The sequence below is a fragment of the Perna viridis genome, chromosome 12 (assembly GCF_037379345.1).
Source record: "Perna viridis isolate PV_CMFRI_1.1 ecotype Kerala chromosome 12, ASM3737934v1, whole genome shotgun sequence".
NCBI classification, from domain to species: domain Eukaryota; kingdom Metazoa; phylum Mollusca; class Bivalvia; order Mytilida; family Mytilidae; genus Perna; species Perna viridis.
The window spans coordinates 8,448,435-8,520,523 of NC_142456.1; the positions used below are offsets into that span (position 1 = coordinate 8,448,435).

The following is a 72,089-nucleotide window of genomic DNA, read 5'->3' on the forward strand; positions in this document are numbered from 1 at the left end:
TTCCTCTACACACTATTCAAACAAAGGGGACGCAAGTGTGTACAGCTTCTATGAGATAAGATAAGAAAACTTTATTTTGATTCAGCATGTCAAAAATGCAAACACAAGCTCTAAGGAGCTTTTGACCGAACATAAAACAATAACATAACATAAAACATGGCAAGGACACATACATATAATAAAGCACAAAGTAAACATAGCATGCACTAATTCAAACATAATAATACAGCAGAGAAATAAACATAAAAGTATATAAACATGCAGAAACTAAATCTAATGCAGAAGTACTATTATTCAAGCAGAAGCCAAACATAACGTATAGCTAAAATAAGCAAGATATACAACAGAAAGTTACCTGCATGCTAAACATCGACATTCCGAATCATTCCAGGACTGATTTAGGCTCTTGAAATGAGAAGAAACTGTTTACTGCCCTGAAATGGTTGGTAAGGCTGTTCCAGACTGTTGCCGTAGCAACTTTAAAAGATTTTTACCGTATCTGTTTGACTTTACCTGAGGCACATCCAATAAGTTTACATACCTGCAAGAATATTTAGATTTTTTTTACATTTACCACATTTAAACATACATGGGCAATATTACAAACAATTTTAAAAGGTTCTAAAGCCATAGTGCATAGTTCTGATCCGTCTGATCTGCAGTGAAGGCACCCAAGCTTTGATGAGGAGTTCCTGGTATGAGCTATTATAGTCCTCATATACGAAACGAAGTGCTCTTTTTTGCACTTTTTCTATTATTTTTTTTTTAATTCTTTTCTGTACAAAAGTGCCAAGCCAAAGGGCAAAAATTGAAATTACCTAAAACAAAAGTATGAAATATAGTTAGTTTACTTAAACGATTCAGATTAGAGTCTTGTCTATTTCATATATTTAGATACTGAGATGCCTTCTGCAGATCACACTGACATGATCATCAAAATTTAACTGATAGTCAATCTCTATTCCTAGTATTTTCACCATTTTTTTTCTGTTTTTTTTTTTTCGCAAGTGAGGACTGAATTTTGAATTTTGATGGAGGGATTTTTCTCAAATGTCTTTTTCCCCACTGCAAGAACTTGAAATTTATCAGGATTTGCCTGCATTTTATTAAACCGAAACTAATCAATCAAAATTTGAGGCTCAGATTCAAGAGTAGAGATCAACTTATCAAAATCTGGGTTACAAAAAGACAAGGTATTATCTTTCTGATGTATAGATATTTGTTTTATCACTAAAAGATCCTAAATTTAGTTAATATGTACTTGTTTCTTAAATATCTCATCCTACTAAAAATTAAATTAAAGGCAATACAGACATGGTCCGTCTCTTATAGTAAGAGGTTGGGTGTGGAAGAACGGATTTCCCAAACGCTCACGTTGTAGGAGTACCTTAGACCTATATCGCATACCCTACATGTATATCAAACACCTAGACCTATATCGCATACCTTATAGCACATCCTTGACCTATATATCATACCCTATATATAAAACCCTACATGGAATACTCCTGAAAGTATAAAGTCAAAATATATGACATGATGAACATGACATGTCTAAATTTGTATCACATGCGGTATCAACCCTCAACCTAAATCACCGACGATGGCCTTTTGGGTGGTATATGGAGTCTAGGGTTGATACAGCATGTAATACAATTTTGAAATTTGATATTCAGCACATTTCGTATATATATTTTGAGCTTGTAATAACAGTAATTATTTTTTTTTTGTATTGGTTATGCAAATAATTTTCACTGTGCATTTTCAGTCTAGTAAATTTTGTGGTCAAAATATTTATTTTTGAAATTTTGCGGGTCAGAAAAAAATATTTTAACCACAACGGGGCAATATTTTCATTACGGTTATAACCTTCTGACCACATGATTTAATGTGAAGCTCCCCATCTCCAGTCGTCACTTCAGTGTAGGTAGATGATACTTCTGAAAGTGAAACCTGAAATAATTACAACTTTTGATCAATTGAGGTTTCACGTTAAGCGACAATTTACAATTAGTTCTTGAAATGTTGATCAATAGAACAGACGAAATCAAATTATAGCACGGTTCATACGATGTACGCTGTCTTGTAAGACCGAGGACCCGAGTCGGATTGTTAATGTCCTACAAAATGTTCTTCACAGAATCCACCGCCAACAAGAAATGACGTTACGTTGGCGGCATCCTTATAATGTACTCCCAGGGGCGTAGCTAGGCTTGTTTTAGTTGTACGCAAAATTACGGCGAGGGGTCTTGGGATGGGGGGGGGGGTCGCTCAAGGCCCCCAGTGAGTCCGGCAAGGCAAAGAATTTTAACGATTTTGGAGCCAGTTTTTCAGAGCCTATACTACGTTCATGGTATGCATATGTGATAAATAACCTTTATTTCATCTTTAAAATGTGTGTTTTTATTTTTGTTACTTTTTCCGAAAGTACGCAACTGCGTATTTGCGTATAGGCAGCTACGCCCCTGACTCAGCGCCAAACAATTGCTACTTACTACTTTAATCTACCACTAAGATAGATACATGTACATGTACGTATATGTGAACATTTTAATTTTTAACTTTAAATTTTGAAATTCTGAACTTTGTTTACTGAACTTCAGAATCCATCACATTGAAAAATCAAAACATTTTCGATTAATATTATGACGATATTACCTGTAGTTTCAAATTTTTAGTGAAAAAATATTTTACTGACAACAAATAAGCTATTACCTAATGCTCTTGAAGAGGCAAAATTGTGTCAATAACCTATTCCGCCCATCAGCAAAATATCACCCCGAGGGCTAAATGATAATATTAAATGGCCGGTAAAGATTACTTGGTATGAAAGTATGATGCCTCACGGACAATAAATACACTCTTGACCTTGGCTTCCTAATTATACAAGATTTATATGCACTTCGGATGACCTTTGATTTTTCCTTGACCAGGGGAGTCTTGGTAATTTAATGGTCGGAGTTTTACTACTCATTCAGACCAATTAAATGGGCAGTCATAATTAGCCTATTGACCTTTTCGCACTGGTCAGCCAGTGGTCATTGATATAGATACATGTGTACGTGGTCTTTAAACGTAAGCATACCAGTTTGCATTATTGAATCAAAGGTCACTATTTTAAAATGGTGTGCTACAAAGACTACGTGGTTTAGCCACCTTTTTAATAACTAAGTTTAACATGCAAGTCGGCAAATCCCTCACAAAATCGAGAATACACCTCAAAAGTATTTGAAATGTTTAATAAATATAGTTGGAACTATTAGTAATTATTTATCTTCCATTGTTTACCATGACTTGCAGTTGTAGGGTTTTCATTTTGATTGATATACAGCCGCTAGGTTATGTGAAGCCCGAAATAGAAGGGCATGGACACTAGGCGCCTGTCTGTCTGACTGAACTCGAATTTTAAAGTTCTGTCAAAATTTTTTAGCAACACGCAGTAAAACGTGAACACGATTTGAACAGTTCTTTCTTAACATATACCCTGTAAGTAAAACTTTGGGCTTCCCTCTCATGTTTCCCTAAACATACCGACTAACTTGCTAAAATCTCTCAATTATAAGGACAACACATTCAAGCTAATTTCTACTATGTAGATGGACACTGAACATGTTTCACATAATGTGAAGCATTACTAATACCTGTCACATTTCGAAACGACCCTAACCTATTTACCTCGGAAGATCCTCCTCACTTGCTTAATTGTCATGATATATTCTCATGTGTCCCGAATAGACGTACTATCTATATATAATAATCGCCAGATCGATTCATGTAACCTTGATTTCTTGTTTGTTTAGTGTTATCTTTGTTATGTTACTATATTTGGGACTTCGGGCGTAATAAAACGTCTACAAGTACATGCGTTCCGGGCAAGTAAGTCAAATTGATAAGATTTGTAGTATTACGAACCCCTTTTGGATGATGTTAAATTCTACATCAAATGTTTGCGTTAGACAAACGCTCCATATTCGTTTTGTTTGTTCAGCTTTTTTTAGCATCCACAGACCACCACCTAGGTGATGGATGGTCTGTCCAGAAACGCCCACGTAAAGTCAATGTGTAAAGCTGTACATGTATAAGTAAAATAGAACACGTAGATTTATAACGGTAAAGATTGACTCATTTGACTTTTGTGACCTTCGATTAAATTAAATACCGAAATCGTCACGAATTTTTCTAAGAAGGCTGGATGCGTGGTACTATCTCTGTTGTTCATTTTTTTTTGTAATTTAATTTTGGCAATATACTAACTAAAATCTCGTATTTCGATCAAATCTCAACATATCTGTGTTATATGCTTAAAATGTAATTTCAATGTAATGTGTTGTTAATATTTTGATATATGTGATGTATCATGCCCTCACGGGCCCATTCACATGATCAATAAAAGTCCTTCTTCTTCTTCTTCTTCTTCTTCTATAGATCTAACAATTTTTTTTTACTTAAAGCCAACTAGACCAGGAACACATATTTTAGGATAGTGTCCTGTAAAAAATTACAATAGTTGACTTCGAAACTAAACCGTGACTTGAACAAGACAACCCAACCCCCTTGAACAAAAATTTAATTCATGTCAGTTCAATTAGTATGTATGGGCCATAGCGACAAAAGTCCTGATATCATATTCCAAAAATTCTTTTATGTAATTGGAGATTATTTGAGTTATTTAAACAGCTATACTAGTTTTAAAGATAAATATTTCGGTCAAGGTACTTTTAATGGAATATCGATAAGAATTTGTGTTCAGTTTTTGCCTTTTATTTTATAGAAGTACACGATAAAGAGTGTTGATAGAGGTCGTAAAATGGTCATGAGGTACAACTGACCATTCAGTAAGAGTTCATTGATTTTCCCTTAGTTTGTTTACAAACAAAACCTAGCCAATATACATGTAACAACGTAGTAACCTTTAAACCCGCATGTCTAAACAATCAGATTTTTATTGTTAACAAAACAAATTTGAGGAAAATGTGAACGCAACGTCACGAGGGTCTTGCGGCTATATAATGTAGTGCCCAAACATAGTTCATTTATTAAAGGGCTATATATACGACAAACAAGTGATGGAAAACATTTTCAAATTATTTTTTTGTCAAATAAGCCATTGGAAAAAAACTAAAAAAATTTTTATACACACGACTATAAGTTAAGGACCACTTCGGCTAATCCTTTCATTCAACAATCATTTATGTGTATCATCCCACATTGTTGTCCATGAATTAAAAAAAAACTTAAAAGGAGAAACGTTGCATTCTGGTTTTTATTGAAAACCAGAAATAAAAAAAAATAAAAAATGCGCAATACAATTGACATTTTTTGAAAACCAGTGTAAAAAAATGTTGAGTCGGCAATTTGGGTTTTAGGCGTTACTTGCCTCTGCAGCCGAATTATTTTTTTTCTCTTTTTCTCAAATATCTTTTTATAGGTTTACATACAACCTGATCCTAAAGCTAAATTTTGTGGGGAAAATATTGGTTTTATAAAGACTACATTATCACGGGTTTACATGTACAAGTCTCTGATCCTACCCTATGTCTCGTACTTAGGGGACGTCTTACACAAGAGACTGAAACAAATGTGCCACAAATCCATTTCATTAATCTCATGTGCAGGAAGTATTCTTGCTATTTTAAAGCTTTTAAATATTTATACAAATTTGTGCAGAATGTTGCAAATATTTTGCGGAATTTTAATGTGAAGACAATTCGCTGACCGCCAGTGAAATACATGTATACATGTACAATGCTACAATTTAAGTTTAAAAATAAACGTTTAGCAAATTTTGGGAGAAACATATTTTTCAATCTCGATGATACATGCACAACAAAAATTCCGCGTTTACATATATTACAGTGTAATTTACTGTGTATAATTTATTTAAAAGGAGTTTACTGTGACCTCTGACCTTGTTGAACTGGAATATCCCAAGGTGAATATCAGTTTTGTTAAATCGAATTGTTGGAATAGTAACAGTTGCATTGGAGCTATTGATAGAAGGAGCAATTTCCTGCACATGGAAAAATAGTTTCAGTAGGTGAACATTGGGGTGTGAGAAGCATTCCTGTAATGGTGAAAGCAGTGTTCAAATCCCAACTGTTATAGGTCTCTGGTAGTTTATGTCACATGTATTCATATTTTACAGGAAAATAAGTCATGACACACTCTAGATAATGTGACCATACTGTTGCAAATTTTATATATATTTTTTTTATTTTTAAGTACCAAAACAATTGCTCAATGTTTTGGTTTTTTTTCACATTAGCTAATGCACATTTCGAAAAAAAAAAATACAGTGAGAAAGAGTAATCATAAGGGGACCAAGATTCTAGCTGAAACCAAAAGAATGTAATACAGGGACAAAAAACCAAACACGGAAAACAGACACACATCAAAGAACACAAATAATCAAAAAAATATATGTTCAAAGCAACAAAAGTATATGATCAGCTCGGACTCCACTTAAAACTGGATGCATGGACCAGGTGCATCCGTAGGGTAAGCATCCTCTGCTTTTCTAGAATCGCGCGTTTAAATGCTCATAAAAAGTCAAGTCCGGGGTAAACGAAAGAGGAAACAAAAACTTTGACAATCTGAACAAATCAGCTCTCATTGTGCAGATAAATACACCGTTACGAGCACGGGTGCGTGATGACGACCATAAAACTTCTGTACTGATGACTCCAATCAATCTAATAGTAACTTAACTCTGTTCCAGAAGCTTAGCTGTAAGAAGTCTAGCACGGTAAAAAAAAACAGTGTAGTTACGGCGAGCTCGGGTATATCGTACGAGTTGTGATATGAAAACTCATACACAGTTGCTTACGGGATGTTGCCACAGATACAAGGAAAGTTGACAATACGGAATGAAAAATCAAAAAGTATTTTGGTCAATAGTTTTCCTTTACTATCGATCTGTAAGTGTATGTCAAGAAATAAGCTGACTTCACAGTGTCAATGGTATCCTTTAAATGAATTTGTTTTGGGGTAGATGCGGTGTAAAATATCCCGGAAACTAGGATACGTCATCTGCATAGCAGAAACTGAGATAAAAGGATCTGGCTAAACGGTATCCCTTCATTTGGACCAGATTAGCTATAAAGTCTGCATCATAAGAGTGAAGGAACGGATCAGCGAATATAGGGGCACAATTTATTCCCACTGGAATGCCGACCGTTGATTGGAAAACGTGTCAACCACACTGGAAAAATATGTTGTCGATAAAAAAATCCAACTTTTTGAAAACTTTTTCGAAATATTTGGAAGATGATTCGGAATCGTTTTAAATAAAGTGTGAAGAATCTCTGCCAAGTACTACATATCTGTATCTAGGTGTACTGTCTTTTTTGGAGTAACAACGATTTATAATGGTTTTGAGTCGGGATTGCAGCTAAGTATGGGAAATACAAGTACAAAGAGTTGAAAAATCATAGCTTTTGATGCTAATTCATTCTGAAAATAATCTTGCCCTGAGAGTTTTTTAGGATCCACATTGAGTTAATACTGCTACGGGAGTAACAAATGTCATGGTAAGACTAGAGACACTCTTTGACAGCTATGAGTATATAGACGTTAAAAGTTTTGAAAGCGGTTTGGAGGTACACTATGCAGATCCAGCAATGTAGCGTTGATTGTATGGAATTTTGCGGAGTTTAGGAATCCAGTACACAAACGTCGGATCACAATCATCGTCTTTGTTAGCGAGACCAAAAGATAATAGTATAGATTTAGAAAATACATTTCATTGCTTTTGTCACATGAGCTACACTATTGTAGCTAAACACACACACACACATATGTTAAATGATGAGCAAGCTTTTTTAAAAGAGTCCTCATACAGGGGCGTAGCTGCTTATACGCAAATACGCAGTTGCATACTTTCGGAAAAAGTAACAAAAATAAAAACACACATTTTAAAGATGAAATAAAGGTTTTATGCAATGACTCACTGGGGGCCTTTTATAAAGAGAATTTTGAAAACAGTTAGTTCAAACAGGATACAATGATATGTAGGCGTTGATTAAGGTTCAATACATTGACCATACATACGTAAGTTCCTTCGGATAAGCTTATAGATAAAATAGTTACATGTAAGTATACTTATAAATATTCAACCATGTATGTACAACGCGGATATTGTAATATTCACAATTCCAATAGGAAAATAAGATAGCGTTTTTAGGTTCATGGACTGTCATTGGTTCCGGGTCAGACAACACATTTTTTCCTCATGTGAAGTAACTTGCGAAAGTTTGTAAACACAAACCGGATCTCGAAATGCCCATCAAATAAAAATATGTACTTAACTTATATTTATTTGTAGGTTAATACGTTAATCTCAGTTCACAAACGTGACCGATCAGATGTTTTATACATGTATGTACAGAAATATCAAAAGATTTTTGGTATAAACCTGTTATATATGGTAAAATGAAAAGCATGAATTTCAAAAACCCTCTTTCAAGGGTGAGATAATTGGCAGGAAATGTTCCATAGAAATGTCATGGGAATTTTAGTTTATTTTAATACTACAAGAAAAAGGTTCGATGATCCAAAATTTTCTTTTTGAAATAATGTCAAATACAGGTAGGTGTATACAATTTTTTAAAGAAATTTTATCTCTCAGTTTTTTTAATAGTAGGCAAAAGTGTGAAAATTCTCCACAGAATCTATATATCAACAAGTAAAAACATGGCTTTATTTAGGCTCAATTATCCCGAAATTAGGTTCGCTCACCTATATTTTTTATCTTAAGATTTTAGGCAAAAGTTGGAAAATTCTCCACAGAATCTATATATTGACAAGTAAAACATGGCTTTATTTAGGCTCAATTATCCCGAAATTAGGTTCGTTCACATATATTTTTTATCTTAAGATTTTACAGCGCGTCTTCTTAAAATTAGGAAAATCTATATATTAAAAGAAAAGTTTGATGTATGGTCTACCTTAAATAACTAATTTCAAACCAATTAGCTACGTACATGTATTCCGAAGTGAAAATAATTTGAGTTTCCAAAATGTTTACTGTTCTTCTTTCCCCAAATGAGACCAGGTGTCAGTTTCACAAAAAGTCGTAAGTGTAAAATTGATCGTAAGTAATGACGTCATAAACTAAAATAGCATTGTGACGTCATGATTTACGATCAATTTCACACTTACGACTTTTTGTGAAACGGACGCCAGGTTGTCGTGGGTTGGTGGGTAACGTCCCTTTGAAAAACCTTTTTCATTCTGTAAATATGAAAAAGGACTACACATGCTTGTGATAACGATAACATTACTTTAGATAGCAAACATTTAGATACAAAATCTACTTCTACCAGCCTGTTGGTGAGCAAAGACCAACCAATTGGTTACAAGCATAATGCCTTACGAAAGATGTTGCAATAAATTTTTCTACTATATATACAAATTCTACTGAACTGTATCTTTAGTTAGATAAATTTGCAATTTTTCATGAAAACCGCTGTTTGAAATTCCCTATTTTAATATATTTTTCTTCGCTATTTTATACATCGCTCGAAGATTTCAAATAGTACATTATTTTGTCCATGTTCCTTTAAGATTGACATGGCGAAAGGGTTTCTTTTTCTGGCAGTGTCTGACCGAATGAAATATTTTGACTATTCCCCATGGATATTCAATATGAATAAAATTATCCACACCGAACGATATTTGGTTTGATATTGCCTTCGGTCAGTTCGGTAGTTGGGGTAGGTGGTTACTGAAGGAATAGTTCGGGGTAGGTAGGTACTGAAGGAATAGTTCGGGTAGTTTGGTACTGAAGGAATATTTCAGGGTAGGTAGGTACTGAAGGAGGAATAGTTCGGGGTAGGTAGGTACTGACGGAATAGTTGGGGGTAGGTAGGCACTGGAGGAATAGTTTTGGTAGGTGGGTACTGAAGGATTAGTTCGGGTAGGTAGGTACTGAAGGAATAGTTCGGGGTAGGTAGGTACTGAAAGAATAGTTCGGGTAGGTAGATACTGAAGGAATAGTTGGGGTAGGTAGCTACTAAAGGAATAGTTGGGGTAGGTAGGTACTGAAGGAATAGTTAGGGTAGGTAGGTAGGTATTGAAGGAATAGTTCGGGGTAGGTAAGTACTGAAGGAATAGTTTGGGTAGGTTTGTACTGAAGGAATAGTTCGGGGTAGGTAGGTACTGAAGGAATAGTTCGGGTAGGTAAGTACTGAAAGAATAGTTGGGGTAGGTAGGTACTGAAGGAATAGTTCGGGGTAGGTAGGTACTGAAGGAATAGTTGGGGTAGGTAGGTAGGTACTGAAGGAATAGTTCGGGGTAGGTAGGTACTGAAGGAATAGTTCGGGTAGGTAAGTACTGAAAGAATAGTTGGGGTAGGTAGGTACTGAAGGAATAGTTCGGGGTAGGTAGGTACTGAAGGAATAGTTGGGGTAGGTAGGTAGGTACTGAAGGAATAGTTCGGGATAGGTAGGTACTGATGGAATAGTTCGGGGTAGGTAGGTACTGAAGGAATAGTTGGGTAGTAGGTAGGTACAGAAAGAATAGTTCGGGGTAGGTAAGTATTGAAGGAATGGTTGGGGTATGTAGGTACTGAAGGAATAGCTCGGGGTAGGTAGGTAATGAAGGAATAGTTCGGGGTAGGTAGGTAGGTACTGAAGGAATAGTTGGGGTAGGTGGGTAGGTACTGAAGGAATAGTTGGGCTAGGTAGCTAGATACTGAAGGAATAGTTCGGGGTAGGTAGGTACTGAAGGAATAGTTGGGGTAGGTAGGTATTGAAGGAATAGTTCGGTAGGTGATCGGTTTACAAAGAGGTAAAATACATCGAAATTTATATGAAGGGACTACAAACGAAATCGTGTTTTGACAAGTCACCAGTTAGTTTTGGGTTCAATTTAGAAAGGATTTCACTGTGTACACGTACAAAATGTACATATAGTTAGGGTCCATTAATATGTCCGTTGAATTGCATTTTTGTTATATTTCACTTAAAGGAATATCATGTATAATATCTTAAATAGAAAGTACAATTTAACAAATTTGAAATGAAAGAGAAGGTATTAAAATTAAAATTATGTTCCAATATCATAAATAACCAAAAATTAAAGACTGAGAAAAAGACTATTTTGAAACGAATTGAACATAAATAAGGAACGGGTGGTAAAATGAAAAAAAAAATATTGGTGATAAGCAAAAAAATATATTTTGACCCAAGTCAGCTGGAAAGAACAGTAAATGTGTCCAATAACCCGGATATGGTAATCCCTTTTTCTTTGAAAAAAACCCTCTAGGTTCTTCTCTGTTGATTTATCTACTTTACGTTTTATTTATGTAATTAACGATTTGATGTTATAAAACGGAGATCTAAGACTAGAATAACCTTAAACGCATATAATTATTGTCACGTATATTGGCTCTTTAATGGTAGCAATTTTATACACAAAAGTTTTTAAAAATCGACCATTACTTCATATCGTATCTGGAAAATTTAATGATGAAAAATTCACGAAGTCTAATTAGAGGACCCTTTAAGAAAAAAGATCCTCGTACATGTATGCAACAGACATCACACGTACATGTAGCTTATTCTTTGTAATTTTTATCCCAGTTTATATATTTTACTAAATTGGAAAATTGCATGCTAAAAAATAACGGTCAGCGGTTTCCAGATACCTCTGTTTTCTATTGTTTTGAATTTGAATTAAGATGCTCAAGAAAACAATAAAACGTTCGTTTATTTGCACGCCGATTATCGAATCTATATGTGCAAAATACATTTGTATCTAGAAATCTTCTTGCCACAATACGACACGGATCCAAACCTTCACTAAAATTACTTTTCTCATACATGACATTTATCCTTCAAATCGATCAACCCCATAGTGAACACCCGATTGAGCAATTTAGTAACTACTGCCTATACCATTCCATTGGCGATTTGTAAACATGGGTGTACATGTATGTTAAATTTTATTTCCACTTCGTAATTAGACCAGTTTAATCTAGATAGATCTTGGGTATATTAGTTCTTTTGAGAATTTTACTATCACTTTCAGAGATTTATTTATCTATCTCTGTTGTGATAGTAAAATTTTCTGTCGGGTTTTCACTGGATTACACTTTATAACTATTTTTTTGGTTTAATTACCAACCCACCTTTCCCTGCTCTTAGTTGTGTGAATGTATGATTTTTTTGTTTTTTGTTTTTGTTTTTTTTGTTTTTGTTTTTGCTTTTGTTTTGTTTTGTTTTGTTTTGTTTTGTTTTGTTTTGTTTTTTTTTGTTTTTGGGGGGGGGGGGGTCATTTGCTAGACTTTTTTGCCCCAAGTATTTGTTATATGTATTTTGTATTTATTTAATTATGATATGATTTAATAATCTAACATTATTTTATTACAATTATAATAATTGTTTCGTAATTTATGTACAACTATGAGTTAAACTGCAGTACAAATATACATTGATATCTCTTAGATGATAATAACCTCTGTACGATTCTCTAGTATTTCATCTTTCTCGGACGTTAAAGAACAATACTGTGGTATTCTCTCGGAGCAGGAACCTTTTTGCTCCGCCACAGGAGGCGAAATTGCCCGATCCTAAACACCTCTCCCTATTTCCAGTGGCAATCAAAATTAGTCGACCCCATTATCCTTGTGCCCCATCCCATTTTTCATTTCATCATCATTTCATGTTCATTTTATCATCTATTTCATGTAAGCTGAACTATTGCTGCCCAGGCGTTAAACCACAAGAATCAGTCAATCAACCAGTCATTCTGAAGTATCTCGAATGACCTTCTGTCATGACAGTTTTGGCAAATGTAAATTGTGGTCGAACAACGAACATCGAGGTTAAGTACGATGTTCCGTATCCTATTCCGGTAATGAGTCCGGACTTATGTCATCCCGGAGTAATCAGGTTAAACCATGTGATAGTCGTGGGATTATTGACTTAAATCATTCAAATTATACAATTTTATTGTACACGATCGTTTTGTGTGATGGGTACAAAGGGTTCATCACAAATATATTACCTACTAGTAGATATAGAATTGTTTGTAAACAAATTAAATGTATACAGTTATACCTATGTTACCGAAACTTACCTTTCCCTGGACGTTTTGTTACAAATAGCTGTAGTTATCAACATCGAATCAAATCGACAAAAAACATGACTGACGTGACGAGAAGTGTTTTATTTACACTATACATGTATATTCATATTTTTAAAAAAAATATTTGTTTATGTTACAGAAGAGTAATCGAGGGAACCAAGATTTTAGCGGAAATCAAAAGAATGTAATCCAGGGACAAAGACCAGACATGGAAAACAGACACATACAACAAAGAATAACAAAGAACATAAAATAACCAAAATAAAATATACAAAGTAACAAAAGTAAATGAGCAACTCGGACTCCACTAAAAACTGGGAGCATGAACCAGATGCACCGGTAGGGTAAGCGTCCTCCGTTTTTTTCTATAAACACTCACCGAGTTACTCATAAAAAGTCAAGTCCAGGTTAAACAAAAGAGGAAAGGAAAACTACGACACACTGAACAAATCAGTTTCCATGGTTCAGATGGATACACCGTAATGATCCACGAGTTCACGATGACGACAATTAAACTTCTGTAGTGATGACTTCAATTTTGTAGCAACATAACCCTGTTCCAGAAGCAAAATTGTAAGAAGTCTAACGCGATACAAAAGTGCGTAGTTACGGCAAGCTCTGGCATAACGTATGATTTGTGATATGAAAACTCCATACGCAGGTGCTGAAGGGATGTTGCCACAGATAAAAAGGAAAGTTAACAATACGGAATGAAAAGTTACCGCGTTTATCGTCTAGTTTGGTCATTAGTTTTCCTTTACTATCAATCTCAAAGTGTATGTCAATTTATGAGGCCGAGTTGCACGATGGAGAAAATACTGATTTTACCATACACATATTTTTAAAATGTACTTAATATTGATCGAAATACATGTGTCCTCGGATGAAAAGGTAATGTCAATATAAGTCTCTAAAATTCGAACCGCCTCGATGGTCTAAGGATAGCGTGCTCGCCTCGAATGCGGGAGGTCGTGCGTTCGATCTCCGGTCGAGTCACATCTAACAGTTTAACAATGGGCGTTTAAGGGGTTAAAATGACGAAAGGTTGGAAAAGTTAGAATGATATGACCAAGTGGGGTGGCATGCCTACCTGCGGGCTGTCACCTCAATTTTCTAACATTCTAATGAACATTTCAACACATATCCTAAGGTAATTTATTTCATACAAAGAAAATGTGAGCAAATTACATGTATATAACATGGAATTCATGGCGTTATTAAAAAAAGAGGTATTGTGAACAAAACTTGGCTGTACAATAAAGAGTTTGTTTTATAAATATTACGGTGGTGTAAACTATTACTCGTGCAATACTAGTACATGCATGTTATACACATTGAAAATATTCCCCCGATATTTGTACAATAACCATGTAACTTAAAACATATAAATTGGGGGTCAGAAAGAAGAAAAGCACGCCTTTTTCAGCTTCCCTATCTGCGAAATATCCATGCGCGGGCTCAAGTACGGATACGGATTAAAATGTTTACAAGTTGCTGCATTAGGATATATTTATAGAACTGCAGATGAGATCAGTTCTAACCTCGCAGAAAACTGTCAGAAGAGCCGGCTCTAGGACAGTTTTAAAAGGGCCATCGAACAGTTCTATTTTTAGTCTAATTCTGACGAGGGCTGTCAGAAGAGACGGCTCTTCGAGAACTGTTCTATCGCTAGAACTGTCGGAAGAGTCGGGTCTGCTAGTACTGTAAGACTGTAAGACTCTCTTAAATTTTGTTTTGTTTTGTTTTTTATTGTTAAATTATTCATTTTTTTGTTAAACAACTAGTAATTTAACCAATAATATTAATTCTTAAATAACAACTATTTATACTCAAGAATTGAAATGGAACATTAACAAATACATGTAAGTACTATAAACTCAAACATACATGTACATGTGTAGTAATCCAAAATAAAAAAAAAAATCTATTGACTACCAATATATTTTCTTTCCAAACCACTGAACAGTGGATGAAAATCATTGTAACTTTTGGCTAAGCAATAACGTTATCTTTGATTGAAAACCTTAAATATGGGAACAAAATGTGAATGTTTACCGTTGTTCCTATCAGTTTTTAACATTATACTATTGACACATAAGTGCTGAAAATTGTTTATATCTTCATTTTTTCCTGGTTATACATGTAAAAATAGAAAATTATCAATAAATGTAAAAAAAATAATACGTCTAACAAAGAGAAATATTATAGCAATTCATAGTATCTTTGATGATTGCGAATAGTTTTTCCTTCCTTAACCTTTGATTCGGATAAAAATCTTTAAAATGAATGGATTTAGATACATTTTTGCTCGTGTTGTTTGAAAACCTCAAAAATGAGAATCAATTGTTAATATTCACCGTTTTTCTTCTTTCATATCTGTTTTTAGCTCACCTGGCCTAAAAGAAAAACATGGCAGGTGTTACTGAAAATAGAACATAGGCGTATTATCATATATTTTCTCTATATCTCAAAAAATATAACAGATAGAAGAAATCTGAGACATCTTGCTATAGGCTCTAGAAGAGATCCATCTTCCATATACATTTCAAGATAATTTAGTTATTGCCCTATTTTACTAATTTAACCTTTTTATGACAGTTTTTGCCTTTTTATTTTGAAAATGAAGCAGATTGATGATGAATGTAAATTGATAAAATATTCAGTTTCAATATCTATTTTTGGTGCAAATTTCAGAACAATCTGTTGACCATTCTTGAAATTATGGCACTAGGAAGTGTCATTTTGATCATTTCCCTGTTTGTCAAGGAAGTCTATTTATAGACTGAACTTGACTTAGAGATCTTCGGCAACCATATTACGTAACCAAGGTAGACATTTCAACATATAACTACCAAAATAACACTCCGTGGGTTATTCTCCTTGCAAAGTTTGCATTAAGATATCGCTCCGCCGCCGATCATACTCCATGTCAAATATGTGATGTTTACTTTACGTACGACATGGGCGTGTAACGATATTGAGGCTATTCAATATGTGTAGAACTGCAAGATTTCAATGATTATGTGATATTAACCATTTTGACGAAGAGGGCTGGACTATTTTGTCAAATTGACCCGAACATTCGCAGGGAGGAAAGCTCAATCGAGATTTGCCAATTTATTTCTCTCGATCTGACCCTTTTAATGAAGATGTCGGGAGCTTCTTATGACGGACTTTCGGAGCTGCAATGTCACCTTTTAGCGTGGTAAGTATAGATTACAGTGGCGAATCCAGGGGAGGGTGCATGGGGTTGGCACCCCTCCTTTTATTGGAAAATTTCATGTGTGCTTAATTTGATCCCAGGAATTTAACGTCTGTACATAAAATGCAAACACTGTGTACATATATGTTAATTACTACATGTAAATATATAATATAAAACGGTAAACACACATGTACATACATGTAGCAAACAAAGAAGTATTTAAAATAGAAAATAAACATAATTGTTAAATTATTATGATTTCAAAATAGAGACATAAACAATGTCTCTGTTTCAACGATAAGAATGAAAGGAGATCATGTAGCATATTTATCACGTTCAGTAGGTAATCTTGAATTATCAAAAAGGAGCGGTATCCAGTGAAATAAAGTAATGTCCTTGGAATGTGAGTGGACACATGAGCCATGACATTACACATACACTTGTACATGTACATATGCCTAAAATCCAAACTTCCACACCAACCATAGACCTTTATCGCATAACCTATATCATACCCATAGACCTATATCGCATACCCTATATCACACCCCTAGACCTGTATCACATACCATATATCACAATCCTAGACACATCTGATACTGTATATCACACCCCTAGACCTATATTGCATTCTATATCACACCCATAGACCAATAACGCATGCCCTATATCACACCCCTAAACCCATTTCAAGTACCTATATCACACGCCTATACCTATATCGCATTCTCTAAATCGCACCCATAGACCTATATGGTATACCCTATTTCATACCCCTAAACCAATTTCAAGTACCCTTTATTAACCAACTACCCAAAATATGTTAAGGCATGTCAAAAACTGACCAATTGATATGAATTCAAACCGGGCATCTATACGGGGCCAATATGGATGAAACCAGGACCAATACGGCATCATAACTTCCGGTCGTTTGACACCGCCATTTTGAGTTAGAATTTGATTTCATGAATTTTGATCACCAGGAATAAAAGCTGCAGAAACACAAAGAAATCTTCCAATTTATACAAAAAGGATATTTAAGACTTATAAATGCAAATAAACCTACATTTTCTTGTTAAAACACGAAAACAACTGTTCTACAAATCACCTTATTGAAAAGGTTTAATAAAATTGTCAATAAATATGTAATTTCATATTGGCCCTGTTATAGGTTTCAGTCAATCGTATTGGCCTCGATAGCCGTATTTTACCTCGGCAATATGTTGGGACCAATACGACCGCTTCGACCAATACGACAAAGAAAAAAAATGCCGATAGAAGATTAAAAAAATGGAAAAAAAATCCTGAAAATGTTTAAAAAACAATATATAAGAAAAGAATATTATGACAATTCTGAGTATCATAGATCAGTGCGAGCACTTACAAATAACTTCACTGCGAAAACCTCAAATTGGATGAACAGGTATAAAATGAATGAATTTAGACCTATCTTGGTACGTTTTGCTAGTGTGATTACTCTTACCTTATTTGAAAACCTAACAAAATGGGAATAAAAAGTAAATATTCACTGGTTGGTGTATGTTTATGTATCAGTTTGTTAGAATACTTTTGACACATGAAGCAATACTAAGTTCTAAAAAACTGTGAAACATCCTGAAATTTCCTCGTTAGAAGAATGTATATATGTATTATTACCGATAAAATGTAAAACTACATCTGATAAAGAGAAATAGAGCAATTCTTAGTATTATTGATGACTGGGATTGACTTTTTTGTGAAAACCTCAAAATTTGTATTCCTTTTTTATCGTTATTTCAGAAATGTCGGTCTCGTGCAGAAAACGAATCAATTCAATCACTTGGGATAAAATAAATGTATTGAATTGTTCTTAATTTTTGCCATTACTTTCGCGATCAATTTTAAACTAACTTGTTACAACCCTTATAATAATATTTAATGTCATTTTATCTTATCCCTTCTACAAATCTAGTACGAGAGCAGTTCTTTGTCAGAAGAATTGGCTTCACGAAAACTGATCTGCTACCAGAGCCAGCTCTGATAGAACTGTCTGAAGAGCTTGCTCTAGACCTTTCATAGAACTGTTCTAAAATCTGTAATAGAACTGTTCTTCTGACAGTTCTAGGACAGTTTTGTAAAAGGTTAGAATGGATTTCATCTGTATTTCAAAAGCAAAAAATCTTGATTTTCTATCATAGTTATAACCCAAAATGCAATTTACACTATTTGGCAATTACGAAAAATTGTTCTATCCCTTTGTTGGATCCGCACTTTGGCTGCTAGTTTACATACGTTAAACATGGCAATTCCTAGTGCTCGATGTTCCCGTTCTTTATTTTAAATATCTTAAAGAAAGAATCAATTGTTTAAATTAGTCAATTACATTGCACTCAATCGTATTCATCAAAAAATAGTTCACATGACACACAGTTTATTAGGAATATCGACGTTGCATTGTACAAAGAGTAATCAAGAGAACCGAGGTAATAAAAAAATGTAATCCAGGGACAAAGATCCGACATGGGGAACAAACACACACAACAAAGAACATAAAGTAACTAAAATCATACATACAAAGTAACAAAAGCAAATGAGCAACTCGGACTCCACTAAAAACTGGGATGGACCACGTGCACCAGTAGGGTACGCGTCCTCTGCTTTTCTAGAAACACCCGCCGATTTGCTCATAAAAAATCAACTGAGGAAACATACGAAGAACGAACAACATACACCGCAAAAGAACAAATTAAAATACAAAAATAAGAGAAGTTTAAAAGGCTTCGTGTTAATAAAATTAACGTATTATATTTGGTATACACAATTTTTAAACACATAATAAGCATATATAAGTTCGGGTCATTCAAACCTCCACTGACCCAGTGCTTCGGCACTTTGAATTCAATCGTAGTCGAATAAAATAACTCTAGAGTTTAATGTGTTAATTTAAAATATTTGACTTTTATGGCTGGCTTAAAACTTTTTAAACTGTCTGCCAGTGTAACGTGAATAGATAATATGAAAATATTGGTCGATCATAAGTAATTGTATTGATATCCAATGTTTGATAACAAAGATACTCTCGAGTCCTGCATAACCTTCATCAAATATTGACACCGAGTCCTTGTGCTCCATAAAGATAACGTTAAAATTCTTATCAAGGCCGTGTGTAACTATGTACGTAATTCGTGGCCTACAAACCACAAAAACAAATAAACTTGTAATTTCTCAAATACAACGTAAGGTGCGCATGATAGGAAGTAAACAGAGACATTCCGTGTCAAGTTTCTAGTCACATGACTACATAGTTTGACTAAGTAGGATTGTTGGTGACGCAATTGCAAGGAAGGTGGAAGGCAGTTTTTAGAACGTCCTCTGTAATCAATAATTTCAAGGCTGTCTGATCACAAGTTAAAAAATAGAGCTTGGTTGAATTATTATTGATCATGAAGAACAGTGATTTTTTTGTACAATCCAGTACATGTGTATCGACGCTTTTTAAAGTAGCAGCACAGCCTACATTTGAGCAGAAACAAATATGACAAAAATGGCGACAGATTGCACATTGAAATAATTATGTGCATTTATATATATATATTTTTAATGTCAGCCTTCTCACTCAAGCGATATAGTGGCTCATATGCTTTTATACGCTTGTAACATACTTACAACTTACTTGTTCAAATGAAAATATAAAATTAGGAATGAATTTATTTCCTTTTAAAGTAATCTAGAAAATTTTGATTGACGAAAATTTTTCAACTTTTATCAATAAGTTAACAGACCTTGAACGGATATAGCAATTTTGAAAAGGGGTTCAAGAGAGGTTTCAGAAAAAGGGGGCTTCCTGGTTATTATTTGTTCATTTTTGCTTCAGATTTTATACAAAATTACATGTAATATAATTTCCCAACAAAAAGGGAGGGAGTCTAACCCCGGAACCTATTACACAAGGCAATACGGAGAACCGCAAATGGAAAGTAGGCGAAGGACAAATGGCAAGAGCATTGTGACTTAAGCTTGCAGTCAGAACACGAACTACACGAATCGCACAATGAAAACAATTGTGAACTCTGTTGCTCTAGATGAGGGAGTACTTTCTGATTCTTGCACGGGAGAACCATCGTGCTACCCTTTTATGGTCAAGTCCGAGAAAACGAAGTACTGTGTGTGTAACAGTTCGTAAAAATATATACATATAAAAATTGTCCATGTAACTGTAAAAAAAAACTGCGCCATATCCACTAATCTAAACAGCATTAAGGAATCGATTATTGTTTGTTTTTGCTTCGCATTTTTTCATATTTTATTGTCGGTTCCACTATAATACAAATCACTTAATTATTAATATGTGAGTTATAGATGAAACCATCGATACTAGGATCAGTGTCACCAATCATTGTGCAGTCGTTACATTAATATTGTAGCTAAGTACATTAGTACACATGTCTACATGTGCATTTTCCTTTTTTCCTCTTTCAAAAAAAAACCATAACCTACCTGATACTTCTAGTAGTAAATAAATATATATAATAAATATAAATAAATATATATATAGATATAAATAAATATAAAAAAAATAATTGATGTCAATTGCAAACAAATTGAAACTGCTATATATTTCACAGTTATTGACATCCTTTAATCAACTTAAGATCGAAGGTCGTTTTTTTAGTACGGTCACTGTTTTGTGGCCTTGAAAAGAGATGACAAAAATAGAAATTTGCTGCGTCGGTACCCTTGGTATAATAATTTTGACAAAGCAATTGATGTCAGTTTACCTTCTTGTATTCTTGCTATTTTAAGAATCACTCTATTTTGGCTTTTTGACCACAGGTTAGGAAAATATAATGTTTTACTTCAAAACTAGATGTAGGTGTTCAAGGAACTTAAGTGCGCACATGGCTATCATATCCTTCACCAGACCTTATTGTTGAAATCATATTCTAAGACTTCGGCATTTATGATAATGTACTTGTCTCCGGAATTAGGTACCCAGAATCTACGAGCTTATATAGGATGCATACGAGACTATGCGACAATTTGTAGCACTACAACTATTCACTTTAGTTTGCCAGTTGTGACTCAAGTTTAATGATTTTACAGATAGTTCGACCTAGAGTTCGCTAAATTGAATTCCGACTTGAAAATTTAGAAACTGGAAAAGGCCAACTACTAGTTTGAAGTTCGATTGTGCAGGATTTCGGAGGGTTCTGTGTTCATTGATCTAAGAGTTCCATGTAAACGAACCTGAATATTACGCACTGCTACAATAACACGTGCATTTTGTATGACATTTTAGACAAGTTAAATGTCAATCAAATTCGGAATGGTGAATTTCAATCAAAGACTTCAATTGATATTAACAAAGATAGTTTGAAACTTCCCTTTTATTTTATTTAAACAATCAATGTACAATTTTGATTCAGTACTTTAGTACTTTGATTTATTTACCGTATATAGTTCATGTGTATGGTCTCTATTTATTTTACTTATAAGCGGCAGTCTTTATAAAAAAAAACAGACAGGAGGTGATTTATGCATGTCAAAAACCCAGCAACTTTACTTTTATATCCTATTCAGAATCAGTTACATACAACACAATATGCCTCAATTTTTCATTTGGATGTTGCGCTTTTGAGATAAGATACATAACTGTACATGAGATTAGCATTTTGCAAGAGTTGCCGTTCTTGATTTGCTTTGTTTTAGTTGATTTTAGTGTGAGATGAATGTATGACCTACATATATTTCATCTGAAGACCGAAAAAAAAAAGGTTGGTGATTTTTTTTTCTATAACTACTGAATCACTTGTACCATAGGCACTGCCGCAGTGCTTGAATTTTATATGGACTGGTACTTAGTACAGTAAAACCTTTGTATCCTTCTGGTTCGGGTAAGACAGGTTTCACGGTAATTGTTTATATAACAATACACTTCCTGAATTATGTAATAAATTGGGTTGATCGATAAATTCTTAAATATTTATAGATTATGTCATACATATGACGGATAAAAAAGTTTTCCTTTTTTATCATAATGTTCATATAAATAAAATCACAAGACCTTGAATGTACATAAAATCATAAGACTTTGATTCAAATTTTTTAACGAAACTTTTTAAACTAAGCTTATTCACTTGACCTATTTTCAAAGATTATTTTTTAAAATTAATATTTTGATTATAAATTTTGAAAACTCAATTGATCCTTGCAAGGATTCGCCGTACACAAAATAAATAAAAACATGTTGAAAATAGCAACAAATAATGGAGAAAATCTTTAAGGATTATCAACTGGTTATCGTGAACAACCAAAATTTGATCACTCGTGCCAAGAACGCATTAAAATTTAACTCGTGCACGGAAAAAGTACCGCACACTCGTTAAATCCAGGCGTACTTCGGCACTTGTGATAATATCTTGTTATTCACTCATTCCAATTAATTATCTAATGTAATTGTTTCGTTTTTGAGATAAGAACTATGATAAATTGTTTATGAAATCAGCACTTAGCAGGGTTTGGTCTGATATAGTTGATTTGTGATTTGGAGTTTAATGTAAATACAGATATCTAAACTATAGAAAGGACTATTGTTACTATGAAGTTTTTTTTTTTTACACTAAGGGTCGCCTCTACCATAGGAAGTGTCTATATTTGTATGGACTGGTACTTATTTACATGTATATATTAATATTGTTCATATTTGTCCTCATATTTACATGTACCAACCACACTGACTGTGCATTCAAAATCCCCGATCAAAGATGACCGCTGATCATCTGGACTTGTCCATATTAAACCCATACCTAGCTAAATGTAAACGGACGTTCTATAGCCACGGTACTGTCTGCAATACAGGACAAGAACTTTACATCAATAGACGGAAGTCATCATCCGTGTTAAATTCATAGTTATTTACAACAGAAACAAATATTGACAAGTTCATGTTTCATTCTAGTATTTGTCTTAGTTACAGCGATCAGCGAGATGACGGAAGAATGAATTCAAAGCTTGCTACATGTAATACTGTATTTTTCGGTAATTTGATTTTTTAAATTTTGAGTTTTTCAAAACCTTAAAACTCGTAGAATTTCGAAATATTTTTTTCTTATTTCCCTAATACACTTTCGTTTAATGAACTATAAAACAAAATAACTATCACTAAAGAGTTGTGAGTAAAGTGTATTTCTACTGTGAACAGTTTTTCAGTTTTATTTTTCGCAGACTTTGCAATTTACAAAATTTAGTATCAATTCATAAGTCTTAATTTTGCCCATTTTATTTAAAATGGCAAATACAAACCTATGTCGACATCATTGATGAAGCTATCCCCAAAATAAATAACTCGTCTCATTGAAAAGAAAATTAATGGAAATATGCACATGGCTACATGTATGGTGCATGGAAAGTGGTCAGTAATTTAAAGAGTGTAGTAAAGAGCTGAATTGTGCTTTATTTTAGACCACATATTACTTAAATTTTACTTTGGGCGCATGAAAACAAAAAGACGATGATTAAATCAGTACAGCAACATGATAATCCATTGGAAAATTGTTTTCATTCTGTTCAGATTTAATACAAAAAAAACTGGTCTAAAAAAAAAATAATCCCTGAAAGCATGGACCAAGTGCACCGGTAGGATAAGAGTATACCCTATTTTAAGATTTGGAGTAAAATCTCTGTATATTTAAACAGTCACATGTACAGAAAGATTTTAGAAATAATATCTTTTTGTCACTGAATGACAATTAATTCATATTCAGAAACAATCGATAAAAGTTAGGCAGTTTTAGAGGCTTCCAGTCTTTAATTAAATGCTAAACAAAAGGGGCATTGCTATGCTTAGTAATGGAATCCCTCCAATGTCATCCAAGATCTAAGATTTTTGAGTCCAAACAAATGTAAGTATGGTGAGTGGTAACTTACCATTTACTTTCGACACCTTATTTAAACTACAATCATGCGAGCTTTAAGCGGAAATTTTGGTTGTAACCTGATTTCAGATCACAATTTGGTGGTACAGTAATATATATAGTCACTTGAAAATAGTAAGCTCTTCTCATCCTTCATTGGCAGTTTTGTTCTCACTGGCATAGAAAGAACTATTGCTATATCGCTCACAAGCCACATAAATTCAATTGCTTTGGCAGTACGAGTTGATTCGTTGAAAGTTGTTGTGTCCTTCGACCGTCACGTTAGCGTTCAAACAAGGACGATATAAATAGGAATTGACATTTGCGTGACTAAGAATAAGGACGAAGAATCTTGGTCTAAAATCTACATGTACAGTATGAACGAATACTCAAATATTTCGGGTAAAAAAATAAATAAAATCAAATGTTGAAAACACATCAAACTCCAATGAAATCACATATAAGATCAGCTTTAACCTCTCACAAAATTGTTATACAATGTACATGTAGAACTGTCAGAAGAGCAGTTCAATGGCAGATTTAGAACAGTTCTCGGACACTTCTAGAGCCAGTTCTTCTGACAGTTCTAGCAGAGCCGACTCTACTAGAAAAGCTGGCTCTACTACTAGAACTGTTATCGTTGAGCGGGGTCTGCAAGAACTGTCAGAAGAGCTGGCTCTAGAACTGTTCTGTATGACACTTTTAGAACTGTCCTAGAGTCGGCTCTTCTGACAGTCCCCTGTTAGAACTGATCACACTGTAGGTTGGACTGGGACTACATTGTGTTGGTCTAAGGAGTCCCCTTGAGAGGTTAGAACTGATCACACTGTAGCATGGACTGGGACTACATTGTGTTGGTTTGAGGGTTGCGATTGATTGGTTGTTTAATGGACTTGGGTTTAATGTCCTATGGCAGATTTTGCATGCATTTCAGGACGAAAACGCTTTATCAATCAAACATACTCGGTTTTATGCTAGTCCGACACGCTGCATCAGGTGTCAGTTTCACAAAAAATCGCAAGTGTAAAATTGATCGTAAGTAATGGCGTCATAAACTAAAATAGCATTGTGACGTAATGATTTACGATAAATTTCACACTTACGACTTTTTGTGAAACCGCGCCAAAAAACAACAGCCCGCAGGTAACCTCATGTGGTTATAATATTCTTATTCAGAGCACACCAGTCATCTGTCTAGATAATACCTCGTGCTTGGCGGAGAAGCCACGGTGGAGAAGCAGTGACTACCCAATCGAAAGTCTTTGTGTGACTTGACCGGGGATAGGATCCACGCACGACATCCCCACAAGAGGCGACACTCTACCCTGAGACCACCGAAGCGTTTGAAGGTGAATTTGTATTCCATTATTCTGGAACAACTTCCATGTTAGTTCATTTCACAGGACCTTTTTGTCATCTACAGACTGTATGTTACTACATGTATCATATTTATGTACATGTACTTCGATACTTGCAAGTGTAATCATAAAGAACAAGAATAGCAGTCAGAGCCGCATTTTGATTTATCTTTGAGGCCTCAAATGATGTTGATTATTTTGGTATACATTTGTTTAGATTTTCCTCCTTATATTGAACTTCAATATCACGTCAGATTGGTGTTGTTTTACTTAAATAACTATAAAGTTATTTTTAAGATCATTTACATGTACATACATAGACATTAATTTCTTGTTCACTCACAAACAAAGTAAACAGTCAATTGGTCTCGGTATTAATTTTTTCCGCTGTATAAATAGTCCAATGTATTGTTTAAGTTCGGGATGTATATTACTTTATTTTTATTTTTCTTTGGTAAAGGTTTTTACCCCATGCCTTGGTCGCGTCTCTGTCCATGAACTTACAAGATTTAAAGCCCGGGGACATTTTTACTGCGGTTTCAGTTAATTTAGAAGTTTTATTTTTACGAAGTAGTTATTTAGTGGAACAGTTACACATTGGACTGTTATTTGAGTATCATTACGTAATATGTTTTCATGTTGGACCGTTTATTCAAGATCTTGCATTAGTTTAATGAACTTTTTGTCCTGTGTTTTAGTAGCAGTCTTCATAAAAATCAGACAGGGAATGATACATGCATGTTAAAAACAACTAACATTATTTTTATATCTATTTCAGTCACAGACCAAATGACTTTTCATTTCGTTTTTGCACTTTTGCAATAATTTTTTAAAAATTTTGTATGGAATTGTCACTCTGCAAGAGTTGTCATTCTTTGATTTGATTGATTATGAAAGAGTAATCAAGGGAACCAAGGTTATAGCGGTAATCAAAGGAATGTAATCCAGAGACAAAGACTAGACATGGAAAACAGACATACACAACAAAGAACATAAAGTAACTAAAATCATACATACAAATAACGAAAGCAAATTCGGACTCCACTAAAAACTGGGTTAATTAAGCGTCCTCTGCTTTTCTAGAAACACCCGCCGAGTTGCTCATAAAAAGTCAAGTACGGGATAGACGAAAAAGGAAGGGCAAACTATGACCCGTTGAATAAATCAGTTTTCATGGAGCAGATGGATACACCATAACGATCCACGAGTTCATGATGACGACCATAAAACTTCTATAGTGATGACTTCAATCTTGGTGCAATGGGAGCTTAAACAACCAAATACAGACATGTTAATAGAAAGAACTATGTTAGCAGTTACGTAAAAATATGTCATTTTGAAGACAGGAAAAGCGAAGTTTGTTTCGGTGGGTTTTTCTGCACCTTGAATCACTTCTACCATTTGCTGTGTCTTAATTTTGTGTGGATTGGTACTTTAAACAGTCCTCGAAAAAAAAGCTATGGAAGCCTATACTTATGTAACAATCGGTTAAAGTCATCAGACGTTTTACGGCTGATGTTCGATATGATGTGGTGTGTCCCATCGCAACCTTTATTGCATAATATTTCATAATGAGCATTTGTCATGTATCCGCTAAGCTTTTCATGTTTAGTAAAATCTCGTCTGATAGGCAAATCAACAAATGTGACCTTTAGGCAAATCAACAAATGTGACCTTGACGAATAAAGTCGTGACAAATGGGTAGCGTTTCTATAAAAATGTACGAACTATATTAGTAAGAAAACAACAAGACCTTGAAGTAAAAATATACATTGTCCTTTTCACACAGCGACAAGACACGCAAGTTATTCTTGATAATATAAATGGCCCGTGATCGGTGGATTTTGTGCAGAACGAATATATATCTTAAATTTTTGTTTTGTTTATATTTTCCCTCATGTATTTAACGAGCGTTTGGTAAGCAACTGAACGAGTTTCACTGCGGGATATGGTGATTTTAAAATGTTTTTTTTTCTTTTTTCAGGCTCTGGCACGACAACCTATATACAAAAGAAAAAAAAACAATTGTATTAATATGGCAAATTCCGATATGCTGTACTCGTATTTCAAATAGTAACCTATTATCAACAGCATTAGAATCAAATACATACATGTAGGACGATTTAGATCCAAACATTGATTATATATATAAAGTAATCAAAACCAAAACCATCGAAAATCTAAATATTTCACCAAAAAGTTTTACTATGTGCAACACAAGGAATGAAAACTTAATGGTATTTTGAAATATATTGCAAAATTACAAACTAAGACTGGTAATGTGGTCTGTAACTGCAAAAGTGAATTTGTTTTTTTAACATGCAAGAATCATCCCCAGTCTGATTTTTAAGACTGCTACCTACAATACACACTATGGTCTGTTTTTTTTTAAAATTTTTTTTATTTTATAATTTAACACATTTGATCTTCGATCGCCTTGCCAAACTCCTTCAATAAAATAGAATTGTTGCTGTTTACTACCATTTTGTTGACAGTAGCCGACATTATATTATATAAATATAATTTAGTTTTGAATTACACTCACGCACGTCTTTGATTTATCGTACCAGTTAGATATATCACTTTAGATAGAACGGTTCGATTTATTTCCCATAGGCGACTAAAGTGAAACTTTTGAAAAACTCACACCTTTAAAACAATGACGTAGCTATAAACTGACTTTTTTCTAATAATATCTTCATTTTTCTCTCTAAAATTGCGACTAAGGTCATAGCGAAACCGTCTTGATTCTTTGCTATTTTAGGCAGATAATGTTTGGGGTCAAAGTTCCCCCCTTTTTCTGCGAATGGCACATAAATCTTAAATATTCATAATATTTATATGAAATGGTTTTAAAAAAATATAATGCAATTTTTTGAAAGTATAATAATGTTAGAGCCTGGAATTTATAAAACATTTTGGGTATCAGCACAATTTGTCCAATCACAGTGTCCGGAAGTATTTACTTAGTAGGGTACACAAACTAAAATAATGAGAAGTCGTACCGTTCTGCCTCTAAGGGTCATACATGAAGATTATTGTTAGAGAGCTACTGTTTTTTTTTTTTTCATACAGTACATTTGTCTTTTCGAAATATCAACTACTTCGCAGTTTTTTTAAGCACGAAATACACCCGATGTTTGACTAATGCATTAATGCAGATGGCTCCAAAGGGAGATAATCCAACATCAAGTTATTTAACTATAACACCGTTTCAGATACGTGTAGAGGGTTATGTTTGTATTTTCTTAATCTACTAATTGGTGAGAATTTAATGTCCCCACCCTGAAATTATAAAGCTTTCTGTCACTAGCGATATCGTATCGCCCTGTCTGTCTTTCCACATTTCTTGTAAACGCAACGTAACCTCACTTTACATTGTAAAGGAATTTCGACAAAGTTTAATAGAAAGGCAAGCACCATACTTAGATATAAAAAAGACAAATGACCTCCTGAACGGCTCAAGGTATTTTAATGAAATATTATAGTAAGATTGATTACTGTATATACGTAAAGGATTTTTTTTGTCTGACAGATATGGGTCTGTTTAAAAGCCAGATAATTTAGTACTTGTGTGGGGAACACTTTCCATTCAATGGTACATGGGGGTATCGGGAATGAAGATGGGGATAGGTACATGTATATTGTATGGGGTGAGGATTTTGAATGGGGAGGATGGGGAAATTTATTTTAAAAGTATTACTGACATGAAAAATATGTTAAATTAAATAAAAAATATCAGTTTAAATGTTGAAGAATTTAAAAATATAAACTTTATATTGATGATATAAATAATTGATTAGAAATATGAAATGAGGATTCGATGGGAGATTTTTTAATGGGGAATAGGGAGTTCTCAATTGGGAATCGGAATTGGGACAATGAGGAATAGGGGAAGGTATATATTGTAAGTGGGAAGTTAATACCATCAAAGAGATGTATCTCAAGATAATCGTTGAAACTATATACGATTTGTGACGTCTTAAAAACGACTCTTCTTGGATCTACTATGTATCGTGAAATAGTTTTTGACTGGTTATAGTGTATTAGTTTCGGCGGGAAATTTCACCGCACTTTTCTTTGGTAGAACGCAACCAAATTTTGATGTTAAAACTTTCACTTGCACTCTTATTGTTGAAAACACTTTCTATGAGGCTTACTGAAGGATTTTCTATTAACACAATTTTGGGATTAAGAAATGCATGAATCTTCTGCCTGCTTTGGAAGCAGAGTTGTAATTTACATTTTTGAGTCTTGCTCGCAGTATTTCAACATGTAGTTTGTTTCTTAAATTTTATTAAACTTAACTGTATACAAAGCTATCCGGGTAGTTGCCTATCTTCACGTCTACCATTCCTAGATGTTCGCCAAATAATGAAAATAGGAACTGTCGTCCAAATTATAACACACACACACACACACACACACATGTTTTGGTGTAACACGTAATAGAGTTTTGAAATTCGTTGTATATTTCATGATTTATGCCAAATTTTGAAAAAAAACATTGATCTTTCCACCGGTTGTTGACATCAAAATAGTTGTATAAACTACAATCAAGTCTTCACGGTCGATTGGAGACCTCTTTTTGTCAGAATTACACAGTTTATTTAGTTACATTGCATGCATAGCAGACAGTATCTGACATTGTTTTGTGCGTTGGTAAACGTTCAGTCATAATACATGTAACGCTTATAGCTAGTTGTGCGTGTACTGCATTTTCTTGCATCACACTTTATACTATTGGAAATTGTACCCCAAAAAATGTTACTTTCCTCTTAATATCTTTGTAAATGCTCGGCCAAATTTGTCCTAAATTTACATGTAGTTGCCTGGTCTCTGCTTGGGATTTAAACCCCTCGTTATTTGTTGAACATGAATATTAGCATTTCATGTATACATGGTGGATAAGATATCTAATTGATTATTTTATTAATAAATTGTTTTATGTCCTGCAAGTTCGAAATGATGGGCCGGATTTTTATATATGCTGACTCACAGAAGCAACAACCCAGAGGTAGGGGTATAGCCTGACTCGGACAAATTATTTTGTTTCTGAGCCATGCAGTCAGTCGTCGCTCTATCTCTTATGTGAGTATATATGGCTGAGATGAAGTGACAACCAAGTTTCAGTTTTTCTTAGTCGAGATTTGAACCCACGATAACATGGAGTATCGTTGTACCAAGAACTAATGTTGTGTGTATGTATATCGTTCCTCTCAAGGAGGGAACTTAACCTCTGTCCATTCTTGGCAATAAAAATGGTTAAAATAGCTACAAAAAGCTCTCTAACGTATCGGCTATATTTGTATTTGTACATGTAACACATTGAAGAAAATCCAGATAAGGATGTCAACCTAACATACGTAAGATTGTAAGTGGGAAGTTAATACCATCAAAGAGATGTATCTCAAGATAATCGTTGAAACTATATACGATTTGTGACGTCTTAAAACGACTCTTCTTGGATCTACTATGTATCGTGAAATAGTTTTTGACTGGTTATAGTGTATTAGTTTCGGCGGGAAATTTCACCGCACTTTTCTTTGGTAGAACGCAACCAAATTTTGATGTTAAAACTTTCACTTGCACTCTTATTGTTGAAAACACTTTCTATGAGGCTTACTGAAGGATTTTCTATTAACACAATTTTGGGATTAAGAAATGCATGAATCTTCTGCCTGCTTTGGAAGCAGAGTTGTAATTTACATTTTTGAGTCTTGCTCGCAGTATTTCAACATGTAGTTTGTTTCTTAAATTTTATTAAACTTAACTGTATACAAAGCTATCCGGGTAGTTGCCTATCTTCACGTCTACCATTCCTAGATGTTCGCCAAATAATGAAAATAGGAACTGTCGTCCAAATTATAACACACACACACACACACACACACACACACACACATGTTTTGGTGTAACACGTAATAGAGTTTTGAAATTCGTTGTATATTTCATGATTTATGCCAAATTTCGAAAAAAAACATTGATCTTTCCACCGGTTGTTGACATCAAAATAGTTGTATAAACTACAATCAAGTCTTCACGGTCGATTGGAGACCTCTTTTTGTCAGAATTACAGTTTATTTAGTTACATTGCATGCATAGCAGACAGTATCTGACATTGTTTTGTGCGTTGGTAAACGTTCAGTCATAATACATGTAACGCTTATAGCTAGTTGTGCGTGTACTGCATTTTCTTGCATCACACTTTATACTATTGGAAATTGTACCCCAAAAAATGTTACTTTCCTCTTAATATCTTTGTAAATGCTCGGCCAAATTTGTCCTAAATTTACATGTAGTTGCCTGGTCTCTGCTTGGGATTTAAACCCCTCGTTATTTGTTGAACATGAATATTAGCATTTCATGTATACATGGTGGATAAGATATCTAATTGATTATTTTATTAATAAATTGTTTTATGTCCTGCAAGTTCGAAATGATGGGCCGGATTTTTATATATGCTGACTCACAGAAGCAACAACCCAGAGGTAGGGGTATAGCCTGACTCGGACAAATTATTTTGTTTCTGAGCCATGCAGTCAGTCGTCGCTCTATCTCTTATGTGAGTATATATGGCTGAGATGAAGTGACAACCAAGTTTCAGTTTTTCTTAGTCGAGATTTGAACCCACGATAACATGGAGTATCGTTGTACCAAGAACTAATATTGTGTGTATGTATATCGTTCCTCTCAAGGAGGGAACTTAACCTCTGTCCATTCTTGGCAATAAAAATGGTTAAAATAGCTACAAAAAGCTCTCTAACGTATCGGCTATATTTGTATTTGTACATGTAACACATTGAAGAAAATCCAGATAAGGATGTCAACCTAACATACGTAAGATGGTGCGAAATGTACATGCATGATTTGAAATCTGTGAATATATGCCAAATGATGTAAATGTTTTTTGATCAATCAGCCAATCAATTATTCGATCGATCAATCAATTCTTAAACTGGTTCTGAAAAAGTATGTCTAAGTGTTTGACGCGTTCTGTCGTTTATTTTACTGATGAAACTAACTAAAATACATAATATCAACATGTATAGATCCTCCTATTTAATTCTGAGTTGTTGTTCAATATGTATTTGCTCAATGCTGTTATTTGACCTGGAAAAACCAGGAAGTAGGTAGTAATTTGTATACCCTCGGGAGGAAACAAATAGCAATAACATCTACTCATCCTTTAAAGAGTCTTCTATCACAAATAAATCACTGTTGAAATGCAAACACATGCGCGTATATCTTTCAATTTTGTTTTTATTTTTGGTTGCTTTCATACACAGAAGCATAATTATACATGAACATATATTTTGATATTGTGTCCTTTTTAAAACTGTTACAAGACAATTATTCATTTTTATATGTTTTATTGATCTGTTCTGAAAAGTATGTCCTTGATTTTCTACACTTAATGAAAATGATGATGATCGGAGAACCGGATTAGGATCATTCAATGAATAAGTTGGCCTTGAACATTCCCTTGAACTGGCTAATGAACAAAACAGTCATTGGTAACTGATTTGGCGATTACGAAGATCATTCACGTCCTTTTCCGTGTATTGACCTGACTTTTAGTATTTTACGAAAGGTAAATGAAGCGTTGGACATCACTTGTTTGAATTAATTTGGCGTTGAGGGAACTCCCCGTCTGGCCTTGAACGTTCGTTATCCTTTTTTGTCTATTATTCTTTTTCTCCAAGGTTATATTAAGACAGCAACATATACATAATTCAAAAGTTAGTCCAAATCACACTGTATGACGTCAGAAATGGTGCGTATATTTACTTCTTTGAATTTGCGCATCTACATGGCTTAGATACATGTATGTTGTAAGCTGAAGGTGGACAGTAGTTTGATTACAGTTTTATTGTGGTGTAGATTGCGGACGTTCACCCAACATCTAATTGTACCTTTTTGAACTATTTAGATCGCACGTAGCCGAGGTATTACTTTCAAAGTGAAAACCGCTGTAGAAATAATCCGTTCCAGAAATTAAATCGTGATATTTTTTTTATAATTGCGGAATTTTACTTTAATATTTGGATTTTTACTTGGGCAAATACATGTAACCTTACATAGCTTTGGTTCTTGTGTTTTTCTTTGATTGTTGTAATCGTCCGTGTGAGACTCGTAAGGCAGTCAAGTATGTTTAAAAAACTATCATCGACGTAGTTTCTTCAATATATGTATTTTTTAAGTAACAGTGGTAAAATTGAATGACTAGACTATAGACCTTATTGTACCTCATGAAAAGATTTTACAAGCAAATGAAATTGCAGTCAATATACATGTAGTTTTGTCATGCCCTTCTGCATTTTTGATTACTTAAATATGATTTAAGTAAACTAAACTAAAGTGGTGTATACACAAACATATATTAAAAAATTGAACGCATAAAAGTTATGTAAGCCAACATAATTACACGTGTAGTGATGCATTAAAAAGAATTAATCAATCGAAATTTCATTTTCAATAACAAATGTGAGAGAAGTCTTAATAATTTTTTAGATATGAACAAAAACATTTTTAAGTATCTGCTTATTTGTTTTCATGAAGGCGAATTTTAATGTGCGCTGAAGCATCACAAAAAGAGCATACGTAGGAAACAGTACATGACACTCCGCAAAACGCAAGTACTAGTTTTTAACCATTACCCTAATTGCTACAGGATTGTCCATCAAACTCACACACACACCCACAGAAAGAAAGAGTGCGCATTGAGAATAGTATTCATTGTGAATTCGATGTGGCACAGGACCATAATGCTGAATCATGCTTTGTAAATGATTGTGCCATTTAAACTACAGTATATTCCTATTTGACAATTGTCTTGAAGTTTTGTTATGTGGTTATTAACTTTTTGACGTTGTCATCAGTCCATGGACTTTTTACTTACACAACAAAAACAGATTATTATGCTAGCGACCGAAGCGGCCATGTCCTATTCAATAGTCATATAAAACATCAGTGTGACGTCGGGGCATTCAACAGTAATACAGTCAAGGTCACAGGAAAATAACAACTCATATTTTTGATGTTAAAGGTAAATGACTCTTGTCATATCTGTATCGAAACAAGGAATTCGCATCAGGACAGGGGCAGAGCCATCATTCTCTCATTTTGCCTACATAATGCAAAAAAAAAAAATACAAAAATACAAAAATACAAAATTTTTCAACATAAGGGTTGATTGCAACCCTTGACCCCCCCCCACCACGCCTACCTCTGAAGCAGATCAACTTTGATGGTGTTTTTCCATGAAACTTGAGATAAAGATTATATGATGACATTACGATTTTTATGCAATCTTATTATATTTTCATTCAGACATCTATAAAAACAAACAACCAAAAAAAAAAAAAAAACCAAAACAAATCAAAACAAATCAACAAAACAAAACAAAACAACAATAAATTATAGCGTCAGTGTGTTACAAAACGGTTTTACTTTATAAATTGTACCTAGAGTATAGTAATACTTAGGAAAAACCAAGATAATTTATTTCTTAATTTTGTTCTTTGTTTTTGTTTATTTGTTTTGTTTGTTGTTTGTTGTTTTGTTTTGTTTTGTTTTGTTTTTGTTTTTTGTTTCCTTCTCTTCAGCTGAGTTTTGAAAGCTATAATTTTGATTTTCACAACACGTTTTATTATATGTGTGAATAACAAGGTTTCGAAAGACATATTTGTTAACTAATACACTTTCGACAATAATAAGTAGAGACAAACCACCGAATCGTTAATAACAGGATAAATTTGATACATCAAAAGACAAGAACCAGGAAGCAGAGATGGTTACATAACAAAGATTAAATGATATTAAGGAAAACAAGTCACAAAATGAGGTGCTCCCTAGTTATACGTAGGAATTTCATGCGCCTCAAGGGCACCCGTCACATCGTGGGTGAGTAAAATCTCTCTCTCGTGGGTTCTCGACACATTCTGTCAATTCGGAGCCATCTAAACATGAAAATGAGACACTGAAAAAAAGTTTGGAGATGACAGACAGGAAGAGCCGTTTACCCCACGACCATACCATAGGTGGATACAGGCATTCTTTTTAAATTGAAAATTATTTAAAATATTTGATTATGTTTTTTACACGGGACATGTACTTATATTATAGTTAATAACTATCAAGTAGATCTGTTACTTAGTACATTTTATATTATAGTTGACACTAGTAAATGTTAATAAATGTAAATTTTCACATTTTTCTTGGGTACACATTTCAGGCCGTTGACCCCCTTTTTGTACCTTTTGGGTTCCGCGACTGACCGATGACACTACACTTGTAACACATGCAGTACTTGAAAGTTGAAGAAGGAAGTCAAAAGTAGTGAGGTAAGAACGAAATTATAATTAAACTTACGATATTTAATGTACATGCATAATACGAAATTTAAATCATTGCATGCAATAAATATGTAATAATATCAAAAAGTAAATTTATATTAAAAAAAGGCCGACCTTGATAAAGAATAAGACAAAGCAAAAGAAAAATCCTCGCGTCATTTTGATTGAATAAGTGAATAGCAACTGGAGCTTAGCGTTCTTATTCCTGAGAATACGTGCACTTAAAAGTTATTCGGGCAGTGAACTCCGAATGGTGTGGTGATCGACCTTGCGACACACACACGAAGCATTGACCCACTCGTTAATGTACGTCATGTTACATTGAACAAGATATGACGAATGGGTACTCACTGTAAGTCGTAAACGATGCCAATAAACGTAGACCGACAGACGCTAACACAATTTAGTTTCGTTAGCCTCATATTTTGTTTTAAAGGATTGCACTTTCAATTTGTTCAAAATGTTAATTTTTGTCTTGGTTTCTTCCGAACAACAGTTCAAGGTTTGAACTTGAAATACGAAGAAGACATTATTGTGTGTGTGTGTGTGTGTTTGTGTGTCCTTAATGTTTGTGATTACATCAATGCTTTAAAGTAATATATGCTTTTAATTTGATAAACAGTTATAAATAATGAATAAATAAGAAGAATTTAGTTAATATATTTTCACCGTTAATATGATATAAAGGACGGAATTTTTTGTGCTCAGGGAACAATTAAATTGATGATGTCTGTATCAACGGGAATATACGAGACTTGCTAAAACATCCGTTGACGCCCCGTCCCTACTAAACTTGAATTTGTAACCAAATTATTTGTCCATCGAAAAGTTTCTTTTAAACAATTGTTGGCCACAAGCATGAATTGCTTTTTCTTCATTGGTCGAACTGTACAACTCTAAATAGTACATTTATTTCTTTATTTTAATCAAAAGAGATGATAGCTACAGCGTGAATTTTTTTAGTGCACAAAGCTCTATATTCTAGGAGAAAATTCCAATCACGACGGAAGCCGCTATTTCTTTAACCACGAATCAGTATGAAAAACACTTAATTTGTCTATGTCTATGATGGGTAATTTTATATCAGTTTTGTTCATTTTCGTACGGAACCTTCCCGCTTACGTCGATACTTTTTGAAGTATTTATTTTTATACTAAAATTAATCATGCTATTTCCGGATAGTTGTCCTCCAATTTCGAACCTTTTCTGATGCAAATTTATGCATATGCATTTTTACTTGTGATGTAGGTACATGTGTTCAGATGTTAATGACCGAAAGGTCGGAATGAGAATGTTTCGCATACAATGTAAAATGCAACGGTATCTCTACAAGGTCAGCGCCCATGGCATATCTTAAGTACAAGTATCGTGTTGGAATTGTTACAACTGAGAAAAGAACAGATATGGTGAAATGCAACAATTGCATCCGGGTGTTACCTAAATCAAAAATAGAAAACACTTCCAGAGATCAATTTAATGTCTTCAATAAATGTAAACACACAACAGTCTCCGGGACAAGTTTGCAATTCCGGTGAGTGCAAAAACGGTCTTCGCCATTTTAAGTCGCAGCGCAAAAACATTTGTCAGAGATGATACACTAACATCTTAGTACAAAAATGACGTAAGTTACATTCCTCAAAGGAAATTCTTGTGTGAATTATTTCCTTAAGAAAATAAATTTTCTTTTGAGGAAATTTCAATTGAGTAAATTTCCTTAAGGATTTGTTTTTCCTTTAAGGAAATTCTTGTTTTGAAATATTCTTAAAGGAAATGATATTTCCTTAAAGGAAATGAAATTTCCTCCAAGGAAAACAGCATTTCCTCAGAGAAATCCATTTTTAAATGCTTACTGTGCTTAAATGCTAAGCATTGTAAGAATGTAACTTATGTCAAATGTTTACTAGAATATTGGTACATCATCTCACATTTTTTTTCATTGCAGCTTAAAATGGCGAAGACCGTTTTTGCACTCATCGAACTGTTACACCTTTAAGTAAGCTGTGAAAGGCTTCGACAACAAAACTTATATAATCCACGGTAACAGAACGATGACAATTCTTCTAAACCACCTACCCCCCCCCCCCCCCATCACATGTAAGTTCAAAAGTTAAAATGAATCATCGTTACGAACAAACACACCATAATATTTACTCAATAACACATCATTAACACATCATAACATTCCATCTTCATGAAATACATCAACGGTAGTCATTGTATGGTTCCTGTAAATATTTTATACCATGTACCATCCCCTGTATACCACTGTATCCCATTATGAAATTTCACGTTCCCAAATTGTTCAAGAAATTATAATAATTTTATACATAATTTATCATCGTAAAATGTAATGCAAAACACATTCGTTCTTTCATAAATCTTTGATCTTCATTTGAAAACTAGAAAAAAACAACTGTGAGAAAATGAAATTGATGATAAAATGAACATGAAATGATAATGAAATGAAACAGGGATGGGACACAAGGACAATGGGGTCGACAAATTTTGATTGCCATTGGAAATAGGGAGAGGTGGGTAGGGTCGGGCAATTTAACTTCCTGTGGCGGAGCCCTATGGTTCCTACTCCGGGAGAATACCATAGTATAGTTCTTAAACGTGCGATGAACGTGGCATCTTTCCCAACACGGTGCACCACTATGGTTTGCGGTCAGGTTTTCCGTATTGTAGCCGGACAACCCCAGCATGTACCACGCCAGGGGTACCCCATTCCACCACCTGGGACACACATCCCAGTTGCTCTGTGGGCAGAGCGCCCTAGCCCCCGGCTAGGGTTCTGAGCACTATTTAGTCGCCTTATACGACAAGCTTAGCGCTGCTGCAGGCCTATTCTTTTAACACCCGGACCTGCACGGGGCCCAAAATAAATTGTAGGTTTTCTATTGACCAAACTTTACGACAAAGGTGATGACTTTTCATTCAGAATTGTCAACTATCTGTAGCAACATCCCTTCAGCACCTGCGTATAGAGTGTTCATATCACAAATCATACGTTATGCCAGGGCTTGCCGAAACTACGCAGACTTTTTGTATCGCACTAGAACTCTAACAAATAGGCTTCTGGAACAGGGTTATGTTGCTACAAGATTGAAGTCATCACTACAGAAGTTCTATGGTCGTTGTCGTGAACTCGTGGATCGTTAAGGTGTATCCATCTGCACCATGAAAACTGATTTATTCAACGGGTCATAGTTTTCCTTTCCTCGTTTGTCTACCCCGGACTTGACTTTTCATGAGCAACTCGGCGGGTGTTTCTAGAAAAGCAGAGGACGCTTACCCTACCGGTGCACCTGGTCCATGCTCCCAGTTTTTAGTGGAGTCCGAGTTGCTCATTTGCTTTTGTTACTTTGTATGTATGATTTTAGTTACTTTATGTTCTTTGTTGTGTATGTCTGTTTTCCATGTCGCGTCTTTGTCCCTGGATTACATTCTTTTGATTACCGCTATAACCTTGGTTCCCTTGATTACTCTTTGATAAAATAGATAGGTATTTTGATAATGTGTGAAGTGTAGTATATCTTTTTTGACGTATTCAAATGTAATGTGATAATCTAGACATGTTCTTATATATGTTGGTATATTTTGTTCTTTTGTGTTTATTTCATAACTATACCAACAAAGATACAAAGACATAATATCCTTGCTTGAACAATTTATTTACAATGTTTGCAATTTTTAATAAATTGGGCTTTACATTTATGAGATCAATGTTCAAGAGATCAGAGATTACAAAAATGAGACATTTACAAATAAAAAAAACATACCCATGTGTTGATTTATTTAACCTGTCAAAATGATCGATTTATTGATCGAGCACTCTGCTACAATGGTATCTGCTCTATCGGGCAATGTTCTGCATAAATGCGTTACTATCGTGTTGTTAGAAAAGGGACAAGGGCATGTTATATTCAAAGTATACTTTTATTCACAGAATGTTATAATTGAGGTATTTCCGTACTTGAAAAAAATATCATTACTAAACTTGGACCAACGATAGACCTCATTGAGGACTTTTACAGGATTACCTTGTGAAGGATATAATTATCCTCCATAGAAGTTATTTCCCCTTTATTATCGTTTTTCTACATTGTACCCCTCTTCATATCAAAATACATCTGGAATGAAAAACATTTATTCTTTCTTTGTCCATGATGGTAATATTAAATCAAGTTTGCTCATTTTCGCAAATCACAAGAATCATTGTGACAGTGGGCCTTTTCAACTTCGTTGATGCATTCTAAAGTATTTGTTTTTACTCTAAAATTTACCATGCAATTTCTGGATGGTTATCCAATTTCGAACATTTCATTATGCAATTTACCCTAAATTTGGATATATATTCCTTTTTGGCGTATTATTACTGGTACATGTGTAAAGATGTTAATGACCGAAAGGTCGGAATGAGAAATATTTTGCATCTATGAATAATTACTTCTAAGCAGATACGCATGTACTAATCCAAATAATACCATTATTATTTTCACAAGGTCAGCCTACTAATATTTCCTGACACAACTTATCATTTTAAGTAGTAGTCTTTGTAAGAATCATGCAAATTCTGTAGTATGTGATACTTCCCAAAAAGGCCACACATTTTTATTTTTGTTTTTAAGTTGCTTTATGGGTCTATATGATGAAGTGTATAATTATTCATTCCAATCTGTCTGTTCTTAGTAAATATTCCACATTGAAAATGCAATAGTTTTTTTTTGTATTTTACTGTCATTTACAGAATTATTTCCCTTAATTTTGAATTCTACAGTACATTATATATATAAATTGTATCTCCTAAGAGCACGGATTAAATGGAAAACCACATGTTTATTTCTATTTACTATGACAATTTAAACAAAATATCAAAAATAAAAATATGTACCTTTTCACCCATGAATCACATTTCTTACATTTATTAGATAAGTGCTACTTAAGCACACCCAGCACATACTTCATAAACATTGAATTAGACTTGTTTCATTGAGAAGGAAGAACAGATTTGGTGAAACGTAACTTTTGTACTAGCGTGTAGCCTAAATACAAAACAGTAAATACTTTTAGAGATCACCAAAAGGTCTTGAACCATTACGTTATCTGTGAAAAGCCCCGAAAACTAAAATAATAAAGTCCACGGTAGCAGAACGATGACAATTCTTCAAAATCAAATTAAAAAGTAACATAACAACATAAAGATGACCAACATCTCATGACTATGAAATCTGCGTCGGTGTTTAACTAGTTTTGAAAGGCCTTAACTCGTTTAAATGTAAGATGAACAGTTAAAATGAAACAATGTTACAAACAGACAGAACATGATGTTCACCCAATAATGTACCGTATTCCTCCATTGAATACCCCAAAATTAGTATCAGTAAGTTTCCTGTTAAATTTTTTAGACCATGTACAACCCCCTATTTGCCACTACCGCATTATCACGTTCCCTAATGCATATATATATATATATATATATATATATATATTATATTACACAATTTATCAACAAACAATAAACTGCAAATAGAATATTCTTTTGTTGATCTTTATTTTCGATTGAGAAATAAGATAACTGAGCACAAAACTCCTGCTCTCTAACTCAGTAGCCATATTTTCAAAATATTACCATGGTCGTTAAATTGGTAACGTTGATGTCATTGCAGTCTGAAAACAACAACATAGTATACCTTGTCCTTATAATGTTATATCATATATTAAATGACTGTGACGAGTAGTTGCGGCGAAAACTGTTAAAGGGAAAAGTGGACGGGTGAACGGACAGACTTCAAGGCCTACAGTTCATACCTCATGCAAAGTGGTGGGGGTATGAATATAACGTTTGTAGTAGTGTTTTGTAATCAGATGCGAAGTATTACAACCATAAATATACTACATCTCTATCTCATATATGCTAACCCCCACTCAAACACTTTTGTCGCACTGAAAAGTAATGTTTACAATAATTGCTGAATAGTTTCACAATCAGACTTACAATATCAATATATAAAAAACATCATGAAATATCTGAACTATTTCACAATGCTTTTTCATGTGTTAAGTATTTGTATTGTATATTACTATAAATGCGATTTGTATTTCACAGAAAAAAAAAGATTTTAGTTATTATTTTAAAGAACCTAGATCTTTCTAACAAACTGGAATTCTTATTCTTTCTTGTTGATATGATAGGAACTCCAGTTGAAATGTACAGGTTTGAATCGAGTTAAATTTAGACAGTCTGGTTTAAACCAGGAGGATCCCGAAAATCTTGAACCAAAAATAAATTGTAAGTTTTGTTATTGTAAAAGTAAAGTATTTTGATACTAGCTGAAGCGTTCTTAAAATGAAATGTGATATTCTAAATCTGTTGTTTTGTTCTTTTGTGCTTATCTACAAAATTATACCAACAAAGATATAATACTTGTTTGAAAATTTCATTTGTAGTGAAAAGATGTTATTTTTACATTGATAAGATCAATGTTCTAGAGGTCATTGACCACAAAATTGTCGAGGACATTTACAAATATCAAACTACCCACATGTACATTTATTTAACCTGCCAAAATGATAGATTGATAATTCGTAACTCTTTACTATGTAGGTTACACTGCTCTATCGGACAGTGATCTACATTTGTTAATTTAATCTTATATCTTGAAGTCCTTGATTGGTAATCGAAAGCGACTGGAACGTTTTTATACCCAAAATATACTTTTTCATAGGATGTCATAATTGAGGACTCTCCCTACATTCCCTATATAGGAAAAACCTTATTGTTTTTTTTTCATTTTTTCCCCAACGTTTACTTTGATATGACCGCGTTTTGCGCCGTTTTTCACGGTAATATTTCTAAATGATGACCATTGAGAAACGTCATTGAGGACTTATAAAGGATTTCTTTGTGAAGAAAAATGTCATCATTTCTTATAGAAGCAGGAAAAATACTCTTAAAGAACAATAATTCATACTAGAAGATTTTTCTATCAGTGTGAGGTTTCTGGGGTTGGAACACCCCTTTTGTTGAAAAAAAAAAAAACAATTTGGGCAAAAGTGTAAAAATGGTAACATGAAACTTCATTTATGCATGTCTAGAGACTCGTCCATGAAATCCTTTTGTTTAATATTGAGCATCACTTCCTTAACTTTCAGAAAAAAAAACAATATATACATTTTGTTTATATCCCAATAAAATAATAATATTTACTGCACATCAACCTTAAAACGTTTCAAAATCATTTCATATCATATCAGTTGAGCGAACTATTTCATGTTCACTTAATTATATTAAGTACCAGTCTTTATAAAAATCAAAAGGTGATTAATGCATGTCAAAAATCCAGTAACTTTACTTTTATTTCTTAATCAGAATCAGTTACAGACCACATAAATAGTCTTGGGTTTTCATTAGGGTGTTGCGCTTTTGAGATAAAATTTATACAAATTGTACACAAAATTAAAACTTTGTAAGAGTTATCGTACTTGATTTGCTTTGATTAAGTTGATTTTAGTATGAGATGAATTAAATATTAATAAATGAAAGGCAAATTGCATAAACATCGAAAATGTCGTTCAAATAAATTAAATAGGGGATATTCAACTACAATCGAGAATTCATCGACTACAAGAAGGATAAACAACAAGGAAGTAAACAGAAAAATACACGAACACAAAAATCCTTTTTTTTTTTTAAAAATGATCTATATTTTGTCTCAGAAGGTTCAGCAATCATATGAAAGATACAGATACGTACGACTTTGTTAATATTTAAACATGTTTTGTTCTACAGTACAAAATGTAATCAAGGAAACCAAGGTTATAGCGGTAATCAAAAGAATGTTTGTTTGTTTGTTGGGGTTTAACGTCCGAGCAGCAATATTTCAGCTATATTCAGACAATGAAACTGAAGGATGATGAAATGAAAAAGGGATGGGACACAAGGACAATGGGGTCGACAAATTTTGATTGTCACTGGAAATAGGGAGAGGTGGGTATGGTTGGGCAATTTAGCCTCCTGTGGCGGAACCGTATGGTTCCTAGGGTTCTTTAACGTGCGAAGAACGTGGCATCTTTCCCAACACGGTGCACCACTATGGTTTGCGGTCAGGATTCCGTATTATAGCCTGACAAGCCCAGCATGTGACAAACCAGGGGTACCCCATTCCACCACCTGGGGCACACATCCCAGTTGCTATGTGGGCAGAGCGCCCTAGCCCCCGGCTAAGGTACTGAGCACTATTTAGTCGCCTTTTACAAGCTTAGCGCTGCTGCAGGCCTATTCTTTTAACACCCGGACCTGCACGGGGCACAAAAGAATGTAATCCAGGGACAAAGACTAGACATGGAAAACAGACACAAACAACAAAGAACACAAAGTAACTATAAATCATACATACAAAGTAACAAAAGTAAATGAGCAACTCGGACTCCACTAAAAACTGGTAACATGGACCAGGTGCACAGTTACAAAAAAAATTAATCAGATGAAAGATTAGATTGTTCCTCAACTTCCTAAACTGACCTTTTCAAAGGTTATTTTATGCGTGACCTTTAAAGGTTTTTGACCATATATACTTTTTATTATAATATGATTGGAACCATAATACCAAATATGAAAACAAAGTCAGAATATTTACACACAGTCACCAACTGCTTTTTGTGATGTTCAATATGAGTTTAGGTGACAAAATTTAATTCAACGAATTTTAAAGTGCTGGAATCTGTAAGTGTCAGCCAAATTAAAAAAAAATTAATCATGCTAAAAAATAAGTAAAAAAAATGTATTAAAAAAACGAATAATTTTGACAAGGTCGGTTCATAGTTTATGGTCTATGGAAGTCAAATTGACAGTTTCCTTGTCTTAGGAAGTGTCAGAGGACACAGGAGAATGAGTTCAAAGTTACTATACAGTGTTATTTGGAAAGTGAGTTATCATGACTTGCGTGTTTTGATATAAAGTCATAGTCAGATCCAATAGGACCCCTGATGACACTGCCCCTATACGAAATTTTTGACAAAACCAAGATGCTATATATATATATCATGATTTAACTTAAAAAATACCTATAGAAAGAAATCCCTTTAATACACACCTAAGCAGGTTTTTTTAGCGTTGTAAGATAAACAAAAGTATAAATGATGCAAATATTTTTAAACGTATTAGGGAAAAAATTAATGTTCCGGTTGAAGGCCTCCCCGTTTAAATACATTGATCAGCGACTTAAAGTGGTCACATATTAATCGAAACCAATACACGCATATTTAATGGTTGGTACCCCCGTCTTATTATCTATTGTGTATGTTTACCATAGGAGTCACTGACGAATGCCTGATTTTAGTGATTGATAGGGTTTTCTTCAAGGTCAATATAAAATCTTTAAAAATATCAAGGTTGTTTATAAGAAAATGATGTAATGCCCGTAATAGCTTTTCTGTTGACAAAATATAGTTTATATTGTCTCGAATCTTTTTTTTTGTGGAGGGAAGGGGAGTCCTCTGTTCAAAGTTCTCTGATATTTATCTGCTGTTAAATTTATCATGATTTTAAGGTTGCGCTTCCCTTTTACCTTGGCAGGACACGAACGAGTTAAAGAGTTTAAAAAATAATTATCAATCTATGAAAGGACGAGAGTTCAAGGTTAAGAAAAAACAAAAACAAAAACAAAAAGACAAACAAATCCAAAGTGTAATGCTATATGAAACTGTTTTACTATGGCAATTAAATTTTCCTCAAGGACAGCAATAAATAGCAATTGTATAACACTATAAGAATACCTTTATTTAGTAGACTGAAGTACCGTTCTACAGCCATTGTGTCAGATGCATGGTCAACCGAAGTACCGTTCCTTAGGGTTTGTGTTAGATGCATGGTCGACCGAAGTACCGTTCTATACCGTTAGTGTCAGATGCATGGTCGACCGAAGTACCGTTCAATAGCGTTTGTGTCAGATGAATGGTCGACCGAAGTACCGTTCTACAGCGTTTGTGTGAGAAGCATGGCCAATCAAATACCGTTCATTAGGGTTTGTGTTAGATGCATGGTCGACCGAAGTACCGTTCAATAGCTTTTGTGTCAGATGCATGGCCGACTGAAGTACCGTTCTATAACGGTCGTGTCAGATGGATTGTAGACCGAAGTACCAGTCAATCTTTTGAGTTTGTGTCAAATGCATGGCTAATATCCATGGCTATGAGTACATGGTAGTTTCCAATGGTTTCAATTTTTTTATCTCTAAATATTTATCAAATTATTCAAACTTAAGGTGGGAGACTCCCCCTTTGGATCAACCTATGAGTCATTTTTTGTTCATTTTATTCGCAACCAACAATTTTAAAAACTCCTTTTTGAAAATAGACACTTGTTACAAATAGTAATGTTGTAGTTTTCAACAATGTTAACACTTTTTACTTGCAACGTATCTACTTCGAAAGACATTAACAATCATTTTCGGAATTTCTGGATCCATCACTATTGTATAGATATATTTCTTACTGAATTTCAATTCCAGGTAGTTTGTGCTGAAATTTGAAACATTAAGTGTAATTCTCTGTAAGAATCAGGCAGTGGATGGTGGAAAACAACACACAAGTCTTTCCATGAAATCCTATACAAAATGTTATCTGAAATGCAGAAATGGCATTCATTTCTTTCAGTAATTATATGAAATGCACTGTAATATTATTAAAGGGAGATAACTTACTTTTCCCTAACATTCTACTCTTGCTTTGAACTCGCTATTCTGCATAATCTGACACCTCTAAGTCAAACGATCCGTCAATTTATCTTCAACAGACCATACACTATGTGCCCACATTATCAAATTCGACTGTTTTTTTTTCTGAGCAATATTCTTTTTTTATGTTCGGTTTCGCCTGTTTCTTACAGATTCCACCACTTAAAATCTGCTAAAATCAGCCAATCCGACAATGTGGATTTATTGTATTAGTTTGTTGCTTCGAATAAAAAACAGTCGGAAAAAAAGTGTTTTTTTTCAATTTTTAACTATTAAACAGAAAGCGGCATTGAAAAGAATTAACGACCGTGTGCAGTGAAAATTCACTTGCTCTCATCAGATTCAGCTACTATTGAAACAATTATGGAAAGGTATTGTTTCAGCAGTAAGAAACTAGAAAGTTCTTCGGTTCATGGTCAGTTCAGTGATAGGCATCACCATAAATACTATGTTACAATCCGCGTCTGAAACCTTACTTTGTAAATCCTACTTTTGTGTTTATTTCATAAAAGTACAGTGTCTTCTTCTTAACGCTAAAAAAGGGTGAATTATTCTATGAGGTTTTTGATATATCATGCTAAACCTTAAATCTCGCTACTGAAGACGATGGAGTTAACTCCATGTTTTTGTATGTTCTTACTTTTCTCTTTTTATAAATTTGTTCTTTTGTGTAAATACAAAGCTCCATTTTTCACTTTCTATAAGAATGAGGTTTTTTTTTAAATTTATGTTTAGTTTTGATAATGTATTAACCTACAGGATAATAACCAAAATGATAAGCAAACTCTAAGCAAGCTCATACGCAAAATATAGGCACTAGGCACACTTTAAAGTCAAAAGAAGGAAAGTCAATATATCAAGGCAAACAAGAAAATTTGAAATAACATATTTTTTGATTTTTTTTTCTGTTCAATGAATTGCAATCGTGACAACACAGATAAATTAATGTTTATCATTTAATAAGGTAGTCGAAGACAAATACAACACTTTAACTAGCAGTCTTTCTTAAAAAATAAACAGAAGGAGGTTCATGTTGCATTTGCACAAAATTCAGTTTTATGTCTGGTTTAGAAACTGTAACTGATCATATAAAATAGTATTAGTCTTTCATTTGCTTGTTGTGCTTTTGAGAAAAAGAAATATATAGATTGTACATAAAATTGGCACTGCAATAGTTATCGTTCTTGATTTGGTTTCATTTGGTTGATTTTGGTGGGACATGAATTGTATAATTGTATAAAAAGTGCAGATCTGAACGCAGAAATGATTATTGATATGTGAAAGTATACCATATGCAGACTCTTTTGTTAGGTGGGTTTTCTTCATCAGGTATCCCTTAACCATTGGCAGTGTCTGAAATTTATATGGACTGGTTCTTAATGCAACATTAAAGGTACACCCAAAAAATATATAAAATTCTTCTTGCCAGAGCTTGCCGAAACTACGCAGACTTTTTGTATCGCACTAGAACTCTAACAAACATGCTACTGGAACAGGGTTATGTTGCTATAAGATTGAAGTCATCACTATTAAAGTTTTATGGTCGTCATGAACTCTTGGATCGTTACGGTGTATCAATCTCCGCCATGTAAACTGATTTATTCAACGGGTCATAGTTTTCCTTTCCTCTTTCGTATACGTATGAGCAACTCGGCGGGTGTTTCTAGAAAAGCGGAGGACGCTTACCCTACCGGTGCACCTGGTCCAAGTACTCAGTTTTTAGTGGAGTTTGAGTTGCTCATTTCCTTTTGTTACTTTGTATGTATGATTTTAGTTACTTTATGTTCTTTGTTGTGTATGTCTGTTTTCCATGTCTGGTCTTTGTCCCTGGATTACATTCTTTTGATGTCCGCTACAACCTTGGTTTTCTTGACTACTTTTTCAAGGTAACAAGGTTAAACAAAGCCGTCAATAAAAAACAAATGAAAAATCAAAGTTTATCACAATTAAAATACATATTCAAAATATATAAGTCATAAGAAGAAGACGACGCCACGAAATACAGAAAATACGCTTAGCTAATTCTACTCTTATTACATTCCCTACAATACGACATGCATATGGTAATCATACTGTCAATCCGCATCTCCTCTAAAATTGATGAAACGTATTTTTATATAATGCTTGTGATTTTGCAGGTTTTATTTTTTAAAGATAAAGGATTAATATCTGTATCAATCATAAAAGGGAACTTTTTTGCTTTACTCACTTCTCAAATTTTATTTGTTTAAATAGCAGTCTTTATAAATATCATGCAAGAGGTGATTTATGCATATCAAGAACCAACAGCGCTTACTTTTTGTCTTATTCAGAAACAGATAGATAGATAGATAGATAGATAGATAGATAGATAGATATATTGGTTGCAAGAGTTATCGTTCTTGATTTGGTTTATTTAATTGGGAGATGAATGTAAGGTTTTCTCAACAATACATACCTGAATACAACACAAAAGGCTCTCAAGAGCCTGAATCGCTCACATGATTAAATTTTGTCTTTCAATGCCAATACATTTAATAAGAAGTAAATTTGGCTCTTGAAGACTTTGGTAGTACTTATCATAAGGATCATTTCAGAAATTGAAAGTTTCTTTCTATCTATGGCCCTTATAGCTTAACATATTAAAACGAAAATTTAACCAGAGATAGATCTCATCAATCTGAACACTTTAACCTGATGTTAGGAGTTAGCTTAACCCAACGTTTTGTATATATATGCGAAAAACTACTGTCTAACCCATGTGTTCTATTTTTAGTCACGGCAGCCATGTTTTCCGACGGAAAAAAATCAATCCCCACATCAGTTCTATGAAGGATATACCTAGAAACATTCGAATCAAGTTTGGTTTCAATGGGTCTAGTAGTGTCAGGGGAGTACATCTTTGAAAGAAATAACATTAATAATAGCAAACAACATTGAAAAAGGGCAATATCTCCAACATGGCTTAACGGATTAAAACGATAATTTAACCGCCGATACATCTCATCATGCAGAACACTTTTACCAGAAATGAGAATTTAGCTAAACATAACGGTTTTGGAGATATGGGCGAAAAACTATTATCTGACCCCTATGTTCTATTTTTAGTAACGGCTGTCATGTTTTTCAACGGATCAAATATCCTCAAATCAGTTTTATGAAGGATACCCCAAGGAACATTTATACCAAGTTTGGTTGCAATTGGTCAAGTAGTGTCAGAGAAAAAGAGTTTTGAGAAATTGTTAACGACGGCGGATGCCAGGTAATGACAATAGCTCACATGGCCTTTGGTCAGGTGAGCCTAAAAGAACAAAACTTAACATATGTAGATTAAAAAAGACATCTTTGTTCTTTTGCCTGCATCATGTATCACCTCTACCATTGGCACTTTTGGAACTTTATCTAGACAGGTACTAAAACATAAACTTATGAACCAGGGGTTGCGGAGATTTTAGGGTCCTTTGCTTTGGTGCACAAAATCTCGTTGGGGTGCAAAGATGATATATTATGCTTTACAAAAGAAAACAGAAAACTGTGACGAGTTGGATAATAAAATATACCGCATTTATTGAAAAGGACCCACATTTGGTCAACCAATTCATGTATAAGCGGTAGCTAATGTCAGAAGTATATTCTCATTATGATATTAAATCGAAAATGCACGTGGAAAATATTTGAAGAAAATGTATTATCCGGTACCATAGTGACTTGTTATGTCATGTTCACAAACAGATGAACAATTTTATTGTTTACTCGCCTAAATTCTCGAAATTCATTGCACAAGTGACAAACTAGTTTAATTTATCATACTGTATATAACACTCGTTTCTCAAAATAAATAATCATTGATGTGACATGATTGTGACTTTAATATGCATTCTATTCTTTTCTTTTCCTGTTTTAACTTACAGAAAGCCACGGGGAGCAATATATATATATCACTTACAACTATGCTAGTTAGTCGTCCACTACAAAGTTTTTTAGTTTGCTCGAATTTAGTTTGTGAAAGTGCCAAGAAATTGGTTGAAAAATGAATCTCGTGTTGCCAGTGCAGTTGTTCAAAAACTTTTTTTATATTTGATAAAGTATAACGGGAAATAAACTAACATCGTGCTAATCTCAGTCATATAATATGTGTACGGAAGCAGACGAAACCTTTTACTTTATTCTTATTTATTTACATAATTTGTCAAAGGAGTTCCATTGTTTTATATTTCTTCATTTCATGTAATTATATATTTTATCCAAATAGAGTTATCAAACCCAGTCAATATAAAGATCCTTCAATACGTTTGTAACCTGGCTATCGCTTCCTCTTCCATAAAAGTACACCCATGAAAAGAAAAATTCGTAATCTTATGGTTTTGATACAATACCTTAATATATTTAAGACCTAATAGGATAATTCCAATATACGTATTTTCCATATATGCATTTTTCATTGCATGTTACGTGATGTTATACAATGAGATTTGCAATAGATAATATTAACAATGTACATTCATCAAAATCTAGGCAAAAACTGATAGCAGTCAATCCTCCAGTTTTACATTCTTTATCTTTATTACATTCAACAGATTATTAACTAATTAGACCAATCACAATACAATACAATCATATTCGGGATTAATTTTTTTTTTTTGTTAATATGCATTTTTCAGATTTAACAAATTTCATTTGCCCCGTGCAGGTCCGGGTGTTAAAAGAATAGGCCTGCAGCAGCGCTAAGCTTGTCGTAAAAGGCGACTAAATAGTGCTCAGAAACCTAGCCGGGGGTTAGGCGCTCTGCCCACAGAGCAACTGGGATGTGTGCCCCAGGTGGTGGAATGGGGTACCCCTGGCGTGTTACATGCTGGGGTTGTCAGGCTATAATACGGAAAACCTGACCGCAAACCATAGTGGTGCACCGTGCTGGGAAAAATGTCACGTTCCTCGCACGTTAAAGAACCCTGCTGTGGTATTCGATAGGAGTAGGAACCATAGCGCTCCGCCACAGGAGGCTAAATTGCCAGACCTCACCCATCCCCCCTTTTCTCTAGTGGCAATCAAAATTTGTCGACCCTGTTGTCCTTGTGACCTATCCTTTTTTGTCTGAATATAGCTGAAATATTGCTGCTCGGACGTTAAACCCCAACAAACAAACAAACAAATTTCATTTAATAATCGGTATCACAGTTCCAACAGAGCGTTGCGTACCCCTTATGCTCACATAGAAATCAATTGAAATAACAGCCGGCCCCTCTTTGACCAACTGCCCTTCTCCTTTACGGAGTTTCTTGATCCACAACAGGTGTGTTCACATCATTAGGGATGTAATCAATTTCAAATATGTTCATCTGTCGAAAAATACTGATTAAAGCCTTTATTTGATTATCAAGCAAAAACGTACTAACAAAAACATACATCCATCAAATCCGTAATTACAAAAGAAGTAAATTAGCATATACACCAACAACAAGATTTAAATAATATAAATACAAACTTATTACTGCCTTTTTCTTTTCATCTGTTTTATCAATATTGCATAGACGAACGCGTTACATGACTTTCTGTAATATATGTAAATCATTATTATCAATCAATCATTTACGATCCAGACTGCATAACAAATGGACAGTAAAAAAAATAACTAGCTGTGTAGATCTTCAGTACCAATTTTGTAAAACATTAAGATGTTGTTCATGTGAAAATCAGGCAGATCCTATGGTATATATTGCACAAGATTTGTTTGTTTGTTTGTTGGGGTTTAACGTCCCCGGACAGGGTTCTGAGCACTATTTAGTCGCCTTATACGACAAGATTAGCGCTGCTGCAGGCCTATTCTTTTCACACCCGGACCTGCACGGGGCTATGGCACAAGATAAACTTGATTCCATTGTTTTGATCTAATGTAATGTATATATCATATGTATGTCAAAGTATATGTATCGTTTGTTTTAAGGAGTAATCAAGGGAGCGCCAAGATTCTAGCGGTAATCAAAAGAATATAATCCAGGGACAAAGACCAGACATGGAAAACAGACAAACACAATAAAGAACATAAAGTAACTAAAATAATAAATAAAAAGTCATAAAAGAAAATGAGCAACTCGAACTCCACTACAAACTCGGAGCAAGGATCAGGTACACCGGTAGTTAAATCGACAATAGGATGCTCAGAAAATGATCTTAAAGGCCCAAACAGAGTAAACAAATTTTTCTCAATTCAGGAACTATCTCTCTTTCGTCAACGAATTTCAATGCTTTCTATGTAATTTATTTCTTTTTGATGGTTGAAGTTAATCAAACCAACTTTCAACTTTAAGAAATGATGCATTTGTGAAATGGGTGAAAAAGTTTTGAAAACAACATTTGTTATGTGCAAGCCACTGCCTGGTTTTGCATGGAACCCCTTGTTAATACAAACAGACATGTCGCAAGTCTGATTATTTCATTGTGTATCTAAGATAATGTACGGAAAAAAAACTTTCAAAATAAATAACGAAATCAAACATTTCTACAACTATGTTTGATTGTGAACAAAAGTCTAAGGCATTTCAGTCGTTGCTGAGAACATGTATCTTGTGACTTACCTATTAAATTATATTTGTTGATGGAAAAAGGAAAATATATCAATATTTTATTAATATTTAAGATGATGCAAATGTGTTATGTAACATAAAAGTATATATTTCTATTTTTTTTATTTTTGTAGCAAAAATAGGCCTATGATTTAAGATTCAGGAAGTAACAACAAATGAAAATTCCCGTTTGTTATTTAGCATTAATGTTTTAGACGAACACAAAATTATAAAGACACACAGAATGTTAAAGCTCTTTATACCCAATATGATAAATGATTTCTTTAATGTAATGTTCATTTTTCTTTAAAGATTGTTCTCTTTTTGTTCTTTCCTATGCCCAAATATATTTATATATATTGATATTTTCGCTGCAGTGTTTTTGTTACTATTTCCCTTTTTTGGCGTACGATTTTCCTATTAATGTTTAGCTAAATGATTCCCTATGTTTTACAATGATGCATTACCTACTGTCTCAATTGCATTTCCTCCAAAATAATATCATTTTGTATGTAATTTTCCCATACCAAAGGTAATGAAATATTCACCAGAAAGATGAAGTAAAAATATGCCACGAAAATAGTGATTAAGTGTGGAAAGGTGTTATATTGAATCTATAACTTCATCGTGCTAAAAGAACACGAGTACAAAAATGATTTGCCTTGATCTAAAAAGGGAAACTAAAGCCATTATGGAAATTTTTGTTTTTACTGAACCTATTTTCAATACTTTTTGTTAGTTTCGTCAAAAAAACATAATACGACCAAGGTCATCGGTGGGTAACGACCTTGGACCAGCGATTATACCTTATAATTATATTAATTATTTAAAGACTACAGGCTATTCTATTATATTAAATACCAATGATAATTCAGTTTAAAAGGTTGAACTATTTTAATCTGTTAGAAGATTTATTGAAGTAAGAAGCCATGGAATTGTCCTTTTCGTCCTGACGACATTTTTGTTCCGTTCACATATTTCTTGCTACTGATGTACTATGGGATAAAGATTGAATAATTAGGATGATCGCGTTATTAAATTATTATATACATCCTGCTATTTTTTTCTTGTACTTTTTGTAGTATCTAAAATAATTCCCGGAAAAGTGTATATGCATCGATAATAAAATATTTTCTCATTGTAATTCGTCCAGCTTTTTGACCTATCTTTTCATTCAGTAAGAGTAATCAAGGGAACCAAGGTTATAGCGGTAATCAAAAGAATGTAATCCAGGGACAAAGACCAGACATGAAAAAAAGACATACACAACAAAGAACATAAAGTAACTACAATCATACATACAAAGTAACAAAAGCAAATAAACAATTCGGACTCCACTAAAAACTGGGAGCATGGACCAGGTGGACCGATAGGGCAAGCGTTCTTTGCTGCTTTTCTAGAAACACCCACCGAGTTACTCATAAAAAGTCAAGTACGGGATAGACGAAAAAGGAAGGGCAAACTATGACACGTTGAACAAATCAGTTTTCATGGCGCAGATGGATACGCCGTAACGATCCATGATGACGACCATAAAACTTTTGTAGTGATGACTTCAATCTTGTAGCAACGTAACCCTGCTCCAGAAGCCTATTTGTTAGAGTTCTAGCGCAATACAAAAAGTCTGCGTAATCTCAGCGAGCTCTGCCATAACGTATGAGTTGTGATATTAACACTCCATACGCAGGTGCTGAAGGGATGTTGCCACAGATGAAAGGAAAGTTGACAATTTTGAATGAAAAATCATCACATTTGTCGTAAAGTTTGGTCAATAGTTTTCCTTTACCATCGATTTCTAAGTGTAGGTCAAGATATGTTTTTGTTTGATTGTTGGGGTTTAACGTCCGAACAGCAATATTTCACTATATTCAGACGATGAACATGAAATTGATGATAAAATGAACATGATGATGAAATGAAAAAGGGATGGGACACAAGAACAATGGGGTCGACAAATTTTGATTGCCACTGGAAATAGGGAGAGTTGGGTAGGGTCGGGCAATTTAGCCTACTGTGGCGGAGCCCTATGGTTCCTATTCCGGGAGAGTACCACAGTAGGGTTCTTTAACATGCGAAGAACGTGGCATTTTTCCCAACACGGTGACCACTATGGTTTGCGGTCAGGTTTTCCGTATTATAGCCTAACAACCCCAGCATGTAACACGCCAGGGGTACCCCATTCCACCACCTGGGGCACACATCCCAGATGCTCTGTGGGCAGAGCGCCCTAGCCCCCGGCTAGTGTTCTGAGCACTATTTAGTCGCCTTTTACGACAAGCTTAGCGCGGCTGCAGGCCTATTCTTTTAACACCCGGACCTGCACGGGGCGGTCAAGATATGAGGCTGATCTCACAGTGTCTGTAGTATCCTTTATCTCAAGTTCTTTGGGGTAGATGCGGTGCATCTAATCCCCAAAATTAGGATTGTTTTAAGATAAATCGTCATCTATATAGCGGAAACTGAGATTAAATGATCTACCTAAGCGATATTCTTTCTTTCGGATTACATCAGCTATAAAGTTAGCCTCATGAGAGTAAAGGAATAGGTCAGCAAGTAAAGGAGCACAATTTGTTCCCATTGGAATGCCGACCGTTTGTTGAAAAACGCGTCCACCACACTGGACAAATATGTTGTCGATTAAAAATTCTAGCATTTTGTAAACATCTTCTTCTGTATATTTGGAGGATGATTTGGAATTATTTCTTACAAAGTATGAGGAATCTACCAAGAACTATATATTTGTATCTAGGTGTACCATGTTGTTTTGTGTGGAAAAACAACGATGTATAATGTTTTTAAGTCGGGATTTTAACTGAGCATGTGGAATAGAAGTATGCAGTGCTGAAAAATCATAGGTGTTAATGCTATTATATTCTGATAATAGTCTTGAACGTAGTGAGTATTGGACAGGTTGATATACATTTAAAAGAAGTGCGGTTTTTATTTTTCCAAAATGCATTTTACACTTTTGATTCTTATGAAAGTGATTAGTGTCAAACTGAGGTTTGCTGCGTAAGTTAAGCTAAAATAAATACTCAATTAACAGTTACAACAAGCTTGTCGTAAAAGGCGACTTGATAGTGCTCAGAACCCTGTCCGGGGGCTACGGCGCTCTGCTCACAGAGCAACTGTGTTGTGTGCCCAAGGTGGTGGAATATCGTACCCCTGGCATGCTACATTTTGGGGTCGTCAGGCCATAATAAGGAAAACCTGGCCACAAACCGTATTGGTTTCATGTGTTGGAAAAGACGCCACGTTCTTCGCACGATAATAAAGAACCCTGTAGTGGTATTCGATAGGAGTAAGAAACTTTGAGCTTCACCACAGGAAGCTAAATTGACCGACCTTACCCCCTCTTCCTATTTCATGTGGCAATCAAAATCCTTCGAACCAATTATTCTTGTGTCCCATCCCATTTTTCATTTCATTTCTTCATGATCATCGTCATCATTATATCATGTTCATGTTACAAATGTATCATCCATTTAATGTTCATCGACCGGATATACCTAAATACCTAAAGGTTTGCTGCTTGGGCGTTAAACACCAATCAATCTAAGCATATTTCTGTATATTTCAATTGTGCCTGATATTTACAGTTTTATACTTTTGTTATACTATATAATTAGTCTTTTGTGTCAAGGCACTAATGAAATTTGGAGTTCAATGTCTATGATTAATTATGATTAAAAATCCAGAGTTTTGGTTGACAAGTACAAGTACGTAGGTAGAACTGGTCCAAATTACTGAACGCAATAATCAGATTAACTCACATGATTTCTCGCATTTATTTATAATTGTCACGCTATCAAAGGGATCAAGGCTTTGTTGTAAATTTGTCACGTTTACACTTATTAGATGAAATATGCATGTAATGTCAGTAAATGATTCTCGGGAAAAAAAGGTTTCATTTAAAATGATAACAAAAAAAAACAAAAAAAACTCGAAACATAGTATTTAATACCGCCTGACGTCAATAAAATAACAAGAATGCAGTTCTATACCATCTGAAAAACGAGTGAATGGGCTTAGTATGTCATGTGCTCATGGTAATAGTGTTCATGGTTGGAAGTTCAAGACAGCTAGCAAACTAATCGAAAAAAACATGTTAAAATTAGTTTTCCCATTTAAACAATCCTTCATTCTTTTCTAAGTGCAGACTTCACTGCATTTCACTGTATTGTCACAACACAACGTGTCATCCAAGTCTAAAATACGTGTAGAAAATTAGTTTCCAAGAAGGAGCGTGCATCGTAAATGCGTGGCTTTTGTTGCATACCTCTTGAATATGACATGTTTTGTCTTAACAAATCATGGACAATGGCGTTCAGAAATAGTTTATGTATTCCAAAAGAGATGTGAAACACAAATAAAAGAAAATAAATGGAATTTTTAATTGGTTCGCTCTTGTGTAATAATGATGATAAATATTGACAAACACGCTGAATTTGTACATTCTATCAATATACTTTACTCTATTGCCTATGAAAGGACTTTCAAGGTTGTCACGTTCACTTAAGCCAATTACAAGACTTGTTTCTTTCCTGTGTAATATTGTGTGATATCTGCGCATTATATAACATTAATGGCAAGAATAGCAATTCGCAATCACCTGACAAAAAGTTGAAGGTCTTCAAAAAATAAAGGGGGTTTAGTTGAGTGAAACAAACTTTAAGTAAAACAATAATGAAATGAACAAAAAAGAAACTAATAAACTCGTCTACCAACTGATCATCTTATTTAAAATTAGATACCTTTTATTTTCATAAGGAAAACTTTGTCATTAATTAGAAAGTATGCTAAAAAAAAGCGAAGTTAAATGATTACTAAGATAGCTTGCTATTTATGTTATCCTTTTCCATCAATAGAAACAACAATATTTTGTTTTCATCTATTCAATCTTGCAACTTAAATTGCATGTCAACTTAAATAACAAATAACATTATGTAAGAGATATATTGATATCTTTATTTTACATATTAATTCATCTTAAAAGTAATTTTGCCTAATTTAGGGCAACATTAAACACACGTGTTGCCTTTTATAGAAACAAGTTCTATATAAGGAACAATAATGTTGTATAACTAAACATAATATGTAAAATGATATAAGTAATGTCAAGACAAGGGATACCCGTTGTTATCGTTGTTATGAATAGGTGTTCATATTTAAGCAGCCTTTATCTTTTTAGCGTCTTCAGATTTGATAGAATGGAATGCGTATGTAAAATATCTGGACTGAGCTTTTTTTCGCGATCTGAACATTTAGGCCAAGTTTTTGGATTTTAACGATTTTGAATCATCCCACTGTTGACTATGTGATATTGTTTGCCGATATTCCAAACTTAGCGAATATAACGAACATTAGAACCTTGCAAACATTTCTGGCTATACGGTTATCCCTTTAATTTTCATTATGACAAAGGGGTTCATTAATTGTTATAGTATTAGGTAATGCCCGGCTTTTAATAAAACACTGTATAAAACAACAAGAGGGAATCTCTAGACTTAACAGATATGCTAAACCTGGTTTTTCTTGTATTACAAATTGTTAAAAAAAAATATCAATTTATCAATATACCAATATAATGTTGGATTGGAATTATGATGGGGTATTGGATATAGCCTGCTTGCTTTTTTGTGTGTGTTGTTATTAACGTTTAATTTGATTAAAGTCATAACGAGAAATAATAAGAAATTGATGATTGATTGGCAAAAACTACATGCAATAATCAACAGGAATAATCAAAGAGGAAAAGTCCATGTAAATACATAAAATACCATTCACATTGATTGGAAAATTCAATATGCTGTACACGTGTTTAAAGAAGTAACCTCTCATCAGTAGCATTTGAATCGATTCATAGGAAGATCTGTTTTGTTTTTTGTTTGTTTGTTGGGGTTTAACGTCCGAGCAGCATAGGAAGATCTGAATCAAAATATTAATTATATCAAAGAAGTACCTAAAACCAAAACTATCGAAATAAGGAGCTGAATCCATCAACGGGGGGTTCTACCATGTGCTAAACAAGGAATGAAGCCTCATTGGTTTAGTTATTTTGAAATTTATAATGCTGCAAATACTGATAAAATTGCTATATCTAGGCAGAACGGGAAAGTTTGGTAAAACCACAATGATTCTTGCTTTCTGATGGAAATAGCAGGTAAGGTTTTATCCTCGTCTACATATAAGTAAGACTGCATCTTCTGTGTTGAGAATAATTAAACATTCTCTCCTTATCTGGGTGTCGTATTTTCTTATTTTACCCTATATTTTTGTTTGGTCGAAAACTGACTTTATGGGGAAAACTTTAATCATTATTTGGTTGAATCATTCTGGGCAGAAGTATTTCAATAAGTATGCATATCTGACCTAATGGGACGCATACAGTCGTATATATTTCTACTTCACCTATTGGTTTATATATTATAAAGACTGTAAATGCTTGCTTTTATGTAAGATTTCACTTTTTTTGCAGGGTTAATTTTGGTAAAAAAAATACGGACATAACAATAATCTGTACCACCAAATTATAAATATGATACGAACCGACTGAAATTCTGGTACCTCATAAATCACAGGTTCAAGGTCTAAAAGTTAATAATAGGAATTATGATTCTTAAGCGATAGAATATATATTTTTCTAGCGCGGATTTAGTTCATTTGGAAATGATATTTCAAACTTGTATTTGCTTTTCACTGCTAAATAGAGTGACCCTGATTACATCGAACATCTTCCGAACTAGAACGTTCGGTAAGGCAGGTGTTCGTATTAAACAGTTTATAAATGCAATAAAACTGCCATTATAGGGAATACAAAGATGTCAAATTCCGAAACAGGCTCTGACGTTCGAAATTCATTCTCAGAAAATGCAAGAATTTTGCAAAGTCGTGGAAAGGTGAACGATTTTACGCAACGTTATCCGATTGGCAAACGTCGTCGGACTTAAATAATGTCAGAAAACATCGAAAGGCTTGGCTACAGCGGTTATTTAGAGAGGAATCGAAAGACTGACACTGCGCGGAGTTTGTGGTGTAGAGAGGATTCCGGTTTATTTAGAGTTCGATTTAAAAAGCTTTCACTGTACCAGCTTTCTTTTAGTTGTAAATTATGACTCGATATTTCTCGTTTTTATTCCTTTTATTTCTTTGTTTTAGGTTCTGTTAGCCTTTAAGGAAAATCGAGATTACAAAGAATACACCATATATTATTTACTGAAATTTACCGGGGCACAATATTCGCAACACCTAAAACACTTTAGCTTTATTTCCTGGATAAAACACGGGGCTAAAATAATGTAGGCCCTATGATATACTGTGAAAGTATTACTATACCAATTTCAGTGGTTTCCGTTGGTTTGGTAAACAACGGCATTTGTTCCCAACGTTGACTGATAGAAATTCAAATCGACGAATTCGAGAATCCACAGACTGAATGTTTCCCTTAACCACAAAAATCGGTACCCACGAATAAAAGTACATTCACGGTAGAAATTACAAATTTTAAAATACCTAAAACAGTGAGGCTTCTTTCAGTTTATTCCACACAGTAATGTATTTTGCTTCCTCTTTCGATATTTTTGGTTTTGGGTAATTCTTTTATATGTTTTATTTTTAATCTTGCACGTTCTTGTATGTGGTTCTAATGCTGCTGATGGGAGGTTACTCCTCTTGAATCAAATGCATAGCATCACGAAATAACCAATGTTTATAAAATTGGTACATGTATTTTTTTTTAATTCATGGGTACATAACAGGCGTTATATACTTTTGTACAAAATATAATTGTAATATATTTTACTCAAAGAATTTTATATTTGAGATAAAACCAAACAACCTACGTGAATGTCCACAGTATTTTTTGTGTGATACGTATATGGATAATCTGCAAATTGGTACTATTTTTAAGTTCGAAATGCAAGGTCATCGTTGTTCACTTTTGTATACCAAGGTAACATTTGTAAATCAAATTTGAAATGTAAAATTGAAACAAATTGTCTATGTGAATGTCCACGGATTTGTGTGGGTGGTACATGTATGGCTTACCAGCAAATTTGTGTGTGTGTGTTTTTTTTTAAATTCTAAGTACAAGGTTATCGTCTTTGAGTTTGTTTACGTAGGTAACATATATAAGTTAATTGTAAGTCTGCTTTTAAGTCATTTAGTTGTATCTTAATAAGTTCGTTTCTTTTTTTTAGCATGTATATAAGCACGGTACTATGTTACTCGATACATAGTATACAAGTAATCACAGGCTATAAGTTTGTGCACTGGCTTTAAGACACTATGATCGTATTACCAATAGGTATTGATCTAGCTTAGAATATTGCAATGGGTTAACCATACAAATACGTTCTTAAATGTATGACCGGAAACCTTTCAGAACCCCTTATGAAAGTTATATTAAAGTTAGGTTAAACTCTACAATGCAAAATCTGTCAAAATTGTTCACCATTTTCAAATATATCCAGTTACCGTGACGCAAACAAGTTCTTTAAATTGAAAGGTCCGTAGCATTACCATAATTGAACTTTGTTGGCTATTATCTAATCATGTAACCTTGGTAAAATAAAAATAAGTACTTTCTCTTTTCTTATTACACAACATTAGTTAGAGCATGAATTATTATCTTTAAGCAAAAACTGCAAGGTGTTGTGAACAGTGAAATTATTTTATAACAAAGATTACAATGTTACTGCAGTATAGATAATGACAACAAAAACATGACTTTTTAAATATAGTTATAATCAAGCTAAAAATGATCAAACGGAATAAAGGTACTTTATTCCCAAATCAATGGTCTGTGAATGGAAAACAAGAAGATCCAATGATTTGTTTAACTAATACATTAACAATATGACCAAAAAAAATAACATATTATAGTCAGAAACTTTCCCTTTCATTGAATACAATAGACCATTATGAAGGAAACCCAGACAATTGGTAGAACGTCAATTGGTGTGGATTTGAAAAACAAGTTGATTAATCATGAAAGTTTAACAACCCTGACAATGAGAATTTTGCAGTTTAGATAAAGGACCTATATGTTGGATATGCAAGGTTAGCTAATGACCTACCAGTAACTGACTGTTAAACAAAGATGAAATTAAGACTAATATAGTATTTCTACATTAAAAAGGACGATTTAGGAAACTCAGTATGATGTATTTGAAAATGAATACATTAGATTATTGTACGTGCGTTAACCACCTCAAGCTAATTGAATTATGCTATTTATGTACATTATGAGTTTGGTATAAAAACAAGTTATCAAACGAATCAAATTTAAAAGTACTGTTTTAGAAATTGGACAATGCAACTGTATTGACCTAAATAAAGACACAGTCTACTTTTAGAAATGCAAGGATAGTTTTTTGGGTTTTTGTTGTTGTTGTTGTTGTTGTTGTTGTTGTTGTTGTTGTTGTTTTTTTTTTTTTTTTTTTTTTTTATTTAAACGCGACAAACTCTGTACTTGGGAAATTAAATTGAAGACAACTACAAACTATTTTAATAAATTGAAGGCAAATATGCAATTAATTCTCTTTCAAATCAAAAAGGTGAAGTAAGTAAATCATTAACATTAGTAAAGATTTATGCCATCCTCTATTATTGTTTTCTGCTGTTTTTACAAGAAACGCAAGGTCGATGGTTGTTCTGCAAAAGAATAAAAATCCTACCCTATTTGTGCTAAACATTATTGGTGTTCGACTCGTCTTGGCTCTTTCAATGGCTTTCGATTATATGAAAGAGTAATCAAGGGAACCAAAATTCTAGCGAACCAAAAACCAAAGACCAGACATGTAAAACACATAAAACACACACACAACGCAGAACATAAAATAAAAAATGATGTTTGTTTGTTTGTTTGTTTGTTTGTTGGGGTTTAACGTCCGAGCAGCAATATTTCAGCTATATTCAGACAATGAACATGAAATGGATGATAAAATGGCCATGAAATGAAAAAAAGAAAGGATGGGTCACAAGGATAATAGGGTCGACAAATTTTGATTGCCACTGGAAAAAGGGGGGATGGGTAAGTTCGGGCAATTTAGCCTCCTGTGGCGGAGAGCAAAGGTTCCTACTCCTATCGAATACCACAGCAGGGTTCTTTAACGTGCGAGGAACGTGGCATCTTTCCCAACACGGTGCACCACTATGGTTTGCGGTCAGGTTTTCCGTATTATAGCCTGACAACCCAAGCATGTAACATGCCAGGGGTACCCCATTCCACCACCTGGGGCATACATCCCAGTTGCTCTGTGGGCAGAGCGCCTAGCCCCCGGCTAGGTTTCTGAGCACTATTTAGTCGCCTTATACGACAAGCTTAGAGCTGCTGCAGTCCTATTCTTTTTACACCCGGACCTGCACGGGGTAAAATAAAAAATGAAAAAATACATACAAAGTAACAAAAGTAATTGAACAACTTGGAAATCTCTATTGAAATGGTTGCCCTTGAACTTTCGTTCATTCAAACTCCATAAACTGTACAATGATATGCTAAATGGAAAGATAGTTTAGAAGTCTTCAAAATTAAAAATTAATGAATAAAAAAGAAGGCAAATAAAATTAATAGGGAGGCTCGTTGTAAGTCAACTTGCCAACTGGATGGTCATTATTCCTTATTTTTACAAAGATGCAATAATGGAAGCAAATGTCGCAAGTATACGTCACATTCTTCATGTATTTGCTACATGAATACAATAGGCACATTTTTCTTCATTAATGTCTGTACCACCGAAAAATGAGAACTGTCCCCATGTTTCCGGATCTACCAACACCTAATATTGCTGTTAGGAGAAATCGGTATACGGTTGTTAACAAGAAACAAACATTGCATATTTCTAATAAAATGATTTATTATTAAGAATAAATCGGAATACGGTTTTTCAACAAAAAACCAACACTGATTCTATGAAAATTTGATCGTTCTTTCTGCAAAATAAGGGTAAAATCTACCTTCATCAAAAAAATTTGCGAATTGTTTTTTAAGGCATTTCTAATATCATTATTGTGTTTCTTCTTTACATGATGTCAGTTTCGTTCTTTTTATGTAAGTTTCAAATAAAAATAAAGAATCTAACCAAAAAACAAAAAAAAAAGATTAATACGACTATTGTAAAGAGGGGTTTGAGTATGCATTTTAAATCTAAGTACTTTTTTCCCGTGAAAGGCTATTTTTGTCATTATCCAAGTACTGTATTATTGAAGGATCAAAATGGCATATGTATGATTTATGCGCGTTTATTGATAAAATGTTTGTTTCCGTTGAAATTTTCATCGGTTTTTGTTTATTAACTTACTCTAACTTTGAATTATCGAACAATTAAATTGTCTTATTCACAGTTTAGTTTTTCATAGCAACATATTTTGGTGAACATAACCCCTGAAGTTAAAACATTATGTGTGGAATGTCACGGAAGCCGCAGTCTTTAATTGAGGTAATTCGGGCACAACAATCGTGCACTTTATACAAAAAAGAAATATAAAACACCTCAAGCCAATATCAAATTAGTTAAATGCACCTTGAACAGACGACACTATGGGCCACATTTTATGAATTAAATCTCTGAAATACAAAACCTTCAGTTCAAGAACACACTGACACACATTCCAGCTAAATATAAAATTCCCAGGTCGACAAAGATCTGATAGACATAGTAGTGGTTAAAAATGGAACACAAACTAGGGCAACAATGGCGGACATAATTGTTTGCAGACGATCATACGAGGTCACGCTATACTTCTCATTTGTTAAGTGGTATTTCTTGATTGACCTGTTTCGACTGTCTGATTAATACGATAAATTTGGTCATACTTACCAATTTGATTAACGATATTGATTTATGAGGGTATTATGAATTTCGGCGATGTATTTAAAATTAGAACAGTCGTGAAGTGCATCAAGGGAAATCAATATAACGTCAGCAAAGGTGAAAAACCTCTTTAAGAGAAGATGATTTATAAATAAATACAAGTTTTTCTTTTAAATTTGAGTGCCATCGTTTACTCCAGATTCGGCGTTCTTCAAAGTAGGTCTTATTTTGATGATTTATGCAAAACCCTTGCTTCACATTGCAACTCGGATTCAGGATTTCTATGTTGTTTATAATTATATTATCTGTTTAACCTTTTTTTCTGTTTTTAAAACTTAAAAAAAAAAAAAAAAAAATAAAGGTCACTATTCAAGTGACACACAGAAATATAATAATAAAGGGGTTTGTGTGTTTTGTTTGTTTGTTGGGTTTAGTAGCCTTTTTCTATGCAAAACATGCAAAAAGTTGGTAGGAAAAGGTCTTTCATTACAGAACCTTGCCCATCAGAAGGCATCTGCTTCACGATACCGCTATTTACGTTGTTCGCTTGTCCTTAGTTTCAATATAAACTTTTTTTTATCTTAAATGCTGTTTCATGAAATTCGAGTTAAACAATTCAAGACATTTGGCGAGGGTTTTGGGGAAAATAAAACAGGTCTTGCAAAAACAAAATTATCTGTCATAATATTATAGGTAATATACCCACATCACTCAGATTCGTATAAAATTGGATGTGCTAAAACAATTCTATCTGTCCCCACATTCAAAGACAAACAAATCCTTCAAAAAAGATTACGTCTTATTAATAAATAACATGGAGCTCATGAAAAAAAGCGCTCGAATAAGGATGTTCAAGCAGAAAATGTTTAGCATGTAAATCTACAATTTATTTCGTTGTTAATCAAGATGAGATTCTTAGATTCTATTTTTTTAATGTATAGAAAATAATCAAATTAAAGAGTACAAATCAGTGTATTGCACATTACTTTACTTCCTCGTGTGAATGAAACAAAAAGCAAGTTGTTGATAATTTAGCTACTAGTATTATTTCTTTATGATTTGGAAAATAATCGTTGAAAGAGTAATCAAGGAAACCAAGGTTATAGCGGTAATCAAAAGAATGTAATCCAGGAACAAAGACCAGACATGGAAAACAGACATATACAACAAAGAACATAAAGTAACTAAAATTATACATACAAAGTAACAAAAGCAAATGAGCAACTCGGACTCCACTAATAACTGGGAGCAGGGACCAGGTGCAACGGTAGGGACATTTGAAACATACTAAATTAAGGTTTTCCTTTGCAGAAATAACCAATAAAAATGTAAGCAAAAAGTAAATATTTTAATGTTATTGGAAGAAGATAGAAACAAGCCCGTACATGTTCGTTACTGTTGAAAGCATAAAAATCACACAATTGCTTGAATATTTTAGTTCCGATAACGATAACGTCATCATCTGAATTATGTAAATATTGTCCTCAAGGGTGACTTCAACCATTAAATATATGATTACGTGGCGTTCCTTTCGGATCCTCCTGGATTAAATATAATATATTTTCTTTTTTTCTTAAGATAAATGTTGTTTATGCGCTTGGAAACAATTTTCGACTTTTTTTACATTTTTCTCTTTTCCACATGTCATAAAATGGTGTAAATACTAAAATATAGGGTATTTAATATGACGGTATTTAAACAGTTTCATAACAGACCTAGTTTTTGGAGACATTTTTTTTTAAACTTTCTCAAATATCTGAGAAATTTCTTTTTCATTTTAATTCCATAAATACTGTCGAGTTATTATAACTGATTATTTCAATGTCTGTTGGTCTTATTACGTTATGTCCAAATTAAAACAAATGGCTAGACTATTCTTTTCCGACCATCAACTTATAATTTTATTACAAAATATGGACATATATCTACTAAAATTTGCATAGGCAATACCATCCTTTAACATGCATTGACACAACCTCATTGCTATTTTGTAAAACCCATTTAAGGAAAAAACAACACTACTATTAGTAATATTATATCAAAAAAAAATAGGCCGTTTATTTTTTTAACTATAAAAAACTTTCGTATTGTGCAACAAGACAAATGCTTAAAACTGTGAAAGTGCCTGACTTTCGAAACATCCCATAGACATTTCAGTCATCCCTCAAAAATAAAATGCAAAATAACCATAAAGTCGGGGGGGAGGATAATTTTGATGATCTTTTGCATAATTAAACTATTATCGTGCGACCTGATTTGAATAGTGTCCTTGAATTCTGAAAGGCATGTCTACAGTTGTAAGTTGGAGAGGAAACGAACGTCTGCTACTGCGTGGTCGCATTTAAATATTACCCATAAATTTTATTTAACAAAATAAAATCGCCATTTATTTTGTTGTTCCTCTTCTTGTCTAAATTTGAATAAAGAGTTTTATCCATAAATAATTCGACCACTAGTTGTCTAGCCAGTAAAAAGATGCACATAAATTGTTTCCCCTTTCCCTATCATGATTTTCCTTGTAATGTGAAAATTATCCTTGATTCCTATATAAAGTTGAATGACTTTGGTAATTTACATCAATTGAACAACATGTTACATGTTAACCTTGATTTAGTGTTACAAAATGTGTCCCTACGAAGGACACAAACTTCATTTCTAGACAACAGTTGATGATTAATACGTTACAAAAGACATTTTAAGGGACTTCGTACACTTTGATGTGAAACCAGCCTCGTGAAAATACACAAATTAAAAAAAAAACCAGCATTAACAAAATTAAGCTTTCGTCCTATAATATATTCGATGAGAAAATTAATCGGAATCGGTTTTTTGTTTTATTCATTGCCGTAGACACTATTACACTGTCTACACATCAAAAGTGACAGATATGTTAATCATTAAACGGTATTGCACGATTCATATGATTATCATATGATTGTCATAAGATAGAATTGGCGTGCTGTAATATGATTATCATATGTTTATGTGAAACATATGATTACCATGCAAAAATTGTATGATTTTGCTTGATTAATATGATTATCATATGAACGAATATTCAAGGTAACCAAGGTTAAAGCGGTAATCAAAAGAATGTAATCCAGGGACAAAGACCAGACATGGAAAACAGACATATAAAACAAAGAACATAAAATAACTAAAATCATACATACAAAGTAGCAAAAGCAAATGAGCAACTCGGACTCCACTAAAAATTGGAAGCATTGACCAGGTGCACCGGTAGGGTAAAAATACTTTCTTAAATATGATTACCATGATTATCATCATAAACTTTTCCGAAACAACTATACGTGACACCTATACAATTATAGCCATAAAACACCATTAGTACATTTTTTACTGCTCTGATATTTTTTCAAAACAAGCTACAAAACAGGCCTGTCTTTATATGTTAACTGAACATGGTGAATATTTAGACAAAATAGAAAAATAGTTTTGCTGTCTCTTTCCCCTGGTTAGGTTACATTTGAATTTAAAAATGAACCCATTTGCATCACACAACGCACGGATTCCTTCTGTATCCTTTATGCTCAAGATAGACTTATTTTACCTGAGTTATATAAAATACAGTATATCAAAATGAATGGTTCTACAAATTACAGAATAAGGAGTGGCATTTGCATTTTTTTACATAAGACATAATGAAGTTTCACGTAGAGATGTTGAATTTAAATATATATTATAAATGTACATAACAACCTCTGCATGAACATCCCTTTGTAGAGTATGTATATATGATATATGTAAACAACTTTGTAACTTCTTTTTAAATTCTGGGCGTTTTGTTTGGGCGGTCATAACTTTAAAAATTAGCGAAACACTCTTTTCATGAATGGGGTTAACAACAAAATTACCGAACAATAATCTGATTCATAATCAAGTCATAATAAGTCAAGTCCAAAATAAATCTGGCAAAATAGATATTACACAACCGGAGAAGTTGATACGGTAATGACCCTGACTGGTACAGTCATTTCAGACGAAATTGTGGGTTAAATCTAAGTTTTACAGCGCGCTAAACCCCCCTTTTCCACTGTGGCGTGAATATACCAGTGGTGATAAAAAGCATTTGCATGCTGCTGTCATAATCGGTAAATCTGCGGTCACATCAGCGCAAAAGATAATTTACCGGAATAATCATTACTCATTATTTTAGCAGAAACTGAGTATTTTTCAACTAAGGACTGACATCTAAAAAAGAATTTGATATGAGACCTTTGAAGACGCATTTCCTCATACCCCTGATTCATGAGTCTGTTACGTAGATATTTATGGCATTCTAGGAAATCAGAGTAGTGAGTACTTGCTCTAGCTTCGCTGGCGAATCAATTGTTAAATATAAACACCATATGCAGGTATATTGCTGCTTAGGTAAGCAAAAATTATAATATTGAAATTAAAATCGTCTCTTTTATCATAAATCTTAGTGCTGAGATGACCACTGTTGTCAAATTAGAGATGTAGGTACGAAAAAGATGCGGAACAAACTTTCCCAGGAAAGGAGCATAGTTCGTGCCCATTGGAATGCAAACTTATTGTTGGAAAATAGCTCCTCCAAATTTGACAAGTATGTTATCAATGAAGAAATCAGGCATATGGCAAACCTACTTTCCTGTGTAGCGCACTTTGCTCTTCTGTGATTTTTCAGAAAAATATGTGGATTTGTAATGAAGAACATAATTTGAAACAGCAAAATATTTACGAATAAGTCCTTTCTAAAGATTTCAATTTATCATGTAGTACATGTAACGTAGTGTTAAGAATTAAAAAGACAAAAGTTAGAAGATAACTTATTTCCGAAAAGTTACGGGGAAGTGATGGTTCTTGCATAATTCGCAGAATCTTGGTTCCCTTGACTACTCATGTATACCGGTAAAAACTGAAACACAGTTACAGCATAAAAAAAACTAATATTGAAGAGTTATAAAGCATTTGTAAGATTATTCTCTTCAATAAAAAAATAAATAATACAACAATCGTACCTACCACAGAAAACAGAAAACTCTCGAATGCATGAAGCGGACGATATCTACACGGATATATATTTTCGATCAATTCTAGAATTACAATTTTTCCAAGTGCTTTACAAAAACATACATACTAATGCACAATGTGTCATAGCTAATGTTTGAAATATGTTCTTGATTTGTTTGTTTTTAGTTAATAGTGTTTTTTATGTAGGCACATGTGTATGATTTTCATTTAGACATATGTGTATGTGTTGAATTAGAAACAGCATTAATGTTGGGGATTTGATACATCGCATCTACCCAAAAGAACTTGAGATAAAGGATACTACAGACACTGTGAAATCAGCCTCAAATCTTGACCTACACTTAGAAATCGATGGTAAAGGAGAACTATTGACCAAACTTTTCGACAAACGTGATGACTTTTTATTCAGAATTGTCAAATTTCCTTTCATCTGTGCCAACATCCCTTCGCTCCTGCGTTTGGAGTGTTCATATCACAACTCATACGTTATGCCAGAGCTTGCCGAAACTACGCAGACTTTTTGTATCGCGCTAGAACTCTAACAAATAGGCTTCTGGAACAGGGTTATGTTGCTACAAGATTGAAGTCATCACTACAGAAGTTTTATGGTCGTCATCATGAACTCGTGGATCGTTATGGTGTATCCATCAGCACCATGAAAACTGATGTATTCAACAGGTCATACTTTTCCTTTCCTCGTCTGTCTACCCCGGACTTGACTTTTTATGAGCAACTCTGCGGGTGTTTCTAGAAAAGCAGAGGACGCTTACCCTACCGGTGCACCTGGTCAATGCTCCCAGTTTTTAGTGGAGTCCGAGTTGCTCATTTACTTTCGTTACTTTGTATGTATGATTTTAATTACTTTATGTTCTTTGTTGTGAATGTCTGTTTTCCATGTTTGGTCTTTGTCCCTGGATTACATTCTTTTGATTACCGCTATAATCTTGGTTCCCTTGATTACTCTTTGTTTACAATTTAGATAAATTCTCATCATATAAATCAGAATATTAAACGTGTGTTACTTGTATGTTATCCTCCTACAAAATAACTTTAGTTCAACACGGACTAGGATTCATGATAAATTATGTATTAATCGGTCTAAATACACCAGTTAACTTCAAATTAAGCCTACAAAACTGTATGAATAATTTGTTTTGAAAAAATGCTCATAGAATAATTACGCAATTATGATACAATTAAAGAGTAATATACATGCAATAATGTCAACAACTCTGTAGAAATTTGTTTAATCGTTGACAACAAGCAACAAGCTCCACGCAGCGACGGTCATTCGTTTCCTCACTAGAGTGAATGTCGCCCCGTGCAGGTCCGCGTGTTAAAAGAATAGGCCTGCAGTAGCGCTAAGCTTGTCGTAAAAGGTGACTAAATAGTGCTCAGAACCCTAGCCGGGGTTGAATGGGGTACTCCTGGCGTGTTACATGCTGGGGTTGTCAGGCTATAATACGGAAAACCTGACCGCAAACCATAGTGGTGCACCGTGTTGGGAAAGATGCCACGTTCCTCGCACGTTAAAGAACCCTACTGTGGTATTCTCCCGGAGTAGGAACCATAGGGCTCCCCCAAAGGAGGCTAAATTGCCCGACCCTACCCATCTCTCCCTATTTCCAGTGGCAATCAAAATTTGTCGACCCCATTGTCCTTGTGTCCCACCCCTTTTTCATTTCATCATCATTTCATGTTCATTTTATCATCAATTTCATGTTCATCGTCTGAATATAGCTGAAATATTGCTGCTCGGACGTTAAACCCCAACAAACAAACAAACAATAGAGTGAATGTCGAACGTCAAACGCTGTTTCTGAGTTTGCTGAAACAACTTTATAAAAGTTACAAAGAACTATACCTCACAAGAATTTCAAGATATCCATCCCTATTTTTAAAATTGTCAATGACATGACATACTTCAAATCGAAAAAAAATAAATTCAGCAATGAAAACATGTTGCGTAATGTTCCATAAAAACAAGTAAACATGATACAAAATATCCCTATGTTTTAATGAAACATTTCTGCCCTGGGTCAGCTCCTAGTAAATATCTGTTGCTGTCACAGCACCAGTCAGT

The 72,089-nt window shown here is 33.9% G+C and overlaps 1 long non-coding RNA gene across 5 annotated transcripts; it reads left to right on the top strand.

Annotated features, from left to right (window-relative positions):
• The first annotated feature begins 15,817 nt into the window (after nt 1-15,817).
• On the top strand, nt 15,818-47,173 carry LOC148601085 (uncharacterized). Of its 5 annotated transcripts, none has more exons than XR_015917117.1 (6): nt 15,818-16,294; nt 25,363-25,535; nt 34,107-35,587; nt 35,782-35,890; nt 42,098-42,194; nt 45,690-47,173. It is a non-coding gene; the product is annotated as an uncharacterized LOC148601085 (long non-coding RNA). The 5 variants fall into 5 exon arrangements; XR_015917120.1 differs by having other exon boundaries at nt 15,829-16,294; nt 34,107-34,593; nt 45,690-47,167; XR_015917119.1 differs by lacking the exon at nt 34,107-35,587 and having other exon boundaries at nt 15,845-16,294; nt 45,690-47,164.
• Nucleotides 47,174-72,089: the final 24,916 nt, after the last annotated feature.